This window comes from Pinus tabuliformis, chromosome 9 (genome assembly GCF_031772625.1).
Source record: "Pinus tabuliformis cultivar Carrire ecotype Pingquan chromosome 9, CPIR1, whole genome shotgun sequence".
In the NCBI taxonomy this organism is placed as follows: domain Eukaryota; kingdom Viridiplantae; phylum Streptophyta; class Pinopsida; order Pinales; family Pinaceae; genus Pinus; species Pinus tabuliformis.
The window spans coordinates 1,874,289,877-1,874,361,965 of NC_142307.1; the positions used below are offsets into that span (position 1 = coordinate 1,874,289,877).

At 35.2% G+C, this 72,089-nt stretch overlaps 2 protein-coding genes across 3 annotated transcripts; both read right to left on the minus strand.

Annotated features, from left to right (window-relative positions):
• Positions 1-10,241: 10,241 nt before the first annotated feature.
• Positions 10,242-12,759, minus strand: LOC149156368 (galactinol synthase 4-like). The gene is made up of 5 exons (XM_089444743.1): positions 12,740-12,759; positions 11,283-11,595; positions 10,842-11,162; positions 10,604-10,738; positions 10,242-10,499 (listed from the first exon to the last, which is right to left on the minus strand). Exons 1-5 carry the CDS (start codon positions 12,757-12,759, stop codon positions 10,242-10,244), a joined length of 1,047 nt encoding a protein of 348 aa, XP_089300869.1.
• A 31,226-nt stretch (positions 12,760-43,985) lies between these two features.
• On the minus strand, positions 43,986-45,522 carry LOC149156369 (galactinol synthase 4-like). 2 transcript variants are annotated; one of them, XM_089443591.1, is made up of 4 exons: positions 45,126-45,522; positions 44,682-45,002; positions 44,444-44,578; positions 43,986-44,339 (listed from the first exon to the last, which is right to left on the minus strand). In XM_089443591.1, the coding sequence occupies exons 1-4, from the start codon at positions 45,456-45,458 to the stop codon at positions 44,082-44,084; spliced, it is 1,047 nt and encodes a 348-aa protein (XP_089299717.1). In that variant the 5' UTR covers positions 45,459-45,522; the 3' UTR covers positions 43,986-44,081. The 2 variants fall into 2 exon arrangements, with proteins under 2 accessions (XP_089299717.1, XP_089299718.1); XM_089443592.1 differs by having other exon boundaries at positions 44,181-44,353.
• Positions 45,523-72,089: the final 26,567 nt, after the last annotated feature.

Sequence of the window (72,089 nt, forward strand, 5' to 3'; positions counted from 1 at the left end):
TTAACTTGAAAGGTGTTTGAGCAAGACAATCAAATTCTATTGATTGATTGTTTGTAAACTGACTATGGTTTGAGTTTGCAAAGGTGAAGGGAAAGCTATTGTTAGCTAAGTCTAGGAGAGGACAAGAAGGAAGAAGGGCTGAAGGCATTTTCCTTACCCCAAGGACCTCAAGGCAATCCTTGAAGCATAAGAGGTTTGTTTGCAAAAGGGTTGTTTGAATAAGAGATTGACTGTGTAGTCATTTGGTTAAGAAATTTGTTAATAGATTTTGAATTTTGTTGAAGTTCTTTTGTTCATTTTTATAATAAAAAATTCTACAAGTGAGTTTACTAAATCCTCCTCTTTCACAAGATTCTTTGATGAAGGCTTGAAGCAAGAATTTTTCCTCATGATGAATATTGTGAGAGAAATGCATGAGGATGAAAGGAAGAGCACTAAACTTTGAGAGCAGTTGAATTCCATGAAGGAAGAGAAGCAATTGCTTTTTGAAAAATTGCAGGAAATGGAGAGCCAACTTCATATTGCAAACATGAACTTGGAAAGGATGCATGAGTTGGAGACACGACTTCTTGCTGCCAAAGAAGCCTTATTCAAGTATCAGCTTGAAGAAGAGGTAAAAAATCCTAGTTTGTCTTCAAATTCCTCTAAGAATTTTTATGTTGTTTCTTTTGAAAAACATACAAGAGGCATAGGGTCCAGGTTGATGTCAAAAATGGAATATGAAGGAAAAGGATTGGGCAAAAATGCACAGGGCATTGTTGAGCCAATAATGGTTGAGGAAAGGCCTAAGTATTTGGGTCTTGGCTATGGAAAATCTTATGGAGAAAGTTCCAAAGTTGCCATGAAGGCAATTGAAACAGTTCCTAGAAGAAGTTTCATTTTAGGTTCTCTACCTCAAGGTTATAAAGATTGTATTCATGGGGAATGCAATAGTTTGAAACATACTTTGCAGGAAGAAGATGTTCATAAGCGTGCACTTGAAAAAGAGAGTTATGAAAGCTCTAAAACCATTGAAGGGATTGATGGTGTTCCAAAGGGTGTTGCTTCTTCATTTGATTCACCTCGTCATGAAGGTAATGAAGGTGAAAGAGTTATAAATCTAATTTCCATCACACTTCTTTTGATAATGTAAAGCATGGTAAATTTCCACATAAGCATTGGAAAAGAATTGCATGTTCTTTTTGTGGTTTGTTTAACCATAGTGTTTTTAGATGTTGGAAAAGAATGATCACATACAGGAAACTTTTGAAGGAAATGAGGCAAGAAGCCAAATTTCCATTGAACAATGCAAATCATGTTGTTAGGAATATGCACATGTGTTGTACTTATTGCCATAAGCAAGGACATATTGCTGAAAGGTGTTGGACTTTGAATCCAACAATGCTTCCACGAAATTTTCAGAAAGTTGAGAAAGAGTATGACAAGAATGGGAAGGAAGTTTCCATCATTGATATGTGTCAGGATGATCCACATGTTGATGTCAATGTGCAGTTAAAGTAAGCGCCTTTGAAATGGATTGGTAAGAAGTGGTTAGAATTCTTATCCAATTAAAGTTGCATGTCTTTTGATTATATGCATTTATTTGCTAATGGAATGCAAGTTGCAGGATGGAAAAGTTGAGTATGAGACTCACTTTATTGTAGCAAAATTATGTTCATTTAAGCTTTTAAAGTACATGTACATGTGATCGAGGATCTTGTACTTATGATTGTGCTTAAGAAAAAGTTGAAGAATCGAATACATGAATGAGAATGGAATGTATGAACCCACGGATGTTAATGATTTCATTGTATTTAAACATGTATGTAATTGACTTGATGGAAAGATATTGACCATCATATTGTTTTGTTTAAACATGCATGTAATGTCATGTCGACTTGGAAGAGTTGATTTGATCTCCAAGATTGTAAAAGGGAGACAATGATGAAGTGTTTCATCTTTGTAAAAGCATCGTTTAAATTCTTTTTGTACATGCTTGACTTGAAGGGTCAAATGTTTGAAAGGCATGATTTTTGTTGACTTGTGATTTAGTCGAACATTTGTAAACGAGATGTAAATACATGATGATGATTCACATGATGTGAAAGTTGTTTCTTTTGTTGAAACAAGAATTTATTTCATCAAGTTTGTTTTCTTCTTTCGACATTGTCTACAGAAGAAGATTTGTAGCAGCAAAAGTCACCATGGTTACATTTGTGACTTTTTCATTGAAGTGGCTTGGAAGTGATGTTCAGCTACCTTCTGTAAATTCTGAATGAGTTCAAGGCAAATAGTTCTTGACAGGAGGACAAACGCATCTAGGAAGGGAAGTGTCGACTACCTTCGATTTTGGTTCAAAGGCACCCGCAATGCAGGAAAGTGTATGAAGGTTGGAAGAAGAGGGTATTGGATTCTCATCTACTATTCAGATCAGTATGTCAGTCTTTTGGGGTCCAAAATATTCCCAATGGGGAGGAGTGATCAGATATTGATCCAGGACCTTGATGATAGCTCAAATTTCAAAGTGTTTGAAAGAGTGTCGAACCTAAACGACTGGATAGATCTCGTCTTCCTGATTTCGACACCGTCAACGGCTCGAAAAACGGACATCGTATGGAGGAGTTATCACATTTTAAAAATGTCCAGTAAACTGCGATTTTCAAGAATAATTTGATTTTTGGAAATATTAAAAAAAGGATATTTTGAGGAATATTCTATAGAATATTCAATAGAATATTCCTTCTGGATGGACCAATCAAGAGCCGACATGTGGCAAGCCCGGAGGCCACCATGTGGCCCTGAATTGTTATTGAAAAATATATTTTGGGTCAAGCGGGATCGAACCCGTGACCTCCCACGGGCAAACAAGTGCTCTAACCATCTCCGCTATAGGTTGTTTCTTAACAATCTATGGTCTGTGATTATACTTAAACTGTAATAGTTTGTGGTTTGGGAATAGATCGCCAGTGGTCTTACCCGCCAGCAGTCCCGGAAGCGAGGTCACATGCCGCCATCTGCTCTGATGGTTATGGTTAACTACCAACTGCCAGCGGTCTTGAAGTCTGCTCACACGCCACAGTTTCCACTAATGGTTACTCCACCCTCAGCGCATTAACATAACCGTCGCCTGGATAAACCCCCCCATATGCGTGCCTTCCAGATATTCCCGCTGATGGTTATGGTCAGCTGGTGGTTTAGCTTGGCAGACTTCCGAATTTGGTGCAGTTTTCCAAATTTAACTCTAGTTAAACTGCCAGTTCCAAATTTGGTGGAGGAAAACTAGGAGAAATTGATTAAATGAACTGAAGAGTCAATTTTCGACCTAGGAGAGTGAAAAAAGAGTCTACCTAGGCTAATTTGGGTCTTCTGAAGCCATTGGAACAGTCTAGAAAAGCTGAAGAAGCCATCTTCAAGGAGATTTTATCCAGGGAGATTTTGGAGCTCAAGGCCACCAGGGGTTGGAGGCTGTTGCGGGAGCTACTTGTATCCATTCTTAGCAAACAAAAAATTGTTCCTGACTGTAATGAACCTTTTGAATCCAATGAAGGTATTTTCAGAAGCATTTGGAGACTTCTAAAGGTCGAGATGCTGAAGGGAAGTTTCAGGTAGCTTAGAGCCAATGGTGGAGGAAGGCCTAGATCGGGGATGAAGTTCTCGTTTTAAGCAAATGAATAGTCATTTGTTGATTTCAGATATGTGCTAGAGATAATGGAAAATATTTTAGATACATTTGAAGCATTATGAAGGAGTTTGAGCCATTAAGAAGTTTGGGGAAGCTCAGTGCACCTGCTAAATGAATCAAGTCCAAGGAAGCCTAGATTTGCTTGCACAATGAGGATAGCCATGATAGGGATATAGGTGCTTTTCTAAGCCCATTGGTATAGTTTAGTAACCTCTAGAGTTGAGTGTGGAACTTGTAAAAGAATTGAAGCCATAATCCCAAAGAGCCAAGTCAAATTGACAAGAGCTCACAGAGACGTAGCCCACAAGATCAAGGTGAACTCCCTATTAAATTTCATGTTATGTGTGATGTTTATTTGCTGCATTATATTTCTGATATATGTGTTTAATATGAGAAGAAACAAATCAAGTTAAAGCACTTAAACAGTTTAAAACGAACAAACACATACACCTGTTTCAAGTACATAATTCTGCAATTGTCAACGTAAGCTAGATCTTATTTTTTACGCTTTGGAGTGGGAGGTTATTGTAAGCATGACAAGATGTTCAAACCCTCATTTTAGATCATGAAGTTCCTAAAATTCCACTTAAATTGAAAATCCACTTAAGACATTTTTAGTTCCATTAATGAATTACAAAGGTGACTTGGTCTTTATGTTCCTCCTCCACCTCATTGTCATCCATTTATCTATTCCTCAATAGAGTTTATAAAATTCCCTCGCCTTCTAGAACCTTGTGGAAACCATTTTAATGAGTTAACCCTATTTGTATTTAAATTGCACAGACTCAAGCTTGGAGAAATCCCTTATTAAAATATAACATGTTCCTAATTATAACCTTTGTAAAAGTTGTCATGATAATGCGGGTAACCATATTATCAATTTCACCATTAAAATTTCATAAAAGACTCATTGAACGCAAAAATCTCCTCCCACTAGGGTTGTATCAAGGTACTAATTTCAAAGGTAAATATTTGGTCTACTATCAACACTCCTCATATGAGGAAAACAAATTACATGTATTTTTCCTATGACATTTAAGATTATAGAGAAGTGTTGAGTTGATCTCCCCTGTACTTCTAATGTGTGTTCAACATGAGTTTATCTCCATTGTACTTCTTTTCGTATGTGTTTGAATGAAATAACCATAAATAGAGATGGTAGTCAACTATGTTGTCACCATTGTGCACATGAGTCTAGAGGTGCAACTATTGAAACACCTCCTTCAAGTCCTCATTCTCTGAATATACTTCTCTTTATACATCATGAGTGAAAGGCTTCATATGCATTAGAGTTCCCAAAGCTATTATCTTTGATGTGAGTGGCCTTAAAAGCATGTTGGTTGACTTGTTTATGATGCCCTTATACTTGATCACTAAATGAAACTATTGTAGAAACTCCACCAACTTGTAATGCCTAGTCTATTGTAACTTACTTTGGGCCTACAAGTACTATAATGGTTGATGATCTATGTGGATTACCGTCTTCTTTCCCATCAAATAGTGCTTCCACTTATTTATAGCTTGCACTAGGGCATAGAGATCCTTGTCATACGTAGGGTAGTTAAGAACTTCCCAATGAAATACTTAATGTTCGTAGCATACAAGCCTTCCTCTCTACATCAAGATCACTCCCATATCATACCCACTCATATGGCATGGTTCCAACGCAGTCTACACTCCGCAGTTAGGGACCTGCCATAAAGTTTTATTATGTTTTGTAATGCTTTTAACATATTTTCAAATGTCGAGGGTTAGAGTTAGGGTTGTAATGTATTAATACATAGGGATATGCAATAGGTTTTTAGGTTATGGTTTTGCATAGGAAATAGGTTTAGGACTAACACATGGTTTATTGCTAGGAAAAGTGTTTAGTCTAGCATTTGACACATGGTATTAATACATGGATGTTTATTAGGGAATGGCGTAGGATTTGTACATAGGACTATGTGTAGGATTTAGGGTTTTAGGTCTAGAATTTTAAAAACCCTTTTACAATCTTTCGTCACAATGTGACATAAAAGAACCTACTTATCGTCGACACGACGATATTGATCCTTTGCTACAATAATAGCTCACACGCATCGTTGAATCCAGCTATATTTGCAACAACAACCCGAACGATGAACATATGCCACGGATGACACCCATCTCGACACATCAAACCTGCAAAGTCGAATGACAAAACACATGTCGTCGACCAATCTTGGCGGAACTGAACAACCTGATCATAACCAACAATGTTGAAACTGAACGACACTCGTAACTGAGGCGATGATGACACTGAATACTGATGACGACACTTTGAACATCTGTGCAATTCGATTAATGGATCCTCCTGGAACAGTAAGGATGTCATTTAGTGTACATAAAAGTATTGCTCCATCTGAAATATCCATGTTACAGGATCATTCCATTAAAATTTCTTCATATCAATCTTGAAAATGTAGTAGTTCCTTGGTACTAACTTGAACCCTTGATGATGTGGATCTTAGATAGAAAATTCATGATCATGGTTCTGCGATTCAAAATTTGTGCTCTGTAATTGTGATAGCATACTCGCCATATGAGATTGGTTCTCAACAACATGTTTCTCCTTATAATCGTGATTTCCTTGCATATCCACATCCCTTTTAGGAGGTCTCTCCAAAAGAATATTTTCTATGGAAATCATGGATTTTTGTATTTTTTCCTTATTTTCAGTCAAATTCTTTTCTATTCCTTCCTTATTTTAATTCAAATTATTTCTATTCCTTCCTTATCTTCACTCGTCTTCTTTTCCATTTCTCTTTTAGGCTTTTCTCAAGAACCTAAGAAATTCACCTTTTTCAACATACAACTATCTACTTCATTAACTTTCTTCTCTAATTGAGATAACCTAAATTCTAAGTCTTCACATTCTTCATGAATCAAGGATGTTACTTATATTTTGACCTCTTCCCATGAGCAAACTTTTATAACATGCCATGTGTCCAATTCTTGAAATATAACTATAAAATTTGTATCTAAGGTAATTCTATACATCTCTAGAAATTCCAAATATTTCGTAGTCTAAAAAATTATATACAAGAATATATAGCAAATATACCAAGTTTTTATGTTTAAAATTTATTTCATGACTGTTCACAAACCCTAACTTCCATAACATATAAATCCAAAAGTATAACGAACCAACTTTTGAAAATGGAAACAACTATTTCCCAAGATTTCTCCTTAGTACAGTCCAAGTTTCAGCTTATGAAGCCTTACAGAAAAAAATTATACCATAAATTCCAAATTAACCTATTTGAGACTGATTTTTGGAGCATAAAGAAACCCTAACTTACTTAGAGCATAATCTTGAAAATATAGCGAATGAAGATTTGTAAATTGGACCAAATGTTCACCACAAATTTTCTTCAACGTGTACAAATTTTCACAGTCCAAAGCGTTAAAAATAGGTTATAGTGAAAATGTTCAACTGACATAGGTTTGAGACAAAATTTATGAGCATTTAGAAACCCTAACTTCCTTGGACCATATCTCCAAAAATATAGCAAACAAAGATCTGAAACTTGAACCAAATATTTCAATCTTCGTTGGGCTTCACCATTTGAAACCTATCAAAAAAAATGTTATAGTGAAAATTCCACAAAGGCTTGTTTGAAGCAATAAAACTCTAGGATCAAGATCTATGATAACAAATGTTATGATCCTTGCGCCTTAAAAAATATAAGAAACCAATATTTACAGTAAAATTTGAAGGAAAAACCTCCTCTTATGCTAAATACAATGAACAAGACAACTTTTTATGATCCTAAAACTAGATCTTCTTAGTATATACATAGGAGGCAAAGGACACAATTATAATAAATGGGACCATGAGGGGTTCTAGCATACATAAAAATATAACAATTGAAATGTAATTACTCATTATATGGCTTAATAAGGGGGTTTTGGGTTAACATTGGGATTATATAAGGATTAAAAAAATGAAATATCTACTTCTAGAATTACCAACAATTATATTGGAGCATTTAAAATGGACACGAAAGAAGTTGGATGATAGGTTGGCTAATAATGAGGGATGAATTTTTGTAATATTCCTCTAAACTCCTAATGGAATGATAATATTGAATAATCTGTCAAGTAACAATGCCTCCACGTTGCATTGTAGGACCATTCCCCACGTGACAGGTAACCATGGTTCACATATGAAAAAAATGATGGGATGAGGCACCCGGGCTTGGTGGAGATCTATGGCACGCATGACTTAGTGAAGAAGGTTTAATCATGGGTCGACATGCAATCACCCAAGAAATTAGTTGGTAATTGTAGTATGGTGGTCTCAAATAATAATCAATCTAGTATTGAAATATCATTGTGAAGGTGTTATGAGAACTGGAATTGCTTTGATGGAAAATTGTAGGAAGTGTATTGGAAGCTATGGAACTTTCATGGATGTTGGGTTATAAGAAAAATGCGTTTATATTTTTGAGGGCTTATAGGAATAAGAATCTCTTCGACTTATCAACTTTGTTATAGTTCATTTATATGGTGATTTTACTTCTTTGGTGAGGTTCTTAGAGGTGGGAGTGATGTAGCCTTCTACTATGATGGATTTGGTTATCGTACAAGCCTTTAGATGGTGTTCAAGTCACACATAAAGAAAGTTTGGGTGGCATATTTGGAAAAAAAATTAGCTAGACTCTATGGTAGTTTTATTTTGGCATCAAGTTCCAAAGTGGTAGCGCACCATCCTGCAAAATTTTAGTTCTAGGTAGGTCCTCATCTTTTCATCTTTATTCTTGTGAAGTCTCTTCTTTATTTTTCCTTTTACAACTGTATTCTTGTCGTTTCTGGTGGAGGGTGTTATATTTAAGGCTTTCACCTTCTATGTATATACTCCTCCCACTCACTCTTGGTTTATCTCTCCTCAATGGTAGTTGTTCCCTACTTTTGATTGTGTAAAATTTGGTCTTAGTCTCTCCTTAGGAGGAGTTCTTGGGTTAAGGTCTCCTTTGCTCTAGCCTACATTATCTCTATTTTCCCCTTAGCCCCAACAATAACTTCGATTTCCTTGAATAGGTCAAGCCTTTTTCAACTATACAGATTTTCCTTCATCTTTGAGTGCTTTTCAAGGCCTAATCTTATAGATTATTATTTTTCTCTGTCTTACATGGTCAGACCAGTCCACCTTGGAAGTTGGAGGGGAAGAATAAATGACTCTCTCCCCTCCATCTCACGAGCCCAATGCACTATCAAACATTCAATAACTATTTTTTTGCACTTCACTCCTGAAATTAGGGTAGAGATTTGAGAGGATGAGAGGGAGGCTACGAAGAAAGAAAAATTATTACTTATGTTGAAGTGGAGGAGGAAGGTGGGGATTGGATATATATAATAGTGAAGAAGTTAGCAAACCTAGAATTGTCAACCTGTGAAGAAGAGGATGCTTACCTTAACACCATTCAAGTTTATTCGCCATCTAAGTAGATGCTTTTCTTTGCTAGATTCTTATATAAATAGTGATAACAACAAGGCTATAGGTATAGATAGTAATATGTTTGAAAACAGAATATTAAGTAGACAAATAGTGAATTATCTTTTCATTTTTGTCAACAAGATTAAATTGTGTATGTGGATCTACCAAAGTCACCTAGAGGAATCAAATATAAGTCCAAAGTTTCATATTAAATATGGATCTACCAAGTGCACTTAAAAGGATCAAGTCTAGAGTTCTAGAGTTAAGATAGATCTAAATTAGTACTCATGCATTCCATAATGGATTTTATCAAACCTTCAAATAAACTTCACCATCACAAATACTATGAGTTATGCAATACATGGACTTGTAAATAAACCCATAAAATGAGTAAAAAAAACTTATCTTAAAAAAAATTATTTTTTAGTTTTAATTTTAATTAAATTACATAATTTCACATAACATTACATTACATAATTTGACATAACATTACGTTACCTAATTTGCCTAAAATTCTCACATTACATATGTAATTAATTACATAATTTGACATAAATTTCATTACATAATTTGGATGAAGTGAGAAAAACCATTTTCCTTATGTGGCCGGTAAAAAGGCTTAATTTGGGAAGAAAAGTGCTATTGTAATGAGAACCCTTTTTTGCAACTCGTAAATCATTTTGAGAAGAAAATGTGTGAACAAAAGTGAGAACCGTTATGCAACTCGTAAATCATTTTCAGAAGAAAAATGAGAGGGCTAATCATCAAATATGACTTTGCATCACACGCTCAAAAAATACATTGGTATCCCAGGTTTTGTAAGTTTTATAATAATTCATAACCAAATCAAATTTCCCTCGTTGTTGTACGATTATATTAAAAAATGCAAAAAATAAAAGAATAGCCATGGCCATCGAAATATACAAATGTCAATTTCTCTATTTACAAATATTGTTTGAATTAATTTACAATCGATAACCGTCACCGAAACGGTAAAACCGTCAATATACAGTATGATCTACCGTATCATATACGAAAAATTGTCCCCACCTGTGCCAATGGATTATAATCTATACAGATATATTTTACTACACACGACTTTTGGAAAATTGAAATCTCTTAAGCTGCAGGCGGTGCAGGCATTAAGTTGGGGTTTGTTGGCATCACAGCAAGGAATGAATTGGCAGCCACTCGTTCCAGATTATTGGATTTTCCGTCCGCCTCTGAAGTTGGATCTGGAATTGTAATAATATCTCCTGATCCCGAGTGGTCGAGAGAGGGATCATTGTATATATCCCACCATTTCTGCACCAACATTTTTATATCTTCTCGCTCCATATTTTCCTCCTTCCCACTGTACCTCCACGGCTTCGACCCCTGCACATGATACCCTGCTTGCTCAGAAAACCGATCTCGTCTTCCATATTGTTTCTATCGAAAATGCAATTGCAGAAATTTTGAGGAGTGAAAAGAAAGCTTACAGCAGCACAATAGTGAACAACTTTGACAGTGTCCAAGTCCACGTTCTGGGGATGTCGCCACAGCATGGCCAGAACCAGATTGTACGCCAAGGGGACGGGCTTGTATACCTTCTCAAAAAACATGTTCAAGAAATCCTACAAAACAATATACATATAGTACAATTTAGTCATAAACGGAATCCACTAAACCAAACAAAATTTTAGATGAACCTGACCGAAATCGAGAGCAGATGCAGACCTGTTCTGCGAAGGGCGTTGGCACAGTGGCCATCAGAGTTTCCAAAAGGCAGTCGAAGGTCAGCTGACTCGGCTCAAAAACGAACATTCCAGCATTGAAGTATTGAGAGGGACGTTGCCCTAATTCCACGGGCCACGACACCTTCTCCGGGCACTGCTGGCAGTATCCGATGTTGTACTGCGGAGTGTGACTCCATGTCTTCTCGCAGAAGCAATCCATGACCGCATAGAAATATCCGTCCCGCATCTCAAAGAGATGGTCAATGTTGTCAAAGACTTGGATGTCTGCGTCCAGATATACCATCTTGCTGTACTCCTCAAACTGCCCATCACTCAAAACAAAACAAGATTGTTAATAACTAACTATATTCAGGTATTTAGGAAAGATATTGTTGTTAAAATGTTATATGCATGCATCCAAATTTGCAAGAAATGAAAATACCTCCCAAATACGGAGTTTGGAGTAGTTGAGGACATAGTAAGGCATTGAAAATTGCACTTGATTCTCGGGGGGATGGATGGGTTGAATCTGGCGAACAATACAACCCTGTCTTCGCAATTGCAGGCGATGATCCTCTGGAACATCGGGCAACACAGCAACGACAAGAGGATATGCGCTCTTCACCTTGCGGAGACCCTTTGCAAGTCCAACAACACCTTTCACGTAGTCGCCGGATCCAGCCAAGAAAGTCACGTACGCTCTCATGCACTTCTTCTTGGCCGCCGCAGCCTTTGCAGCCGTGGCTAGTTTCCAGCTTTTATTTTATTTTATTTATAAATTTATTTTATTTATCTTTTCATAAGCTATTGATCCCTATTCATTAATTTAATGTTATATAAAGAATAATTTAATTTTTTATAATACTAAATTTCATTTAAATTAGGTCAATAAAAGAATAAAATTTTGTTTATTATATTGTTTATTTCATAAATAATTTTATGTGTTTTTTCAAAAAAAATTAAAAAATTTAGTATTTTTAAATTTCATAGTAAAATGATAACTTTTAGCCGTAGTCTAATCAGACTCTTTTTTTGCCGAGAAAATCGTGGAAATTTCGGTACTATTTTGATAAAATCCCATAATGATTTTTGTAAATCCAGGTTATAGTTGTTAAACTTCAAGATTTTGGGTGCCCCAGAAGTTTTTGATGGTGCTGAATCTATTTCCAACAATTCCTTTCGATAGATGACTCCCAACTTTTATGTATGCATTTTAAAAATAAACATCAAGTTTAATTCTCATTTAATATCATCCTATATGAATTCTATTTTTATCTTAAAACACTTTATTAGATGACGCTCTATGTCAAGTGTCCACATTCATAGTTATTAGGTTTATCAATCAAAGAAAAGTTTAAAATATTTATTTAGATATTTAAAAGTTAACATTAATAAATGGTTTAATTAATTTTGTTTTTTCAAAAAAAATCTTCAATTTATAAATGTTGTCAATTGAGGCATTCAATAGAAATTGGTTATTTTATTTATAAATATTTTGATTAATGATTTTATATATTAAATGAATTGTGTTTTTTTAAACAACAGTTTTTAGTTAGTTGATAAGTTAAATCTCTATTTTAATGATTTTATATATTAAATAAATTGTGTTTTTTATTTTTATTTTTAAGTAAAAAATTTTAGTTATTAGTTAGTTGATATGTTAAATGAGTTTTTTTAATTTATTTGTTTTTATTTTTATTTTTATTAATTATTTTTAGTTTTAAAATTGTTAATTTTTTTATAAAATTAAAAATTAATAAAAATAATTTACTTTATAACACATTTTTGTTTATAATATTTTTTTACTTTAATTATCATATTTTTAATACTATACAATTATAAAATTTTATTTTATTTTTGTAACCATTATTAAAAATTTGATTATTACATTTTAAATACGGGATAAATTCTATCGACATGCCTATGGACAAATTTTCCTTCTGAAAAATTATATATATATATATAACAATGATCTTATCCCTACTCGAGCTTTCCAAAGGGTAATTGTTACGAGCTTTTGTAGCTATATTTTACAAGAAATATATAAAATGGGCAGTGTCATGAAATTGGGGTTGAGACATTTTTTTTAAGGAAGAATCAGTAGTGTTGAGTTCGAACAACTTTCTCGCTCAATATTTTGTAGAATTTTATATTATGGTAATGTTTTGTTACATCATATTATAAGCTTTTAATATTTAATATTTATATATGTGTATTGAATTAAATAATTAAATTATTTTTATGATGTCGTGGAAATTAGGGAGTATCAATCAGAGTTTAAAATTGAAGTGACTGGTTTAAAATTAAGGTTAGGAAGCCATTATTGCTTTTAGAGTTTCTCACTGTTATAAAATAATATAAAATTAATTTTCATTAAAAAATAAAATTTAAAAATATTGGTAAAATTTAAAATAAAATTAATGTTTGAGTTTTCATATATTATTTTGTAGATTTCTTGAAATATTTTTGCCTTGATTCCAAGCATTTTTAGCCATCCAAGCAATTCCTTTGAATAGACGACTCTCAAATTTTATGTATCCATTTTAAAAATAAATGTCAAGTTTAATTCTCATTTAATATTCTTTATCAATTCTATTTTTGTCTCAAAACATTAATTAGATGATACTCTATGGAAAATGTCCACATTCATGGTTATTAGGTTTACCAATCAAAGAAAAATTAAAAATATTTATTTAGATATTTAAAAATTATCATTAATAATATAAATTGTTTAATTTTTTTTTTCAAAAACAATTTTCAATTTATAAATGTTGTCAATTGAGTCCTTCAATAGAAATGGACTATCTTATTTATAACTATTTTGATTAATGATTTTATATATTAAATAAATTGTGTTTTTTATTTTTATTTTTAAATAACAATTTTTAGTTATTAGTTACTTGATATGTTAAATGAGTTTTTTTATTTGTTTTTTTTTAATTGTGATTTTTATTAAAAAAATTCTAATTTTAAGATTGTTAATTTGTTTTATAAAATTAAGATTAATAAAAATGATCTACTTTATAACACACTTTTGTTTATAATATTTTTATTTATTTACTTATTTATTATCATATTTTTAATACGATTTTTTTTTTTTTTTTTAATATATTATTAAAATTTTGATCATAAAAATATCACCTTAAACATTTTAATTGCTGGATAAATTCTATCATATGACATGCTAATTGTTACGAACTTTTGCAGTTGCTGGATATGATATGCCTCCAAACAAATTTGCCTTCTGACAAATTATATATATATATATATCTTATCCTTACTCGAGCTTAAACATTTTAACTGCTGATAAATTCTATCATATGACATGCTAATTGTTACGAACTTTTGCAGTTGCTGGATATGATATGCCTCCAAACAAATTTGCCTTCTGACAAATTATATATATATATATCTTATCCTTACTCGAGCTTTCCAAAAAAGTAATTGTTACGAACTTTTGCAGTTACTGGATATGATATGCCTCCGAACAAATTTGCCTTCTGACAAATTTTATATATATATATCCTTACCCGAGCTTTCCAAAGGATAATGGTTACGAACTTTTGCAGTTCTTTGCCTTTTGTTTTGAAGTTTTAATGGGAAATGATAAATCCTTTTTACAAGAAATATAGAAAATGGCCAGTCTCATGACAGTGCAGTAGAAGCTTTTTTTAAAGAAGAATCAATTATGTTGAGTTTAAACTAATTTTATATTATCCTAATATTTTGTTTTGAAATTTTAATGGGAAATGATAAATCCATTTTATAAGAATTATATAAAATGATCAGTGTCATGACAGTGGGTAGAATTTTTTTATGGCCAGTGTCATGACAGTGGGTAGATTTTTTATTTTTTTTAAAGAGAATCAGTAGTGTTGAGTTTAAACTAATTTTTCAGTTCAACATTTTGTAAAATTTTATATTATCCCAATATTTTGTTACATCACATTACAAGCTTCTAATATTTATCATTTATGAATGTATATTGAATTAAACAATTAAATCATCTTTATGATGCCCTAGAAATTAGGGAGTACCCATCATAGTTTAAAATTGAAGTCAAGAAGTCATTATTTCATTTTGCTTTTGTCACTGTTATAAAATAATATAAAATTAATTTTCATTAAAAAGGAATTTTTATTTTTTTAATTTAAAATAAAATTAATGTTTGAATTTCAAATAAAGTGTAAATAATTTTTAATATATTATTATTATTAGAAAACAAAAAATGTTAATTCTTTTTCTGATAATTCAAAAAAATGAAATTTCATTATTTTTATATCATAAAATCTTATTGTTATGGAGTTTGTGTATGGATCATTTATTTATTGAAATTACATTTTAGTTGTGGAAATTAAAAGTCAAATGCTTTAATTGTGACGAATATTTTTACTACTTATAGAAGATAAACATTTACAATTCTAATCAACTCCCCATTCTCTTGGTGGTAAGATTTACAAATGGTACCTATTTATTGTTTCACTTGCTAAATGGTACATTCTTATTGTTACTCCACTTGCTCCTATCTCTTACCTATCCCGCTTGCTTGCATCTACTACTTGCTCCACCTACTTCGATTTATGAATATTACTTACATGTCTCCTTTATGCCTACTTAATATGAAGATATGACAATGGATACTAGGAATCAAAATTGATTCAACTTAGGTTTGATTCCTTATCATAAAAAATTCAATACTAAATAAAATAAGGCTCATAGAGTAGCCCCCCATGATTTGGATTGGCAAGTCTTACTAAGTCATAGGTTATTAACATATCTAGCGCGAGGGTTGTTGGATATACTCTTGGTCTTATACTTGTAGTAGTAGTATCAAGTAGATTTAATCCTAGGCCTTGCTCACATTATTCCAATGATTACCATGGTTTAAAAAAAAATTTAATTTAAACATTCATTTTTTTAACAAAAATTAATGGTATTTTACCTTCTTTACAAATTGTGTTCTGCATCATAATTTACATGTGCACCAATCATTAGAACTATAATTTTTATGGAAAAATATTTTTATAAGTTATATTTCTTTCGTGAAAGCTTTTGTTGTTTGACATTTTAAAAAATTGCCTTTACTGTGCTTTTATTACCTTTAAAAAAGGCATTGGAATTGCTTAAATATCTGGATTAATTACTATTTAAGAAATAAGGCTTTCATTATAAAACTCAATATAATAGGAGTATATAGTTTGATTCAATTCCCTCCATATGATACCTATATAGGCTATGTAAGGTATCATTCCAATTGAATTTCGTCTATATAATTCCTTTATAAAGTGGAAGTAAATGGTCCTATTATTCATCTCCATATATTTTTTTTATATAATACCATCTATGTATACTCATTCAATTTTATTTAGAGTTACCATTTATAAATAAAATGAACACAATAAGAGGTGAGATGTATGAGATGTTAAAGGTAATTTGAGAAATTTACTGTTCCAATACATTATTCTAGATTATTGTAGTTCCAATGTAGTCTTCTAGAAAGTTGTTAGCTTCCAACATAAGAGTGAGATGGAGCTACATATGCATCACTATCCTCCATATTCTTGTAGTTATATTTTGTAACAATTCCATTACTATAAATATGATATTCTCATATGTTTCAAACACAAATCAGATTTAACAAAATAGTGTTGTATTTTTTTCTATTTTGGTTTCAAAGCAGGTCTTCTACTCTGACTCCTTTAAGAGAGTAGATCCCTAGAGGGATTAGGAACATCATGAGAGAAAATTAGTGTGTTAGTGTTTCCTAGTTTGTCTGAGAGCATACGGCTTGAATGAACTGTGTGATTCCTATTTTACATAAAAGATCTAGTTATGTGAAAGCTTAACAATAAAAATGATGCAAACGTTTGTGAATGTTGCTACAATTTGTAATATTTTATTTTTTTGATAAGGAGAAGATTTTATATATGTGAAGGGAGCCACCTCAAAGCATTTAATATTTGTTGTTTTTGCAACAATTGAGAAGAAATTCTATGATCAACCAAAAAATGTAATATCCCAAACACGAAAAATCTAAAGGGATCTAGAACACTATAATGTTCCACTAAATATTCTCGCTAGAAAACTTCACAAAAATTTCCACACCCTTGTTAAAACACATGCATTCATGGTGAAAACATATAAATACCATTTTTACCAAAAACTCGAAACATAAAATACCCCGAAATGACAACAAATTTATTCTATTAATAGTAAGAAAAAATACATGTCAATAATGTTAACAATGAAACCCTTGCAAATGGAATGCACGACTGCTCAATAATTGTTAAACTGAAACACTGAAGCACATTTTTGTACCCTGGATGGATCCACCAAGGAGATATCACCGCGGGGTTTTCGTCCTGAGATCAAGTTGGAACTAACCAAGCCAAGTTCTCTACAAAACATCAATATGAAAAACAAATCCAGGATGGTCCCAATGCCTTGCTCCTCTCTCCTTTTAAAGTCTTTATGGACTCTCTCTCCAATCTTCTAGAAGCCCTTTTATTATTTTTTTATAAAAAGGGAAGGAAAATACCATGGGAAAATACCATCCATTAGAAAAGGAATATTACAAATCATTCAGCCACAAGATTTCTTGCCCTCAAGAAATTCCCATTCGTCTACCAGTCTGGTTATCCAAAGCAGTTGAGTACCAATGCCAAGGTCCCATATGAATGTTTGAATCATCACTACATTTCACTGTATCACCCAATAAAGGATAGATTTCTTGACGCCTGGATCCCAAATCAACCTTTGAATCAACTGTTCACCAAAAAATCCACTAGCGTGTGAACTACCACCTAAATCCTAATCCAATTGCTGACTCAACTCACCATCAACAAATCCTCCTAGATCCAAATGCCACCAAACTTCATATCCCATGCACCATAGATCTAACAATATCATAACCCCCGCTAAGAATGTCTTCCCAAGAATCATCTCATAAATCAGGTACCAACTCATAATCTCTTGTGTGTACATATCCATACGAGAAATAGTCCCACCATGTTAATTCTACATGACTATGATTCTAAATGGGATGTTCCTAACTAGTCAGATTGTTGCTCAGTCCTGGCTCACCTATAAAACCCATATGGAGGGCTCCCATAAGATCCACTTGGAGAAATGTGCCCCTTTTCCTCTAATACATAATGGTAGGATGATAGAGCTATAATCCCTGTCGATGTATCACTGTAGAGGGATATTATGTGACTCCCAAGAATATTCCTCTTATTGAATTGCTAGGGACTTGAGTTGTTCCTCAACACTAGACAGTTTGGCCGTTGATTCAGCACATACCCCTAGGAGCTCCTCAATTTTCCTGTTCTGCTACAAGACAAAACCTTGACCAATTTGGATTCTTTGTTTCAACATCATAAGATTTATTTTAAAATTCTTAATCTTTTCTTAGAAGTCCTCTGAAAATTTTGGTGTTCTGCTGAATGTCTTTGTATTTCTCTACACTGGATGCCCAACTATCAAAACTCGAACTTGAGCCTCTCACTGGGCCTCTGGATATGCTTCTTCTTACACATTATGGTTGTCATGCTCCCCCTCATGGTCATGCTCACTATGTTTCTTCACTACTACAGGCTCCTCACTCAAGTCTTCTTGAATGTCTTTTTTCTCGCCTTCTCACTCGTGGAGATAATTTAGTGTTCATCCCTTTTGGTTGTTGAACATGGATGCACTGGTGGATTTCTATCTACACTTGAATGCTCATATTCTTCATGGACACTCTCCTGAAAGTCAATGGCCCCAACTATAGAACAATCCTAATGGTCATAAGGAATATCCTCCAATTATGCCCTCGTTGTCTCCCTTGTATCTTCTAGGCATGAATGATTAGGTTCCCAAGGTCCCTTGTAGATAAAGAATAATCCTTTCATTCTTAACTCATTATTGGTGTTCATTTTACTCCCTTTGTTCTTGTTTTCTCCATCAATCCTTTTTAGCTCCTTTTTGGTTAGCTCCCTTTTGAGAAGTTTTATGTTCTCAACTAATTCATAGGTAGTTGGTGATTCACTTATTTTCTTTCTCTAAATGGCCAACAATTTGGATCTTAGTGTTTTGCAGATGTCAACATATCCACCTAAGAACAAGGTCACAATATTTTGCATGCTTTTTTTTACACTGTCTGGATGAGTTATTGTAATGTTGGTGCAAAAGCACTAGAGCATCTGAAAGATTAAGTCCTCACATTCTAGATTCAACGTGAATATTCTGAAATTGAACTCTGCCATGAGTTCTAAAATTTTGTGCCTCTTCTTAAAGGTAGGATGCATGATGTTTTCTAACCCTTGAAGGTTTTCTACTATCATCCGTAATGTCTCCCTCATGATATCATTATTGTAAGGTGGTAGAGGTGATGTTAAAGCTGTCATCTTACTAAGACAAGAGGTGACTGTGAGCCTGACCTCTTCACAAGGATGCTCCTAGAATTTGGATTGTATGAGAGCAAGCATGGACGACTTGAGAGCCCAATTGAGTTTCTTCCATTTTGGTTTCCCCACCATGGATAAACATGTGTCTAATTCATCCAACTTGTGAAGGACTATTACTGACTTTGTTTGTTGTAACTCAGATCAAAGTGTGAAGATCTTAGATTCTCTTCCCAATCCTTTCCTCACTGACTTTGTTTGTTGTAACTCAGATCAAAGTGTGAAGATCTTAGATTCTCTTCCCTATCCTTTCCTCACCTCCCACAGGTGCTTCTCTTGCAGAATGGCATTTACTCTTTTCGAGAAAGATTTGCTGCTATGACTTTTTCTTTGGTATGAGGGGCTATTTTTGCCTAAAAGACCCCATATTTGCTTTAGATCACCATTTTTTTTCTTTGATATGAGGGCTATTGTTGCCTAAAAGACCCCATATTTGCTTTAGATCACCAAATTTTTTTTTGGTATTTTCTAGAGACTCTTCAAAACCCATCTTTCCACATACCAAAGAAAAGAAATATATAAAAATACTATGATATCCCTTACTAGATATTTTCCCAACAAATTCCTCAATCATTATTTTAATGCCCAAACTATTTTTCACTGCATATTTCCCCGATAATAAGTTCACCCAACACTAATGATTTTTATTTTTTCTAATATTTGAATAAGATTCTGTTGGAATATCTAATTCCTACTTGTCTCTAGTTGTGATTCTCACTAAGTAAAGGAGTATGTTCCTAGTAGTTAGGATCCATTTCTTAGTTTGGTGTGTGGTTGAGAGATTTCCTCAACCAGCAGATTGTGTGTCTAAAATAGTCTCTCTATCTTGAGACAACGTTCTTGTATATGTAATTGTATTTGATTAATAAATTAATTCAGATTCTCAGTTTTTAAGTTGGTATCAGAGCCCCTGAGGGCCTGCCCCTTGTGGGCTTGGCCCCTCTCGGGTCGACGAAATAAACAACTTGGTTTGCCAATCCATTTTTTTGTTTTTTTTTTTCCCTTCGCTAGACTAATCGAATATGACAGTATTGGTTGTTATCAGCATGCTATTCAGTCTGATCAATTTCATAAACAATGGTGGACTTGACAACGAGGAGGATTACCCCTACACGGCCTATGCTGGATTGAGTTCAATAACTCAACAAGGGGTAGCGGCGGTGATGACCGCAGTGATGGGAGCAGAAGTGGAAGCGTGGCCGGCGTTTGCGGATGATCTGACTGGTAAAGCTGCATATCCTCCAAAGATTGTGATGCAGGGGACTGAGAGCATGCCGGTAGCAACACATGCATCTGTGTTAGCAAACAACAACAATATAAATCATACTCAGAGCCAACCAGCGTCTTTAAATCGGCAGAAGTCAGGTGCTTGATTTTGTTCATGGAGCATGTAAGAACTATGTGTGACCAATGTTGCTATTGGTAGTGTTTATTGTTGGGTTTTGGAGAGCCCGTTCTAAAGAACGGAAAATGGCGTGGCTGAAGAATTGTTTTTTTTTTACGTGCTTTCAGCTAAAGAGTAATGGGGTGTGGTTGCAGTGCATTCCCATTGCAGAGTTTCAATTATAGCCATCAAATTTTCCTTGAAGAGCCGCTGATTTGTGTGTAGAGCAGGCCCGAGTGTGGCATTAATGAAGGTTGGAGAGTCAACCTGCGTGTAATATATCTGAGAGGTGATGCGATCTCCGCGTGGTGAGCAGCTGAAGGTGCAGGAGAGTGAACGGTTGTGCTAGTAAACATGCTCATTGTGCTGGTGAGCAAGATGCAGAGGCAAGGGTTTCTGTTGTTGAGGAAAGAAACCAACCAGCAACTGCATTCTTCATTCAAGGAGGAGAAAAATTTTGTGGTAGATTTGAAGGAAAAAGCATGGTTGTTTGTGCATACTTGGGTAAATGTTTTTTTTGGTGAAGTATTTTTTGGAATTTAAATTGATATATGTATTGAGATTAACCACCTCAATATGAAGTTATTTTGTTAGAATTGGCTATTCTAACAAATTATAGGTTCATGGAGTTCCAATATTTAGTTGATAAAGACAAAGATGCCTAGGATGTGATCAAAAGAGGAAGTGCACCAGCAGAATTAGAGATTGGAGGATGATGGACAATCTAATTTGTGTGAGTTTGAGTGTATTGTGGAATAGACTCATGATGATTATAATATATCACACAATTTAATTTTAAGCAAGTCTAGGGTGTTTTATAGTGGTCTTTGTAAACTGTGTACCTGGTAACTCCAGAGTTGGAGTGTGAAATGTAAGCCTGATAAGGCATGTGTACCCCCATACAGTTCGTGGTAATCTAAAAACCACTTTGTATTTGCAGTGTCGGTTTGTGGTAAGCTAGAAACCACATGTAACAGTGAAGTGGGACAGAGATTCCTGTAAACATGGTTTAGGGTTCGCCGACAAAACCCTTGGCCTAGAGTGGCTGTAGTGCCTTGGTGGCAGGTTTGTGGCCTAGAGTGGCTGGAGTGTCTTAGTGGCAAGTTTGTGGCCCATGGTGGCTGGGGTGCCCTAGTGGTATCTCATTTTAACATGGTATCATTTTAACATGAAGAGCCTTCGTGGCTCAGTTGAACCGTGCTGGCTAAGAGCCCTTGGTGGCATAGTTGGTGGTGATCTGTTAAAACCCAGAACATGGTTACGGGTAATCCGACAAAACCCGGGTTAACAATGATGGAGGGGGATTTACATGTACAAGTACATGTGTGCAGTTATAATGGTTGGAAAAACCATGTATGCGAAGGACATCTTACAAGACTAGCGGTTGCAGCGATTAGTACCCATGCGTTCCAGTGGATGGTTGCTCCTTTATATGGACATCAACATATATTTTTTTTGGGTATATTTGACCACAGCTAGATTTTACAAACTGATATCGAGACAAGTACTCATTAAGGGGGAGTGTTGGAATATCTAATTCCTACTTGTCTCTAACTGTGATTCTCACTAAGTAAAGGAGTCTGTTCGTAGTAGTTAGGATCCATTTCCTAGTTTGGTGTGTGGTTGAGAGATTTCCTCAACCAGCAGATTGTGTGTCTAAAATAGTCTCTCTATCTTGAGACAACCTTCTTGTATATATGTAATTGTATTTGATTAATAAATTAATTCAGATTCTCACTTTTTAAGTGATTCTGCAGTAATATCAAGCTCGTTCAACAAAAATTCTTCCTTAAATCTAAAAGTAGTATTGTGGAGTTTCTCTCCATTGTGACCATGTCAAATTTCCGAAATTCAAATTAGCGTGATGAATCCCATCGGTACAAATGGACTACTTGTCTTAACGTGATGAATCCCATCGGTACAAATGGACTACTTGTCTTACCTGTACCCCGCTCTAAGGTTTCATATATATATATAAAACGCCGAGTGTATCCTTGTATTTTGCAAATAAAAGAGATTTAGCTAACTTACACACAACTACTTAAGCTCTTTTTAATTGTTTATCTGCCCTTTCACTTCATAGCGTCTTCGAAATTTACAATTTCATCTCTCGAATCCTATATTCGGTACAAAAGATGAGGGTGGCAATTGACAAGTTCATGTCTCAGATCCTAGATCCTCTATTGTTATAGAGGATGAGGGTCAAAATTCACAATCTGTGTGGAATCCTTTATTGGATATATTTGCAAAGGATGACAGTGTCAAGTTTCAACAACACTCTCACAACCCACAAAGCAGTCTCTCATTATTCAAATGGTATTGATAATCCGATGCTCATTAACGAACTGAAGAACATAAGCGCAGAGGAAAAGAAAGCCCTTGCCAATATGTAGCAAGAAATCATCGGACTGAAAAACATGAGCGCATAGGAAAAGAAAGCACTTGCAAATATGTAACAAGAAATCCAGGGAGGAAATTCATAGAATGGGTTAAACTAATGACAACACTTCAGCAATTATTCAGCAGCTCCCCTTTGTGACATCTTAAGAAGCCTTCCGGCCCAAACCCTACTGCAAATGATACGACGCCCTCTACTATGTTGGATCCCGCTGCAATTGATACAACTCCCTCCACGATCTTAGAAACTTTGTCCACGTCGATCATGAGGCCTCTCGGTCTTGGTGAACCCCTGTACAACCATCGTACGAAATCCTTGCGCTGGTATGGTTCTAGGCCCTTACAATTCTGGTGAGCTTTTAGTCTAATTTTTTGGAAGTGTTTTTAGGTGAGTTTTTTTTTTTTTTTTTGTCTAATTTCTTTAATATCGGGTAGAAAATTATTAAAATCACAAATTTTATGGTTAATCCGTGTACAATCGAAGTGTAACAAATTTCATGGGTAATCCGTGCACAATCGAAGTGTCTTAGGAATTTTTCATGGATTTTTCATGGTGCCGAATCTGTATATAGTTAAAAAACTAGTTAAAACAATACAAATCAAGATTTCACTTCAATTTTTTTCACAAAAATTTCAAACACCAAAAAACCCAAAAAATATGAAAATCTACTATAACTTCATGTACAATTCTATGAAAATAGTTTTCAAAAATATATAAAATAATCTTGAACAACAACTAGCTTTCTGAATGAGACAATCAGTCTCTAGATCTGGCCGATCTTGAAATACAAAAAAATATTCTCGCGATTGCAATAGATTTCTCTTCAGTATTGAAAACTCTTCCTAATAATAAGCCAACTAGGTTGGCTAAAGAAAATTTGTGAAATTAACGAAAATCGGTGAAATTAACGATTATGGATTATCGAGCACCAGTAAAACTAGTTTCCGGAAACTCTAGATCAATTTGCAATAAATCTGGTAGGATGCACAAATCTAATACCATTATAAAAAAAATATGAACATATTTGGAATACCATAATGTTTCGTTGAATATTCTAGCGAGTAAGTTTTACAATAATTTTCCCTACTTACTAATTCTCCCCATTTTCCCAAGTTACATCACATGCATTTACAGTAAAAGCATCTAAATACATATTTTACCAAAACCACGGAACATAAAATAACTTAAAATGGAAGCCATTTTATTTTATTAATAGTAGGAAAACAATACATGCCAATATAGTTAAGAATGAAGTTTTTTCCAACAGCATACACAATTGCTCATTAAATTGTTAAACTGAAACACTTAAGCACACTTGTGAATCTTTGATGGATCCATCTAGGAGATATCACCACAGAGTTTTCAAAATTGAAACACTAGCACACTTGTGAACCTTGGATGGATCCACTTAGGAGATATCACCACCTGAGGATCAAGATAGAACTAACCACACCAAGTTCTCTACAAAAAATCAATATGAAAATGAATCCAAGATAGTCCCAATACCTTGCTCCCTCCCCTTTTAATGACTCTTTCTCCAATCATCTTAAAACCTTATTACTATTTTTTTTATTAAAAAAAAACAAATACCATGGAAAAACATCATTATTACTATTTTTTATAAAAAAAACCAAATACCATGAAAAACACCATGGGAAAATACCATCCATCAAAAAAAGAATAGTACATTAAAAAATGTTTTTAGGATTAAAGAGAAAAGAAAAAACATAAAAGATATATTTTTAGTTTCTTATTATGGGGGGCATCCACAATAAAATAAAATGAAAAAGGAAGCCTTTCCTAGAAATGGAAAAGGTTACCTTGGTTTCCCTGGATCTATGGAGAGTGAAACGAGTTTATGTTAGACAATGAACACATATATCCATTTAATAGCAAACACATTGGTTAAGAGTTATGTGTAAGAATAATTTGGGGATATAAATAACCATAAAACATATGACCTACTTGGTTTTATCCATCTAACATTTCCCCATATCCAAATCCATGATTAGCTAAGGAAAGGAGGGGAGTTACATGGAGTAGAAGAAAAGTCCATCTTTGAAGTTGTAGATAAGAGATGTTGTGTACGAAGTTGTGTGGTGAGAAAGACATTATATTCTTTGTAATATTCTTTTTCCTACACATATATCCATTTAATAGCAAACACATTGGTTAAGAGTTATGTGTAAGAAGAATTTGCGGATATAAATAACCATAAAACATATGACCTGGTTGGTTTTATCCATCTCACATTTCCCCATATCCAAATCCATGATTAGCCAAGGAAAGGAGGGGAGTCACATGGAGTAGAAGAAAAGTCCATGTTTGAAGTTGTAGATAAGAGATGATGTGTATAAACTTGTGTGGTGAGAAAGACATTATATTCTTTGTAATATTACTTTTCCTATTTGAGTGTTGAGTTCCATTTATCTAATCTAATTTTCATCTAATGAGGGTGGGTGATTGTTTGTTGGACTACCCAAGCAATATATGTTTGAAAGTTTTAATTCTCACACAATTTTTTTTAGTGTTAAGGATTTCTAAAGAAGTGTTATGCTTGAGTTAGAAGAAGAATTCATGGAAATGGATGTAGGATCAATCAATTTAAGCTTTTTGAATAAGTTTATGCTCATGTTCGTGTAAAAACTCTCTTTATCAAGTTCTAGCTTGTCTAGAGAGAGGGGGCATGATCTATTTATTATGTGAGAAATATAAAAAAGAGTCATTGTGGAAGGCTAACAATAGCCAAGTGTACTCATACTTCCATACCCTACAACACCACTCTGTTTGGTTGGTTTTGACTCACCAAAGCCTAGGAATTTTTCCTTAAATAGTTAGGAACTCTACCTTGGTCTCTGGGGGCTAGCTCAAATGATGATGATGCTCAAAATTTGACTTGCGACAGAGTAGAAGATTTATGGCAAAATGGAATAGTATAGTATTATCCAACATAATGATGGTATGGTTGACTCCTATGAAGAAAAAATATGGGAAATTAGCTCTATTATTGCATATTGATAAGAACAAAATATTAGCTCTTTTATTGCATATTGATAAGAACAAAATTATAGGAGTTGATGATGCACTTGATGAGCCTTGAGTTAAAACCACCATAAATTCAATTTTTTTATATTAATTGATGGATCTGCAATAGGTGATATTCATGAATTAAGATTTTCTAAAAAGATGAAATTATTCACTTTAATATTAAACCAAAAAAAAATAGGAAGATTCTAGATTAAGAAGTAAAGCATAAGTGACGCATGGTGATGAAGTGTATGAGTTTATAATTTGGACATATTATTGAAATAAGGGAGTGATGGTAGTCTTTGTGTTGTAATAAATTTTGAAAGCTTATTGTACCTAAGTTAAAATGATGTAAGGGGTGTATGATTAGTTGTGCCTAACACCCAAAATTCTTGGTCCAAATTGTAAAAGTTTTGATTTTGTCAAATATTTGGTAAGCCTTGTTGAGTCGGCCTTACATGCATTAGTATGTAGCATGTGTATCTCCTTTGAATATAGAAGATATGGGACATCAAGTTATGGAATCAACCACATGAATAGTTACAATGTTGGAAAATGGATTCATATTTAAGGTTGTTGTGGAATTTAGGGGAGATGTGAGATAGAGTAATCTTTGCAAGTTTGTAGAATATATTTCAATGATAAAGAAAGCTCAAGTGAAGACAATGATATGATCATGTATGTAGGAAAGAAGAAAAGTTCGTGAATGTGTACATGGAAATATTGTGGCAACAACAAAGATGGTAGCAGAGGAAAATAAATAATGATGGACAATCAAAGTTGAAATATTGTGAGTTGTGATAGTCGCACATTGTATGTGTAAACAAGTCTATATTTTAAAGTTTGAGTATTTACTTGGTATGTCTATGAGCGAAGTATGAGAAATTTATGTACTTGAATCAAATGTGAGTTTGATGGGAAAAGTGTACTTCCATAAAGTTTATGGTACTAGAATGAACTTGATGTGAAGGTTTGTAGTTAGTTGAAACCACTTTGTGTTAATGTGATGTTTGTTGTAAACAAAAACCACTTGAGGTGTGATTTTGAGGGTCATCCACAAAAGATACAAAGTTGTAATGCTAGAGTGTGGTTATGAATAAACCAAGGAAAACCCAAAATAATGATGATTCAGGGAGAGTTACACATACATGTACTTGGTTGAAGACATGTGATGGAAGAATCGTTGAAAGAACCATGTACATGAAGGAAATCCTATTAGATTATCGAGTGCAGTGGTTGTTTACCCATGCATTCCAGTGGATAGTTGTTTCTTCATATGGATGTCAACATCATAGAAGTATGGTGAAGATGCTATGTTGAAGTAGACATAAACATTGTTGCCAAGAAGAATCACGTGTTCCGTAAAAAAGACAAGTGTTGCAAAAATTACAATTAGCCATTAAAGGAGAGAGTTAGGGTGAACGAGAGAAATGTATTGTTCCAATAAATTCTTCTAGATTATCATAGTTGCAATGTAGTCCTCTCAAAAGTTGTTAGGTTCCAATGTAAGAGTAAGTTAAAATTGAATAGGCATTATTATCCTCCGGTGGTAATCTTTTGTAACTATGTCATTATTATAATACAAATAAATAATTCTATTAAATTACCTTCATATAAATTTTATTTAAATTATAATAATAAAACAATACAGTCTATAAGTAAATTATAATAATAAAACATTACTTATCCCATTCATAAAAAATTTCAAAACAATTACTTATCCTATGAAATTAAGCTGCTGGCGGAACCGGCTTCGAGTTGGGGACGTTGGCATTGCGGAAAGAAAGGAATTGTTAGCCACTTGTCGCATGATCCCGAGGGATCGAGAGAGGGGTCATTGTATATGTCCCACCATTTCTGCACCAACTTCTTTATATCTTCCGGCCTCTCCATATTTTCCTCCTCCCCACTGAACCTCCGCGGCTTCGATCCCTGCAAATGCAATTCCACATCTATCCATGAACATAATTCGCCATAAACATCTTTCTGGATAATGCATTTGCACGAATTTGGGCAATAAAGAAAAAGTTACAGCTGCTCAATAGTGAACAGCTTATATTATACAGTGTACAATAGCAAATAGAAAGCCACATGTTTGTGTGCACGTGTCAATTCCTCATAAGTCTCCGGAATATGATGAATTCAACTGTCACTGGAAATGGAAAAGGTTAGGCCTCATTATCGGAAGATACACAGGAAAGTCGACGGTGTTGAAATGGTTGGAACTTGGAATGAAGTTAGAGATGGGTGCAAATTGACCATTATTCATCAGTGAGCACACAGACACATACGCTCCTGGAAGTTGAACTGTAACGCTCGGTCGACTTACGGTGTTGGGTTCGGTGAGTGACGGCATTTTCAGTTGATTTCTAATTTTATAAAGACGAAACTGCTACCGAATCTTCTCGCCGGGAAGAATATTCGAAATCCGTTGTCCACGTCTACAACAACTTTGTTTTTCAACGCGTAACTAACGGGGCTAACCGTTAGGCTAGGGTTCGGTGAGTCGGTGGGCACTAGAGCTATAAAGTGAATTGAATATTATTTTTACGTAGAAATATTAAAGTGTGTGGGTGGGCACTAGAGCTATAAAGTGAATTGAATATTATTTTTACGTAGAAATATTAAAGTGCGGTGGGGTGGGGTTCCTTGAGGTGGGTAAAGCAAATGAGCGGAATGAGCGGAATTTTAGGGAGTTGTTTTTAATGTGATTTTTTGGAGATTTTGGTGATGGAATCTGGGAGAAATAATTGAGGTTAAATCTTCATTTGTATTATTTAAAATGGTTTTTTAATTGCATATTTCAATTCAGCACCCTGATAAATCTGTAGGGCGCTTTGATTGTGCACAAATTAGCGATCAAACTTGCAATTTCACTAAATTGCTGCCGGATTTTAGAGAAATTTGACCGGAAAAACCCAACAGAAAAGCTTCCAAAAAGTCTCACTAAAGACAACTCCGAACTTTAGTCGGTGGTGTAAAGAGCAGGAGTAGAATTTTGACAAAAAATTATAGAAAAAAGATGATGTGTAGAGAGTAGGTAGAAATTTGATCCAAAAAAAAGATTATAAAAAGGTTAAGATAAATTTTAATTTGAAAAAAATGAATTACAATATGAATTTATTAGAATTGGAATAATCTCAAATTTTTCTAGCAAATTGGCCGGAAGGAGCCACCTACCTTATTAAAAGTCAATAGTCAATGCAACTTAACAAACTCTTTAACGCACTACGGTCAAATTTCAGTAGTTGATAACTATTCAGACAAAACATATATTAAGCATATTTTCTTGAAAATCAATCTAAGCTGTCAATTAAAAAACAAAAAAAATCGAGAAATCCTCATTCACCTTAAATTGAGTTTCACTGAAACTTTAAACTATTCATAAACCAAATGTCATTAAAGATAATGTTAAATTATATATATAAAAAATCTAAACTGTTTTAAAGAATTATGGATGAAAATATTAAATAATAATTATTAAGGTATGGAGAAATTTGATAACTATTCATAAACCAAATGTCATTATAATTTTATTTATATATATATATATAATTATAAGTTTAAACTGGGATGAAAATATTAAATAATGATTATTAAGGTAAGGAAAAATTGATAGGCGAAATGTAGGGTAATTTTTTTTCTCTTTAACTCTTTCATTTTTTAATTTGAATACTTTTATTATGGTTCTTTCGTATACGATTGATATTTTTTTTGCACTCACAACAATATGAAAGTTAATATTTTTTTTTGCACTGACAACAATATGAAAGTTAATCGATAGTAATAATATAATTGGTAGAATTAAGTTAACAAGTGAAATTGTGAAAAAATTGTAATTAATAGATTTTTTTATAATAATGATATTTTTAAATTATTGCTATTTTTTTATAAATTAAATTTGATATATTGTTATAAATTAAATTTGTAATTTAGGACAGCAGTGCTAAAGGGAGCTACCATAGTGAATTTTTTGAAAAAGGATTTTAAGTTTTTATGCATGGTAAAGGCTCCATTTTTTTACGATCCCATTTACAGTAGGATTACAGCTTGCAGGATAACACTTAACAAGTTAGAAGAAGCACCAAAATCAAATGTGCCATTATGGAGAAAGTGCAAGAAATGGATGATAGAGCAACACAAAAATACATTAGCAGAACCACAGGCTCAACCTATAGATTCAAACAGCGAGCAACCATCTCCCATCATTCTCTCATTTCTATTACTTCTTATTATCTTGTTTTCTTGAAATGAATGAGGTGCTTTTACCTTCAAAAAAAGGGTTTTATTTATTTTTGTCATAAAATTATTATATTTTTTTATTCATATTTATTAAATATATTAAAAAAGTTTAAAAGATTTTTTTCATTAAATATATCATGTATATCACAAAATATTTCTCACACGTTTTTATTTTATGAATTATGATCCTCTATTTGAAATTAGGATTCCATTTAGACAAATTAGGATTCCATTTAGACATATTAAGAAAGTATTAAGCAACCTCAAAAGAAATTGTCATTTTTGTTTAAAAAAAACCTTTTTTACTCAAATTAAAATGGAAAATAATAATAACAATACACTGAAGTTTGGATTAAAAAAATGTTTTTAAAATTCTAATTATTTTAAAAAAATATTTATTAATTCATTTAATTATAAAAAACACATATTGACAAAAAAATCCATGTGTTGTCTTTTAAAAAATACATGTGAACTAAGAGCTAATCCTTTAAATTTATTATATATAAAATTTTATATTAAAATTATAATAAAATGTAACCAATATAATAAACACTAATCTTACCTCTATATGCTATGCAATACTATCTTTTATAATCTCTTATATCAACAATTCACACTTAAATTAGTATATATATAATTTATACACACACTCTTGTGTAACATACTTTATTGCATAGAATTATTTAACTATTTTAGGAAGGTATTGTTAAATTATTAAGGCAAATTCAATTTTAGACGTATAGAATTATTTTAGGAAAGGATGGTTAAATTTTTATAAAAATTCAATTTTATTCTAAAAAGGATTGTTAAATTATTTTGGCAAATTCAATTTTATTTTAAAATTGTGACATACAAATTTGTTCGAAATGTTTGGAGAGACTTTTTCATATAAACATATAAATTTATTAATGTTTTTTATACAACAAGGCCATTAATTATTTAAAGATTTTTTTTATTAAAAACTAAATATGAAAAAAAAATAACAAAGTTTAAACTAAGAAATGACACTATCAACCCAAACAAAATCCATATGGAAAATCCAAAAATCCTAACACATTCTTAGCTCCATTAATAAATTACAATGATGAGTTTCTCTTCCTCCACCATTTTTCATATAAACATATAAATTAATTAAAGTTTTTTATACAAAAAGACCATTAACTATTTAACTAAATATTTTACTAAAAGTTAGATGTGAAAAAACATAACAAAGTTTAATGAAAGTTTAAACTAAGAAATGACACTATCAATCCAAACAAAATCCATATGGAAAATTTGAAAATCCTAACACATTCTTAGTTCCATTAATAAACTACAATGATGACTTGGTCTTCCTCCTCCACCTCCTTTTCATCCATTTATCTATTGACAACTTAGTGAAGTGATCAGATATTATCTAGGACCTTGATGATAGCTCAAATTTCAAAGTGTTCGAACGAGTGTCAAACCTGAACGACCTGATAGATCTCGTCTTCCTGATTTTGGCGCCGCAGACAGTTTGAAAAATAGACACCATATGGAGGAGTTATCGCATTTTAAATATGTCTAGTAAACTGTAATTTTCAAGAATAATTTGATTTTTAAAATATCAAAAAAAAGAATATTTCGAGGAATATTTCTTGGAATATTCCCTAGAATATTCGCTAGAATATTCCTTCTAGATGGACCAATCAGGTGACGACACGTGGCAAGCTTGGAGGCCGCCATGTGGCCCTGAATTGTTATGGCAAAATATATTTTGGGTCAAGCGGGATTGAACCTGTGACCTCCCATGGGCAAACAAGCGCTCTAACTGTCTCCGCTACAGGTTGTTTCTTAACAATATATGGTCCGCGGTTATATTTAAACTGTAATGGTTTGCAGTTTGGGAATAGATCGCCAGTGGTCTTACCCACCAGCAGTCCCATAAGCGAGGTCACATGTTGCCGTGTGCTCCAATGGTTACGGTTAACTGTCAAGCGCTAGCAGTTCTGAAGTCTGTTCACACGCTACCGTTTCCGCTAACGGTTACTCCATCGTCAGTGCATTAACATAACCGCCGCCCGGAGAAACCCCCCCATGTGCGCGCCTTCTAGATGTTTCCGCTGATGGTTATGGTTAGCTGGCAGTTTAGCTTGGCAGACATCCAAATTTGGTGTAGTTTTCCAAATTTAACTCCAGTTAAACTGCTAGTTCCATATTTGGTGGAGGAAAACTAGGAGAAATTGATTAAATGAATTGAAGAGTCAATTTTCGACCTAAGAGAGTGAAACAAGAGTCTACCTAGGCTAATTTGGGCCTTTTGAAGCCACTGGAACAGTCCAGAGAAGCTGAAGAAGACATCTTCAAGGAGATTTTCATCCAAGGATATTTTGGAGCTCAGGGCCACCAGGGGTTGGAGGTTGTTGCAGGAGCTACCCGTATCCATTCTCAGCAAACAAACAGACATTCCTAACTGTAATGAACCTTCTAAATCCAATGAAGGTGTTTTCAGAAGCATTTGGAGGCTTCTAAAGGCCGAGATGCTGAAGGGAAGTTTCAGGCAGCTTAGAGCCAACCGTGGAGGAAGGCTTAGATCGGGGATGCAGTGCTTGTTTTGAGCAAATGAATAGTCATTTGTTGATGTCAGATATGTGTTGGAGATAGTTGTAGATATTTTAGATACATTTGAAGCATTATGAAGGAGTTTGTGACATTAAGAAGCTCGGGGAAGCGCAGTGCACCTGCTGAAGGAATCAAGTCCAAGGGAGCCTAGATCTGCTTGCACAATGAGGACAACCATGACAGGGATATAGATGGTTTTATAAGCTCATTGGTTCAGTTCAGTAACCTCTCGAGTTGAGTGTGGAACTTGTACAAGAATTCAAGCCATAATCCCAAAGAGCCAAGTCAAATTGACAAGAGCTCACAGAGATGTAGCCCACGAGATCGGGGTGAACTCCTTATTAAATTTACTGTTATGTGTGATGTTTATTTGCTGCATTATATGTCTGATATATGTGTTTAATATGAGAAGAAACAAATCAAGTTAAAGCACTTAAATAGTTTAAAACAAACAAACACATACACCTGTTTCAAGTACATAATTCCGCAATTGTCAACATAAGCTAGATCTTATTTTTTAAGCTTTGGAGTGGGAGGTTCTTGTAAGCATGACAAGATGTTCAAACCCTCATTTCAGATCAGATGGTATCAGAGCAGGTTTCTTGATTGACATAGCAATCTATTTGCTTGTTTGACTTGAAAGGTGTTTGAGCAAGACAATCAAATTCTATTGATTGATTGTTTGTAAACTGACTATTGTTTGAGTTTGCAAAGGTGAAGGGAAAGCTATTGTTAGCTAAGTCTAGGAGAGGACAAGAAGGAAGAAGGGCTGAAGGCATTTTCCTTACCCCAAGGACCTCAAGGAAATCCTTGAAGCATAAGAGGTTTGTTTGCAAAAGGGTTGTTTGAATAAGAGATTGACTGTGTAGTCATTTGGTTCAGAAATTTGTTAATAGATTCTGAATTTTGTTGAAGTTCTTTTGTTCATTTTTATAATGAAAACTTCTACAAGTGAGTTTGCTAAATCCTCCTCTTTCACAAGATTCTTTGATGAATGCCTAAAGAAAGAATTTTTCATCATGATGAATATGGTGAGAGAAATGTATGAGGATGAAAGGAAGAGCACTAAACTTCGAGAGCAGTTGAATTCCATGAAGGAAGAGAAGCAATTGCTTTTTGAAAAATTGCAAGAAATGGAGAGCCAACTTCATATTGCAAACATGAACCTGGAAAGGATGCATGAGTTGGAGACACGGCTCCTTGCTACCAAGGAAGCCTTAGTCAAGTATCAGCTTGAAGAAGAGGTAAAAAATCCTAGTTTGTCTTCAAATTCTTCTAAGAATGTTTATGTTGGTTCTTTTGAAAAACATACAAGAGGAATAGGGTCCAAGTTGATGTCAAAAATGGGCTATGAAGGAAAAGGATTGGGCAAAAATGCACAGGGCATTGTTGAGCCAATAATGGTTGAGGAAAGGCCTAAGTATTTGGGTCTTGGCTATGGAAAATCTTATGGAGAAAGTTCCAAAGTTGCCATGAAGGCAATTGAAACAGTTCCTAGAAGAAGTTTCATTTTAGGTTCTCTACCTCAAGGTTGTAAAGATTGTATTCATGGGGAATGAAATAGTTTGAAACATACTTTGCAGGAAGAAGATGTTCATAAGCATGCACTTGAACAAGAGAGTTATGAAAGCTCTAAAACCATTGAAGGGATTGATGGTGTTCCAAAGGGTGTTGCTTCTTCATTTGATTCACCTCCTCATGAAGGTAATGAAGGTGAAAGAGTTATAAATCTAATTTCCATCACACTTCTTTTGATAATGTAAAGCATGGTAAATTTCCACATAAGCATTGGAAAAGAATTGCATGTTCTTTAACCATAGTGTTTCTAGATGTTGCAAAAGAATGATCACATACAGGAAACTTTTGAAGGAAATGAGGCAAGAAGCCAAATTTCCATTGAACAATGCAAATCATGCTGTCAGGAATATGCACATGTGTTGTACTTATTTCCATAAGCAAGGACATATTGCTGAAAGGTGTTGGACTTTGAATCCAACAATGCTTCCATGAAATTTGCAAAAAGTGGAGAAAGAGTATGACAAGAATGGGAAGGAAGTTTCCATCATTGATATGTGTCAGGATGATCCACATGTTGATGTCAATGTGCAGTTAAAGGAAGCGCCTTTGAAATGGATTGGTAAGAAGTGGTTAGAATTCTTATCCAATTAAAGTTGCATGTCTTTTGATTATATGCATTTATTTGCTAATGGAATGCAAGTTGCAGGATGGAAAAGTTGAGTATGAGACTCACTTTATTGTAGCAAAATTATATTCATTTCAGCTTTTAAAGTACATGTACATGTGATCGAGGATCTTGTACTTATGATTGTGCTTAAGAAAAAGTTGAAGAATCGAATACATGAATGAGAATGGAATGTATGAACCCACAGATGTTAATGATTTCATTGTATTTAAACATGTATGTAATTGACTTGATGGAAAGCTATTGACCATCATATTGTTTTGTTTAAACATGCATGTAATGTCATGTCGACTTGGAAGAGTTGATTTGATCTCCAAGATTGTAAAAGGGAGATAATGATGAAGTGTTTCATCTTTGTAAAAGCATCGTTTAAATTCTTTTTGTACATGCTTGACTTGAAGGGTCAAATGTTTGAAAGGCATGATTTTTGTCGACTTGTGATTTAGTCGAACATTTGTAAACGAGATGTAAATACATGATGATGATTCACATGATGTGAAAGTTGTTTCTTTTGTTGAAACAAGAATTTATTTCATCAAGTTTGTTTTCTTCTTTCGACATTGTCTACAGAAGAAGATTTGTAGCAGAAAAAGTCACCATGGTTACATTTGTGACTTTTTCATGGAAGTGGCTTGGAAGTGATGTTCAACTACCTTCTGTAAATTCTGAATGAGTTCAAGGCAGATAGTTATTGACAGGAGGACAAACGCATCTAGGAAGGGAAGTGTCGACTACCTTCGAGTTTTGGTTCAAAGGCACCCGCCATGCAGGAAAGTGTATGAAGGTTGGAAGAAGAGGGTATTGGATTCTCATCTACTATTCAGATCAGTATATCAGTCTTTTGGGGTCCAAAATATTCCCAATGGGGAGGAGTGACCAGATATTGATCCAGGACCTTGATGATAGCTCAAATTTCAAAGTGTTCGAAAGAGTGTCGAACCTAAATGACTGGATAGATCTCATCTTCCTGATTCCGACACCGTGAATGGTTCGAAAAACAGACATCGTATGGAGGAGTTATCGCATTTTAAAAATGTCCAGTAAACTGCGATTTTCAAGAATAATTTGATTTTTGGAAATATTAAAGAAAGGATATTTTGAGGAATATTCTCTAGAATATTCACTAGAATATTCCTTCTGGATGGACCAATCAAGAGCCGACACGTGGCAAGCCCGGAGGCCACCATGTGGCCCTGAATTGTTATAGCAAAATATATTTTGGGTCAAGTGGGATCGAACCCGTGACTTCCCACGGGCAAACAAGTGCTCTAACCATCTCCGCTATAGGTTGTTTCTTAACAATCTATGGTCTGCGATTATATTTAAACTATAATGGTTTGTGGTTTGGGAATAGATCGCCAGTGGTCTTACCCGCCAGCAGTCCCAGAAGCGAGGTTACATGCTGCCATCTGCTCTGATGGTTATGGTTAACTACCAACTGCCACCGGTCTTGAAGTTTGTTTAACACGCCATCGTTTCCACTAATGGTTACTCCACCCTCAGCGCATTAACATAACCGTCGCCTGGATAAACCCCCCATGTGCGTGCCTTCCAGATATTTCTGCCGATGGTTATGATCAGCTGGTGGTTTAGCTTGGCAGACTTCCAAATTTGGTGTTGTTTTCCAAATTTAACTCTAGTTAAACTGCCAGTTCCAGATTTGGTGGAGGAAAACTAGGAGAAATTGATTAAATGAACTGAAGAGTCAATTTTCGACCTAGGAGAGTGAAACAAGAGTCTATGTAGGCTAATTTGGGTCTTCTGAAGCCATTGGAACAGTCTAGAAAGGCTGAAGAAGCCATCTTCAAGGAGATTTTCATCCAGGGCGATTTTGGAGCTCAAGGCCACCAGGGGTTAGAGACTGTTGCGGGAGCTACTCGTATCCATTCTTAGCAAACAAAAAATCGTTCCTGACTGTAATGAACCTTTTGAATCCAATGAAGGTATTTTCAGAAGCATTTGGAGACTTCTAAAGGTCGAGATGCTGAAGGTAAGTTTCAGGTAGCTTAGAGCCAATTGTGGAGGAAGGCCTAGATCGGGGATGTAGTTCTCGTTTTGATCAAATGAACAGTCATTTGTTGATGTCAGATATGTGCTGGAGATAATGGAAAAGGTTTCAGATACATTTGAAGCATTATGAAGGAGTTTGAGCCATTAAGAAGTTCGGGGAAGCTCAGTGCACCTGCTAAATGAATCAAGTCCAAGGAAGCCTAGATTTTCTTACACAATCAGGATAACCATGACAAGGATATAGGTGCTTTTCTAAGCCCATTGGTATAGTTCAGTAACCTCTAGAGTTGAGTGTGGAACTTGTAAAAGAATTCAAGCCATAATCCCAAAGAGCCAAGTCAAATTGACAAGAGCTCACAGAGACGTAGCCCACGAGATCAAGGTGAACTCCCTATTAAATTTGATGTTATGTGTGATGTTTATTTGTTGCATTATATGTCTGATATATGTGTTTAATATCAGAAGAAACAAATCAAGTTAAAGCACTTAAACAATTTAAAACGAACAAACACATACACCTGTTTCAAGTACATAATTTCGCAATTGTCAACATAAGCTAGATCTTATTTTTTACGCTTTGGAGTGGGAGGTTATTGTAAGCATGACAAGATGTTCAAACCCTCATTTTAGATCTTGAAGTTCCTAAAATTCCACTTAAATTGAAAATCCACTTAAGACTTGGTCTTCATGTTCCTCCTCCACCTCATTTTCATCCATTTATCTATTCACAACTCAATAGAGTTTATAAAATTCCCTCGCCTTCTAGAACCTTGTGGAAAACATTTTAATGAGTTAACCCTATTTGTATTTAAATTGCACAGACTCAAGCTTGGAGAAATCCCTTATTAAAATATAACATGTTCCTAATTATAACCTTTGTAAAAGTTGTCATGATAATACGGGTAACCATATTATCAATTTCACCATTAACATTTCATAAAAGACTCATTGAACCCAAAAAGCTCCTCCCACTAGGGTTGTATCAGGGTACTAATTTCAAAGGTAAATATTTGGTCTACTATCAACACTCCTCATATGAGGAAAACAAATTACATGTATTTTTCCTATGACATTTAAGATTATAGAGAAGTGTTGAGTTGATCTCCCCTGTACTTCTAATGTGTGTTCAACATGAGTTTATCTCCATTGTACTTCTTTTCGTATGTGTTTGAATGAGATAACCATAAATAGAGATGGTAGTCAACTATGTTGTCACCATTGTGCACATGAGTCTAGAGGTGGAACTATTGAAACACCTCCTTCAAGTCCTCATTCTCTGATTATACTTCTCTTTATACATCATGAGTGAAAGGCTTCATATGCATTAGAGTTCCCAAAGCTATTATCTTTGATGTGAGTGGCCTTAAAAGCATGTTGGTTGACTTGTTTATGATGTCCTTATACTTGATCACTAAATGAAACTATTGTAGAAACTCCACCCACTTGTAATGCCTAGTCTATTGTAACTTACTTTGAGCCTGCAAGTACTATAATGGTTGATGATCTATGTGGATTACCATCTTCTTTCCCATCAAATAGTGCTTCCACTTATTTATAGCTTGCACTAGGGCATAGAGATCCTTGTCATACGTAGGGTAGTTAAGAACTTCCCAATGAAATACTTCATGATCGTAGCATACAAGCCTTCCTCTCTACATCAAGATCACTCCCATATCATACCCACTCATATGGCATGGTTCCGACGCAGTCTACACTCCGCGGTTAGGGACCTGCCATAAAGTTTTATTATGTTTTGTAATGCTTTTAACATATTTTCAAAGGCCGAGGGTTAGAGTTAGGGTTGTAATGTATTAATACATAGGGATATGCAATAGGTTTTTAGGTTATGGTTTAGCATAGGAAATAGGTTTAGGACTAACACATGGTTTATTGCTAGGAAAAGTGTTTAGTCTAGCATTTGACATATGGTATTAATACATGGATGTTTATTAGGGAATGGCGTAGGATTTGTACATAGGACTATATGTAGGATTTAGGGTTTTAGGTCTAGAATTTTAAAAACCCTTTTACAATCTTTCATCACAATGTGACATAAAAGCACCTACTTTTCGTCGACACGACGATATTGATCCTTTGCTACGATAATAGCTCACACACATCGTTGAATCTAGCTATATTTGCAACAACAACCCGAACGATGAACCTATGCCACGGACGACACCCATCTCGACACATCAAACCTGCAAAGTTGAATGACAAAACACATGTTGTCGACCAACCTTGGCGGAATTGAACAACCTGATCATAACCAACAATGTCGAAATTGAACGACACCCGTAACTGAGGCGACAAAGACACTGAATACTGATGACAACACTTTGAACATCTGTGCAATTGGATTAACGGATCCTCCTGGAACAGTAAGGATGTCATTTAGTGTACATAAAAGTATTGTTCCATCTGAAATATCCATGTTACAGGATCATTCCATTAAAATTTCTTCGTATCAATCTTTAAAATGTAGTAGTTCCTTGGTACTAACTTGAACCCTTGATGATGTGGATCTTAGATTGAAAATTCATGATCATCGTTCTGCGATTCAAAATTTGTGCTCTGTAATTGTGATAGCATACTCCCCATATGAGATTGGTTCTCAACAACATGTTTCTCCTTATAATCTTGATTTCCTTGCATATCCACATCCCTTTTAGGAGGTATCTCCAAAAGAATATTTTCTATGGAAATCATGGATTTTGTATTTTTTCCTTATTTTCAGTCAACTTCTTTTCTATTCCTTCCTTATTTTAATTCAAATTATTTCTATTCCTTCCTTATCTTCATTCGTCTTCTTTTCCATTTCTCTTTTAGGCTTTTCTCAATAACCTAAGAAATTCACCTTTTTCAACATACTACTATCTACTTCATTAAATTTCTTCTCTAATTGAGATAACCTAAATTCTAAGTCTTCACATTCTTCATGAATCAAGGATGGGACTTCAATAGATTTAATTGGTGTAGTAGATTTATTTTGATGCATCTCGAAAATAATAATATCCCTCTTCAAAAGGGAACCTTCTAATGAACAATTATGTCACTAGTAAGTTATGTACCTTATTTTGGAGGATATCAGAATGGATGAATCTTTATTGATATATCTATAATGGCATTTGAGGCATTTTGGATTTGATTTTTTTTTTGTAATACTCTGATATGTAGATCCTTTAATTCCATAGGTGTGAACTAAATTTGATGTATCAACTGAATGTTATAGTAACTTTCCCAAAACTTACTTATTTTTTGACCTCTTCCCATGAGCAAACTTGTATAACATGCCATGTGTCAAATTCTTGAAATATAACTATAAAATTTGTATCTAAGGTAATTCTATACATCTCTAGAAATTCCAAATATTTCGTAGTCTGAAAACTTATATACAAGAATATATAGCAAATATACCAAGTTGTTATGTTTAAAATTTATTTCATGACTGTTCACAAACCCTAACTTCCATAACATATAAATCCAAAAGTATAATGAACCAACTTTTGAAAATGGAAACAACTATTTCCCAAGATTTCTCCTTAGTACAGTGCAAGTTTCACCTTATGAAGCCTTACAGAAAAAAATTATACCATAAATTCCAAATTAACCTATTTGAGACTGATTTTTGGAGCATAAAGAAACCCTAACTTACTTGGAGCATAATCTTGAAAATATAGCGAATGAAGATTTGTAAATTGGACCAAATGTTCACCACAAATTTTCTTCAACGTGTACAAATTTTCACAATCCAAAGCGTTAAAAATAGGGTATAGTGAAAATGTTGAACTGACATAGGTTTGAGACAAAATTTATGAGCATTTAGAAACCCTAACTTCCTTGGACCATATCTCCAAAAATATAGCAAACAAAGATCTGAAACTTAAACCAAATATTATTTGAGATGTCTTTTCAATCTTCGTTGGGCTTCACCATCTGAAACCTATCAAAAGAAATGTTATAGTGAAAATTCCACAAAGGCTTGTTTGAAGCAATAAAACTCTAGGATCAAGATCTATGATAACAAATGTTATGATCCTTGCGCCTTAAAAAATATAAGAAACCAATATTTATAGTAAAATTTGAAGGAAAAAACTCCTCTTATGCTAAATACAATGAACAAGACAACTTTTTATGATCCTAAAACTAGATCTTCTTAGTATATATATAGGAGACAAAGGACACAATTATAATAAATGGGACCATGAGGGGTTCTAGCATACATAAAAATATAACAATTGAAATGTAATTACTCATTATATGGCTTAATAAGGGGGTTTTGGGTTAACATTGGGATTATATAAGGATTAAAAAAATGAAATATCTACTTCTAGAATTACCGACAATTATATTGGAGCATTTAAAATGGACACGAAAGAAGTTGGATGATAGGTTGGCTAATAATGAGGGATGAATTTTTGTAATATTCCTCTAAACTCCTAATGGAATGGTAATATTGAATAATCTATCAAGTAACAATGCCTCCACATTGCATTGTAGGACCATTCCCCACGTGACAGGTAACCATGGTTCACATATGAAAAAAATGATGGGATGAGGCACCTGGGCTTGGTGGAGATCTATGGCACACATGACTTAGTGAAGAAGGTTTAATCATGAGTCGACAGGCAATCACCCAAGGAATTAGTTGGTAATTGTAGTATGGTGGTCTCAAATAATAATCAATCTAGTATTGAAATATCACTGCGAAGGTGTTATGAGAACTAGAATTGCTTTGATGGAAAATTGTAAGAAGTGTATTGGAAGCTATGGAACTTTCATGGATGTTGGGTTATAAGACAAAATGTGTTTATATTTTTTAGGGTTGTAGGAATAACAATCTCTTCGACTTATCAACTTTGTTATAGTTCATTTATATGGTGATTTTACTTCTTTGGTGAGGTTCTTAGAGGTGGGAGTGATGTAGCCTTCTACTATGATGGATTTGGTTATCGTACAAACCTTTGGATGGTGTTCAAGTCACACATAAAGAAAGTTTGGGTGGCATATTTGGAAAAAAAAATAGCTGGAGTCTTTGGTAGTTTTATTTTGGCATTAAGTTCCAAAGTGGTAGCACACCATCCTACAAAATTTTAGTTCTAGGTAGGTCCTCATCTTTTCATCTTTATTCTTGTGAAGTCTCTTCTTTATTTTTCCTTTTACAACTGTATTCTTGTCGTTTATGGTGGAGGGTGTTATATTTAAGGCTTTCACCTTCTATGTATATACTCCTCCCACTCACTCTTGGTTTATCTCTCCTCAATGGTAGTTGTTCACTACTTTTGATTGTGTAAAATTTGGTCTTAGTCTCTCCTTAGGAGGAGTTCTTGGGTTAAGGTCTCCTTTGCTCTAGCCTACATTATCTCTATTTTCCCCTTAGCCCCAACAATAACTTCGATTTCCCTGAATAGGTCAAGCCTTTTTCAACTATACAGATTTTCCTTCATCTTTGAGTATTTTTCAAGGCCTAATATTATAGATTATTCTTTTTCTCCATCTTACATGGTCAGACCAGTCCACCTTGGATGTTGGAGGGGAAGAATAAATGACTCTCTCCCCTCCATCTCACGAGCCCAATGCACTATCAAACATTCAATAACTATTTTTTTTCACTTCACTCCTGAAATTAGGGTAGAGATTTGAGAGGATGAGAGGGAGGCTACGAAGAAAGAAAAATTATTACTTATGTTGAAGTGGAGGAGGAAGGTGGGGATTGGATATATATAATAGTGAAGAAATTAGCAAACCTAGAATTGTCAACCTGTGAAGAAGAGGATGCTTACCTTAACACCATTCAAGTTTATTCGCCACCTAAGTAGATGCTTTTCTTTGTTAGATTCTTATATAAATAGTGATAACAACACGGCTGTAGGTATAGATAGTAATATGTTTGACAACAGAATATTAAGTAGACAAATAGTGAATTATCTTTTCATTTTTGTGAACAAGATTAAATTGTGCATGTGGATCTACCAAAGTCACCTAGAGGAATCAAATATAAGTCCAAAGTTTCATATTAAATATGGATCTACCAAGTGCACTTAAAAGGATCAAGTCTAGAGTTCTAGAGTTAAGATAGATCTAAATTAGTACTCATGCATTCCATAATGGATTTCATCAAACCTTCAAATAAACTTCACCATAACAAATACTATGAGTTATGCAATACATGGACTTGTAAATAAACCCATGAAATGAGTAAAAGAAACTTGTCTTAAAAAAAAATATTTTTTAATTTTAATTTTAATTAAATTACATAATTTCACATAACATTACATTACATAATTTGAGATAACATTATTAAATAATTTGACATAACATTATGTTACCTAATTTGCCTAAAATTCTCACATTACGTATGTAATTAATTACATAATTTGACATAAAATTTCATTACATAATTTGGATGAAGTGAGAAAAACCATTTTCCTTATGTGGTCGGTAAAAAGGCTTAATTTGGGAAGAAAAGTGCTATTGTAATGAGAACCCTTTTTTGCAACTCGTAAATCATTTTCAGAAGAAAATGTGGGAACAAAAGTGAGAACCGTTATGCAACTCGTAAATCATTTTCAGAAGAAAAATGAGAGGGTTATTCATCAAATATGACTTTGCATCACACGCTCAAAAAATACATTGGTATCCTAGGTTTTGTAAGTTTTATAATAATTCATAATCAAATCAAATTTCCCTCGTTGTTGTACGATTAAATTAAAAAATGCAAAAAATAAAAGAATAGCCATGGCATCGAAATATACAAATGTCAATTTCTCTATTTACAAATATTGTTTGAATTAATTTACAATCGATAACCGTCAGCGAAACGGAAAAACCGTCAATATACAGTATGATCTACCGTATCATATACGAAAAATTGTCCCCGCCTTTGCCAATGGATTATAATCTATACAGATATATTTTACTACACACGACTTTTGGAAATTTGAAATCTCTTAAGCTGCAGGCGGTGCAGGCATTAAGTTGGGGTTTGTTGGCATCACAGCAAGGAATGAATTGGCAGCCACTCGTTCCAGATTATTGGATTTTCCGTCCGCCTCTGAAGTTGGATCTGGAATTGTAATAATATCTCCTGATCCCGAGTGGTCGAGAGAGGGGTCATTGTATATATCCCACCATTTCTGCACCAACATCTTTATATCTTCTCGCTCCATATTTTCCTCCTTCCCACTGTACCTCCACGGCTTCGACCCCTGCACATGATACCCTGCATGCTCAGAACACCGATCTCGTCTTCCATATTGTTTCTATCGAAAATGCAATTGCAGAAATTTTGAGGAGGGAAAAGAAAGCTTACAGCAGCACAATAGTGGACAACTTTGACAGTGTCCAAGTCCACGTTCTGGGGATGTCGCCACAGCATGGCCAGAACCAGATTGTACACCAAGGGGATGGGCTTGTATACCTTCTCAAAAAACATGTTCAAGAAATCCTACAAAACAATATACATATACCACAATTTAGTGCTAAACGGAATCCACTAAACCAAACAAAATTTTGGATGAACCTGACTGAAATCGAGAGTAGATGCAGACCTGTTCTGCGAAGGGCGTTGGCACAGTGGCCATGAGAGTTTCCAAAAGGCAGTCGAAGGTCAGCTGACTCGGCTCAAAAACGAACATTCCAGCATTGAAGTATGGAGAGGGACGTTGCCCTAATTCCACGGGCCACGACACCTTCTCCGGGCACTGCTGGCAGTATCCGATGTTGTACTGCGGAGTGTGACTCCATGTCTTCTCGCAGAAGCAATCCATGACGGCATAGAAATATTTATCCCGCATGTCAAAGAGATGGTCAATGTTGTCAAAGACTTGGATGTCCGCGTCCAGATATACCATCTTGCTGTACTCCTCAAACTGCCCATCACTCAAAACAAAACAAGATTGTTAATAACTATCTATATTCGGGTTATATTTAGTAAAGATATTGTTGTTAAAATGTTATATGCATGATTTCAAATTTGCAAGAAATGAAAATACCTCCCAAATACGGAGTTTGGAGTAGTTAAGGACATAGTAAGGCATTGAAAATTGCACTTGATTCTCGGGGGGATGGATGGGTTGAATCTGGCGAACAATACAACCCTGTCTTCGCAATTGCAGGCGATGATCCTCTGGAACATCGGGCAGCACAGCAACGACAAGAGGATATGCGCTCTTCACCTTGCGGAGACCCTTTGCAAGACCGATGACACCTTTCACATAGTCGCCGGATCCAGCCAAGAAAGTCACGTACGCTCTCATGCACTTCTTCTTGGCCGCCGCAGCCTTTACACCGAAGAGCTGATCTCCAGCAGAAATTTCTGGATTCATGGTGAAAGACGGAGAATAGATATTGTGTAGGTCGGAATTCAATAATCTGTTGGAAAGTAGAGGAACGAATTTGCAGAACAAGAATGTAGTGTGTGTTTTGCCTAAATGGGAGCGTGTGTTTTATAGGCAAAAAGGGTCGGCTGTAACGGATAAAGTAGGTCGAACACAACAATATCCAAATGCAATAGCAAATAGAAAGCTGACAGCATAGCATATACGTGTCATTTCCTCCATGGTCTATGATAGATTCAGGGGTAAGGAGCGGAATTCGGTACGTCCCTCTGCTTCTCCGAAACTTCATAGTCCAAAAAAGGGCACAGTGGAATGGTTGGTATTCACCCGCGACACACACACAAACGCAGACTTTCGGGGAAGTTTACCCAAAGCAATGGCCGGTCGAGTTACGTTCGTGGTTTGGTGAAACTGCTATAGAATCTGGTTATTGAATGGAATATTCGAAATTGGACATTTAGTGGAGACTGGGCTGTCAATATTTAAGTGGACATTGTAACAATGCATTTCAAGGCGTCACGAACGGCACTAACTGCGCCGGTTGGTGTGTGAGTACGTGGAGTAGAGAGAGTGATCGGATGAGAGTGTTTGACGTTGGGGACATTGCGTTATATCAAAAGTTACATAGGAGCAGGAGGAGGTTTCTTATATTAAAAGTTACATTGAAAGTCAGGTTTCTTATTTTACAGGGCAAGGCTAGTGGGAGTGGGGCATATTTCGTGAAGAAATAGAGGACATTGGGAACAGGTGTATAGGAGTAGGATTGCTCGATTTTTATTTTTATTTTTTTTCCCTTCCAGAAATAGAATTGCTCCTGACTTTGCTATGAGGGTGTTTTTAATTTTAAATTTGTTTGTCTAATATAATAAAATAGAGGTATATTTTTTTAGTATAATAAAAATAATTCGACCATAATGAAGAAAACTGTCTTTTACTAAAAAAAATATTGGTTTTTAAGAATTTGATTAGTAAAAGTGTTTGAAGTTTATTAGAGCGTTAAAATTAATTACAGAATTAATAGTCCATTATGTTGATATATCGGGTTTTTGTAATGGGAGACAATGTGAATCTCTATCCCGTCATAAAATCAAGCTGGGTAAGTAATGTCTCTTGTCACAAAATTCCGATGTTATGGCTAGTTTTCAACTTTTATTTTATTTATCTATAGATTTATTTTATTTATCTTTTCATAAGTTATTGATCAGTATTCATTAATTTAATGTTATATAATGAATAATCTAATTCTTTACAATACTAAATTTCATTTAAATTAGCTCAATAAAAGAATAAATTTTTATTCATTATATTGTTTATTTCATAAACAATTTTATGTGTTTTTTCAAAAAAAAATTAACTTTTATTATAAATAAATATTTTTAAATTTTATATTAAAATATCAACGATAATTTTTAGCCGTAGTCTAACCAGACTCCTTTTTTGCCGAGAAAATTGTGGACATTTCAGCATTATTTTGATAAAATCTGGTAGGGATTTTTGTAAATCCAGATTATAGTTGTTAAATTTCAAGATTTTAGGTGCCCCAAAAGTTTTTGATGGTATTGAATCTATTTCGAACAATTCCTTTCGATAGACAACTCCCAACTTTTATGTGTGCATTTTAAAAATAAACATCAAGTTTAATTATCATTTAATATGGTATATGAATTCTATTTTTATCTTAAAACATTTTATTAGATGATACTCTATGTCAAGTGTCCACATTCATGGTTATTAGGTTTATCAATCCAACAAAAATAAAAAATGTTTATTTAGATATTTAAAAATTATCATTAATAATATAAATGGTTTAATTAATTTTGTTTTTCAAAAAAACTTCAATTTATAAATGTTGTTAATTGAGGCATTCAATAGAAATTGGCTGTCTTATTTATAAATATGTTGATGAATGATTTTATATATTAAATAAATTGTGTGTGTGTGTTTTTTTTTTTAAATAATAAGTTTTAGTGAGTTGATATGTTAAATCTCTATGTTAATGATTTTATATATTAAATAAATTGTGTTTTTAATTTTTATTTTTAAATAACAATTTTTAGATATTAGTTAGTTGATATGTTAAATGAGTTTTCTTTTATTTATTTGTTTTTTACGTGATTTTTATTAATTATTTTTAGTTTTAAAATTGTTAAATTTTTTTATAAAATTAAGATTAATAAAAATAATCTACTTTATAACACACTTTTTGTTTATAATATTATTTTACCTCAATTATCATATTTTAAATACTACACCATTATAAAATTTTATTTTATTTTTTAACACATTATTAGAAGTTTGATTATAAAAATATCACTTTAAACATTTTAAACACGGGATAAATTCTATCATATGACATGCCTCCGGACAAATTTGCCTTCTGACAAATTATATATATATATTACAATGACCTTATCCCTACTCGAGCTTTCCAAAGGGTTATTGTTACGAACGTTTGTAGCTATATGCCTTTAGTTTTAGTTTTGAAGTTTTAATGGGAAATGATAAATTCCTTTTACAAGAAATATATAAAATCGGCAGTGTCATGAAATTCGGGTAGAGACTTTTTTTCATGACTTTTTTTAAAGGAAGAATCAGTATTGTTGAGTTCAAACAAATTTTCTCGCTTAATATTTTGTAAAATTTTATATTATGGTAATGTTTTGTTACATCACATTATAAGCTTCTAATATTTATTATTTATAGATGTATATTGAATTAAACAATTAAATTATTTTTTTTAGAGAGAAAAAGCATAATGTATTATATTGAGACAATATAACAGATATCAGATCAGTACAAATGTAAAGCTATAACAAGTTGCGGAGGACTTTTCCCCTCGAAACATAAACCTGGGATGTGTCCCTCCGAGAAAGAAGAAAAACAAAAAATAATCTGAGCATATACACATCTCATATAAGGAGCGCTGCAGAAATCATGAACCATATGCAGATACAGATATGAGGTTCTGTTACCATAGATAGATAAGAAATATATACATCATACAAGTACGATGAAGGAGGCAGAAAAAGGAGAAAACAAAAGGAGAAATAAACAGCAGATCAGGAAAAGACCAGAAGAGATTAAGCGCCTGGGAGAGAGAAGTCCTGTATGATAAAGGATTTCTCATCCAAAATTACCTCCATGGACCATGAGCTTGATTCTAACAGAATACCCTTCTTTGACAAGCTGTCCGCTTGCTGGTTGAGTTCTCTGTAGATGTGTTGGATAGAGCATTCCTTTACAAGACCCCAATAAAACATGATCTTGTCCATCCATCCTGTGAGGTGAGAACTCCTGATAAGGCACTTCCCATTGACATGATCGATCATTACTTTGGAATCCCCAAAAATTGAGATGGATTGAATATCAAGAAAAATGCAAAAAGCGAGAAGACTCGCTAGAGCCCTTGCCTCAACCATGGTTTTTGAGCCCCTTCCTCCATTCCAAGATATAAGATATTGAAGATTCTCATCCATAATAATATGGAACCCACATCCACAAGAATCTTGTTGTGCGGCACCATCAAAAAACGCCCTAGGGGACCTTGAGAGAAGATGTAGCTGTAGATTTCTGTTAACATTTTCCAGTTTGGGTGGCTTTGTCGGCACAGAGTCATAGATGGCAATGATTTGTTGAATTATATCCTTGAGAGACAGTTTCATGTCTTTGAAAATTATGTTGTTCCTCCATTTCCACACACACCATAAGACAATGATAATAAGAGGTCTCCATGACTCTCTCTGTCCGCTCCACCATAAGAAAGCTGCATGCATAGAAACATGAGAAACCATAGGGAAACCATATAAAGAAGCCAGAGCATGCCATATATTCTGTAGAGAAAGGCATTGGAAAAACATATGAAAGTTGGTTTCCTCAGCTGATTCACACATTAAGCATTTGCTTGGCCTGTGCCAATTTCTTTTTTTTAGATTTTCCCAGGAAAGATTTTTATTCTGGAACACCAACCAAGAAAATAGAATTAATTTAGGAGGACAACCTATTTTCCAGAAAACTAATGGAAACATGAAATCAGTGTTTATGGAATTTTGGTCCATCAAATCTTTATAAATATCCTTTACACACACCTGAAGATTTTCTTTGGGCGTCTTCCACATAAGGTAATCATGCGGCCTGGACTTGTGAAATCCGCAGCTACTCAAAGCATCCCTGACAGAATTCCATTGACTTCCCAGGATCTCTGACATACCTAGATCGATAGCTTCCTTCCAGAGAGGAATAGGACCTTGCCATGCTTGTATGAGCTTGTCCCATGTAAAATAACCTTTAGCATGAAAAAAGATTAGAAGCCTTTCGGGAATGATTATACTTTCTCGCCCGCTCATAATGGGATCTATACCAATTAGGATTCTGCTGCCAGTTTGTAAACTCCAATAAAGATTCTTAAGAAAATAGTGCTCTATTTTGCGAAAACTGAGCCATATAGCTGATCCATACCTGGCTCCGATCCTTCCAATTCTGAACCAGTGTTCCATGTCTTTGCCTTTCATGTATTTTTTTTTTATAGTAACGCTCCAAGGCCCTTCCTCGAAGATTCCTCTCCATAGGGATTTGCACAAGAGTGCTTTCCCAAATGATCTCAAATCCATTAAACCCCATCCTCCTGAAGCTTTTGGCAGAGAGATCTTCTCCAGACTAGTAAGATGATATTTTCTCTGTTCAGATTTGCCTCCCCAAATAAAATTTGCAGTAATCCTGTTCATTTTCTGGATTATACTTGCAGGAAGATAAAATATGTGTGCCCAGTGTACGGCAAGCTGCGATAGAACTGCTTGGGATAGAATTATCCTTCCTGCCAGCGATAGAGACTTGAATTCCCAGGCAGAGATCTTTTTATAGTACCTATCAATTAGCCATTGCCAATCCGTTTTAGAGTAACCTTTAGCCTTTAGCTGAAAACCCAAATATTTGACACCCTCCTTGATTGACCTCGTCTCTACCCCAAATAGACCCGAGATCCATATCACTGTTTCCATATTGACATCATTGTGGAAAAGAATAGATTTTGACTTGTTGATTTGTAATCCAGTAGCGTTTTGGAACCTATATAGAATGTCATTTAGACAAATCCACGAGAGTCTGCAGAGCATTACAAAAATGAGCACATCGTCCACAAACAGATTGTGCGATATGTAGTTGTTCCTGCATATTTTCACCGGCTTGCACCTGTTTTCAGAGACTGCCTTGTTTATATGAATGCTTAAAGAATTCATTGCAAGGATAAACATAAGAGGGGAGAGGGGGCACCCTTGACGCAGCGCCCTTTTGGTTAGAAAAAAAGGAGAGGGGATCCCATTTATGATGACAACATAGTTCACGTTCTCTACGCATGCCATGATCCAGCTTATGGCATTTGATCTCAAGCTAATCTTGGCTAATAAGCATCTAATAAACCCCCGATCTAAGTAATCATATGCTTTTTGTAAATCAATTTTCAGAATGGCAGCTTCTGTTTTGTTTGAGAACATAGAAAACAAGCTTTCTTGAGTATTTGCGACCGCATCCAAAATATTTCTTCCCTTTAAAAAAGCATGCTGATCCCTTGTTAGGAAAGAGGCCAATGTTTCCTTTATCCTTTCCGCAATAATTTTTGAAATGATTTTGTATGCTATATTGCATAAAGATATCGACCTATAATCTTGAAAGGAGACCGCATCCGTTTTCTTTGGAATAAGAGCTATCTGAGCGGATGTTGTAATTTGATGTATGCTGCCAGAAATTCTTGCTGCTTCCGCCATCCTCAACAAGTCTTTTTTGATGATGTCAAAAAAATGGATGAAGAACCCTATTGTCCAGCCATCCAGGCCAGGACATTTATCCTTCTTGAAAGTCTTCATAACACCTAAAAGTTCTTCCTCTGTTATGGGCTGAAAGAGGCGCTCATTCGTCTCGTCATCAAACATTTGTGGAACCTAATCAATACCACATAAAATATCCTGAAATCTGCACTCTTCTCTCCTTTTATATTGGTCTCTAAAATGCCTCACGGCTTCCTTTGTGATTTCTTGTTGTGAGAAGAGGAATCCCCCCCGACCATCACTGATTTTCCATATGGTATTTCTTTTGCACCTGGAATTAGCAAACTTGTGGAAACATTTTGTGTTCCTGTCGCCTTCCTTGAGCAAGATCGCCCTACTCTTGAGCCTCCAAAAAGCCTCTTCCTGCTTCAGCAAGTTGTTTTTTTCCTTTCAAGGTCATTTATGCGGCATCTCATGCTAAAAGGGAGTGAATGAGCGGCCAACGCTTTGGATAAACTGTCCAATTCCTTCTGAGTTTCTTTGAGGGCCAATCTGTCTCCCTGTCTTTTTTTAATCTGCCATTCTTTTACTACCCTTCTTATAGAGGATAATTTGTCTCTGAAGGTCATAAATGGGGGCATCATATCATTTGCAGACAATTCCTTCCATGTATCTGATATGACTTCATTGAAATCTGGCGCTTCCAGCCATGATCTGTTGAATTTAAATGGATACCCCTTCTTAAAGCCCTTATCCCTCCATCCAAGATAAATCGGCCTATGGTCGGATATGAACACGTTTTCAATTGATGAATAAGGCATGCCCATTTTATCAATAATGCTACAGTGAACAATAAATCTATCAATCCTCTTAGCGATGAATGCCTTCTCTATTCTTCCATTGTCCCATGTAGGCATCATTTTGGATGGAGTAATATCCACGAGATTCCTGTGCAAGAGTTCCAAATTTATGCGGTTAGCAGGCGGGTCATGTTTTCTGCAATTTCCCCATCATTCGTCTGGGCTTATAGTTACATTGAGGTCTCTTGCAATCATCAGAGAGTCAATATCAAAAATCTCTGAGGCAAATTTTTTTTCCTAGAAAGGAATTCTGTTCTTATAAGGAGCATAGATGTTCATAATGTTAATGGGACAGTCTCTTCCTTTGATGGATGCTGAGAATAAAATGCCCGCGAAGCATTTAAAAGCTTTGGCTCTAATCCAGACAGGGTCCCATAGGACCGCGAGCCCACCCGAAAGACCCTTAGCTTCCGATTCCACCATGTTCCATGAGGGAAACATTTTCCTAAAGTAGGAGATGGACATGTGCTTGCTATGCATAGTTTCCTGAATCAAAATAAATTTTGGCTGAGTTGAGTGAAATAAATTCTTTAACGCCAAAAATTTGAGGTCTGCCCCCAAACCTCTTATATTCATAGAAATGATGAAGGTCATTTGGGAAGATTTTCAGCCACGCTTGCTCTAAGACGCTATATTTCTGACATGTCAAAAATGGGAGCGTTTACAAGAGATAGGTTCCTCATACCTTTGTCTGTATCCTTTGATGACCCTCTAAAATGTCTGCTACCTCCTTTGACCTTCTTTCTCACCGTTATATTTTTAGCAGAATTTGGGCTTATGAGGATAGGAGAAGGATTATTCAGTTTATGGATGGTTAAGGGCTCCAACTCCAAGGACTTCTTACTTAAAAGTAAGTCTAAGTCGCTATCATACACATTTGCAAGAGACGAGACAGGGGAATTAAGAGGGGTTGGGGATAACATCAGTTCTTTGCCTTTCTCTGATGGAGTTTTCCTGGGAGTCGGTGAGGATGATGAGATGAAAATGGTTTGAGATCCCACTGTAAATTCATTGAAGGGCTACATGATTGGGGGGGGGGGGGACAATAAAGCTTTATCATCAATCAGTTCCGGTGGAGGCTTGCTTAAAAGAGATTGAGACTTATTAACAGTATTGCAACTCTTCTTTGATGAACTTTCAGGCTTGTTGCCGGTGCCTTGTGAGTGTTCATGAGAGAGATACTGCGGGGAGTAATGAGACTGTTTTCCAAGTTTTCCAAATTTTCCTGCATAGCTTCATTTTCCGCCGACAGACTGGATGAAAGAGAAAACTTTTCCTTTTCATATGGCAGGGGGGATGATACCCGGGAATTTTGATAAAACATTCTACTTTTTAGCTTCTGGCGTTGCGAGCAATTTTTAATGAGGTGGCCTGTCCTATGGCAGGCAGAGCATCTGAAGGGAATGCTCCAGAAATCCAGTTGTTGATTTATTTTTAGGTCCCACCAAGCAATATCAATTTGGTCGGGGTATCCTCTCCTGTAGGCCTTTTCAATGAGAATCCACACAATTCACTTGTCTTTCTCCCCCTTGCATCTCGGGTCGACATAGATAGATCTTCCAATGGAATTACCTATCTCTGATAGGGTCTACATAGACCACATCTCCAGGGGAAGGTTTGGGAGCTTTACCCAGATCAAGTTGTTAGACGGAGTGTTTTTCAGAGGGTCATACCCAATGTACCATCTATGGAGAGCAAGGAAGCTCCTTTTATGAACCCAGGGGCAAGTCAGAATGGCTTCTACATCACTGGCACTTAAAAAGTGAAAGCAATACCACTCCTTCATAAGACTTGAAACAATGGGAAGATATCCAATCAGTGGTTTCCACTGAACCTCAAGCCATTTTCTCATCGTGGCATCATCCATGTCTGGAAAATGCCACCTGCCCACTAAAGCAAGTTCCTGTAAACTTTCTATATGCTCAGTCAAGTGGACGTTGTCTAGTTTTAATGCAGCAGGCGGGGGAGTGGTTTTGACAGGGTTGCGCGCCTTGTTGTAGCGATTTGCATGTTCATGCATGGCCCTGTTTTTCATTTGAAACACACTTTTATATTTTCCCTTCCTCAAAGGTTGATCTCCCTGAAACCTTTCCCCATTCTTGTCAGCAATAGGCATTGATGGTAGGACCACCACGTCGTCCAGAGTGGATTGCCATCCTCCAGATAACGTGGCACCTCTCCAATCCTTCTCAGCCTGAATTGCTGCCAGTACCATGGCCTCCGTGGCCGAAGCATCAGACCCACCCTCCATGCGCCTCCAAACTCTACCCCCTGGCTAGAAATAAATGGTACTTTGTGTCCTATATAGTTTTCAAATCAAGGACTCATACCCCAAGTAACATGAACAGATGGAAGAACCTAAACATAAAACCCGGATTGAACAAACCCATAGAGAACACTTTAATACTCTTCTGGTAAAAGGTACTGATGACATCAAAGCACGGGGCAAAAATAGACTATGGGAAAGATTTCCATATTAGGATTTTGAGCCAAGAATAAATGATCAGCTGATTGCTCTAAGCATAAAACTTGGATAGAGTATTGCCAAAAGAGGGAGTTTAATGCTTTTCTGACAGAGGATCCAGCGCCCAGGATTCACTGGAATGATGGTCTCGACTTTCCGGATGAGGGCTCGCAGTCATATGAAGCCAGATGTTCAGGAGAGTTTACTAAAGCTTACGACACCCATTTATCACTCCTCCCCAAGTAAAATGAACAAATGGCAGAAACCTGTACATATCATCCGTATTGAAAAAACCAAGAGAGATCACTTTAACACTCTTTTGATAAAAGGTACTGCCTACATCAAAGCACGGGATAGAAAGTGTCCTGTGGATCTAGTAAATAGACTAAGGGAGAGATTTCCATATCAGGATTTTGAGCCAGGAATAAATGATCAGCTAACCGATTAAAGCATAGTACATGGATGGAGAAATTCCAAATGAGGGAGTTTAATGCTATTCTGGCATAGGATCCAATGCCAAGAATTCGCTGGAAGGATGGTCTCAACTATCCTATGAGGGCTCGAAGTCATATGAAGCCAGGTTTCCAGGAGCATTTACTAAAGTTTACGTCACCTAGGAGACCTTTCGCAAATCTCTATGACTTTTGAAAAAAACCAGGCATTATCGACTTTTTGGATACCGGTTATGGGTTTCCGGGTCCGGGAGCTGGTTTTCTAGCTCAGGAGCCAGGGCTCCAGATTGGAGAGTAATGATTCAGAATAGAGCTCATGAGCTCATGCTGGAAACCCGCCTCTTACTAGAGAATTCCCATTACTCGCTAATAGACTCTCTGATCCTTAAAAATTGTTAACTGGATGATTGATCATGGTAGCCAAAGCAGCAACAGTATATTTTAAAGATACACCACCATGCTCCTAATTTAATTCTACAATCTGAGTAGGGTTTGTAAATTACTATGAACTTCTTCAAAATATGTATAATTACCCAAAACATATCTGAATTAAGGTGATCCTCTGATACTAGCTTAAGCACATAAAACACACATCCAAATTCTATATTTTTAAAGCATCACCTCAGAAACAGGCTTTCAGGCTATAATGAAGCTCACTGTTATCGTGCAAAGACTTGTAATTCATCATAAAAAATAAAATGTTTAACTCCCTTAAGCTTGAACCAAGACAGATAAAACAAGCTGAATGAAAGAAAAACATGGAACTTGACCTTAACCAGGTGCCCGCCGAGGGGAGAGCTGCTTTTATCTTCCAGTAGAAACCGAACCAGTCGCCGTAAGCCAAATCCAGGTAAAAAAAGGGAGCACTAACATGAAGAGTGGATGAGGGAAAAATGACTTTCCCGCTTGTGAGAGACTGAGAAAACTCACCCCGGCGCTCGGGCGCTCAGGGGAGCAGGGAAGGAACTGTCCAAAACTTTACTCCCCTTACCATCTAATAATATTTATAATGGCTCCAGTCCAGGGAGAGATGGAGAGCAACGTGTCAGCCTAAAGATGAGCATGACTGGTTCTAGACTCTACTACTGAAAGATGGCTATGGAGAGAGGCTCGTCGAGGAGATGGGCATGCATGGCCGCTAAGGTAAGAACAACTATCAACTGAGTAAAGAAATGTTGCGCTGAGAAAGGAAGCTAGACATGCACAGGTTGCAGAAACATACCTGTTTTATGATTATAGGCTATAGAAAGGACTGTGGCGACCTGGTTGGTTGCCTTCGGTTCGCATTCCCGCTCGGCTCCGCCCACCTTACTGTCTCTGATTTCGTTTAAACTGTTTTTTTTTTACTACATATATGAATTTATCACCCTCAAAACTTTTGAATATTTGAAAATTTATCACAATTAAATTATTTTTATGATGTCGTGGAAATTAGGGAGTACCAATCAGAGTTTAAAATTGAAGTTAGGAAGTCATTATTTCCTTTTGCGTTTCTCACGATTATAATATAAAATAATATAAAATTAATTTTCATTAAAAATTAAAATAAAAAAATATTTGTAAAATGTAAAATAAAATTAATGTTTGAGTTTTCATATATTATTATTATCATTATATGTTATGATCATTAAAAAACAAAAAATGTTAATTATTTTTCTGATGATTCAAAAAAATAAATTTCATCATTTTTATATCATAGAATCTTATTGTTATGGAGTTTGTGTATGGATCACTTATTTATTGAGATTACATTTTTGTGATGGAAATTAAAAGTCAAATGCTTTAATTGTGGCGAACCTTTTTACTACTTATAGATGATAAATATTTACAATTCTAATGGACTCCCCATTTGCTTGGTGGTAATATTTACAAATAGTACCTACTTATTGCTTACTCCACGTGCTAAATGGTACATTCTTATTGTTACTACACTTGCTTCTATCTATTACCTCTCTGGCTTGCTTGCATCTACTACTTGCTCCACCTACTTGGATTTATGAATACTCCTTACCTGTCTCCTTTATGCCTACTTAATATGAAGATATGACAATGGACACTAGGGATCAAAACTGATTCAACTTAGGTTATTGACATATCTAGCCTGAGGGTTGTTGGATATATTCTTTGTATTACAGTTGTAGTAGTAGTAGGATCTAGTAGATTTAATCCTAGGCCTTGCTCAGATTAGTCCAATGATTACCATGGTTTTAAAAAAAGTAATATTTAATTTAAACATTCATTTTTTTAACAAAAAATAACGTTATTTTGTCTTCTTTTACAAATTGTGTCATCATAATGTGCATGTGCACCAATCATTAGGCATATAACTGTTAAGGAAAAATATTTTTATAAGTTATATTTCTTTTATGAAAGATTTTATTGTTTGATGTTTTAAATAGTTGCTTTTATTATGTTTTTAATGCCTTTAAAAAAAGACATTGGAATTGCTTGAATATTTGGATTAATTATTATACAAGAAAGAAGGCTTTCATTATAAGACCTAATATACTAGGAGTATATAGTTAGATTCAATTCCCTCCATATGATACCTATATAGACTATGCAAGGTATTGGTCCAATTGAATTTCCTCTATATAATTCCTTTATAGTGTGCAAGTAAATGGTGCTATTAATCATCTCCATATATTTTTTTCATATAAATTGTAATAATGAAACAATACCATCTATGTATACTCATTCAATTGCATCTAGAGTTACCATTTATAAATAAAACTTAACACAATAAGAGGTGAGATGTATGAGATGCTAGAGTTAATTTGAGAAATTTATTGTTCCAATACATTATTCTAGATTATCGTAGTTCCAATGTAGTCTTCTAGAAAGTTGTTAGTTTCCAACATAAGAGTGAGTTGGAGCTACATAGGCATAATTATCGTCCATGTTCTTGTGGTTATATTTTGTAACAATTCCATTACTATAAATATTTGATTCTCAAGTGTTTCAAACAAAAATTAGATTTAATAAAATGGTGGTGTCTATGTTTCTATTTTCGTATCAAAGTGGGTCTTCTCCTGTGAATCCTTTAAGGGAGTAGATCCCTAGAGGGATTAGGAACATCAGGAGAGAAAATTAGAGTGTTAGTGTTTCCTAGATTATGTGAGAGCATACCACTTGAATGAACTATGTGATTCACATTTTACATAAAATATCTAGTTATGTGAAAGGTTAACAATAAAAATGATGCAGACGTTTGTGAATGTTGCTACAATTTGTAATATTTTAATTTTTTTGTTAAGGAGAAGATTTTATGTATGTGAAGGGAGACACCCTACCTTGTTCAATACGGTTGTAATGATTCAAAACATTTAATATTTGTTGTTTTTGCAACAACAAAGAAGCAATTCTGTGATCAACCAGAAAGTGTAATATCCCAAACAAGAAAAATCTAAAGGGGTCTAGAACACTATAATGTTCCACTAATTATTCTTGCTGGAAAACTTCACAATAATTTCCACACCCTTGTTACAACACATCCATTCATGGTAAAAAAATCTAAATACCATTTTTACCAAAAACACGACACATAAAGTACCCTAAACAGAAGCAACTTTATTCTATTAATAGTAAGAAAAAAAATACATGTCAATAACATTAACAATGAAACCCTTGCCAATGGAATTCACAGCTGCTCAATAATTGCTAAATTGAAACTCTAAAGTACATTTTTGAACCCTGGATGAATCTACCAAGGAGATATTACCACAAATTTTTCTTCCTGAGATCAAGATGGAACTAGCCACGCCAAGTTCTCTAAAAAACATCAATATGAAAAAAAAATCCAGGATGGTCCCAATGCCTTGCTCCTCTCCCCTTTTAAAGTCTTTATGGAATCTCTCTCTAATCTTCTAGAATTCGTTTTATTATTTTTACATCAATATGAAAAACAAATCCAGGATGGTCCCACTGCCTTGCTCCTCTCCCCTTTTAAAGTCTTTATGGACTCTCTCTCCAATATTCTAGAAGCCCTTTTATTATTTTTTTATAAAAAGGGAAGGAAAATACCATCCATCCTAAAAAGGAATATTACAAATCATCCTACCCCAAGATTTCTTGCCCTCAAGCAATTCACATTTTTCTACGAGTCTGGTTATCCAAAGCAGTTGAGTACCAATGTAGGGTCCCATATGAATGTTTCAGTCATCACTACGTTCCACTGTATCACCCAATAAAAGTTATATTTCTTGATAACTAGATCCCAAATCAACCTTTGAATCAATTGTTCACCAATAGATCCACTAGCGTGTGAACTACCACCTAGATCCTAATCCAATTGCTGACTCCACTCACCATCAATAGATCCTCCTAGATCCCAATGCCACCAAACTTCATATCCCATGCACCATAACTCTAACAATATCATATCCCCCACTAAGAATGTCCTCCCAAGAATCATCTCATAAGTCAGGTACCATGATCTAGACTTAAATAGGAATGCAACAAATTACCGAGATAACCAAATACACAAAGATGCAGTGGAAATAATACTTCATTTCATTACTGTAAAATACTGAAATATGCTTTCAAATAGAAATGGAAATAACCCAGCTAGGGCGATGGTAGCTTATCTCTGAGAAGAGATGTGTTGACTACATGCATCTAAACTGTTCCGAACTGTGTTTACAATGAGGCTCGAAGGCCTATTTATTATTGAGAAACAATGGAAAACCCTTCACATTCCAAAACCTAAGCCTAGAAGATGAAACGCCAAATTGTGGGCCTCGTTTTGGGGTGAGTTGGACAGCCAACTTCCTGGGGTCGCGAATTGGTCGTATTATCTCCGTTTGATGCGCATGATAGCCCGTTGGAAAGATCTCTCTGAGGACTACGACAAAAAAGAAGATTTTTATCAAAAAAATCATTGGCGGTAGATTTCCCAAAAAACGTCGTTTAGGGCCTCAAAACGGCTCCGAAAGTTTAGGACCTGAAAAACTGCTAAAAATAGTAAACTGCGCTATAATTAAGGAAACTGAAAAACTGAAAGAGATAGTTCTGGGGGTCCAAATGGGATAGGTGGGTGGCCACCAACATCCACCTGGATCATTCCTCCCCCCTTAGGAAGCAATGGTCCCCATTGCGTTGAGTTCCTCCTTGAGATGAGGAAGCTTCTGCTGAGCTGGGTCTTTGGTGAGCTGTTCTGAAATCTCTGATGTGTCCAGGAATGGTGGGAAGCATGGTCGACGATGGTCCACATTGAAAAAGCAGTGCAAGCAAAGGAATGGATGAATGTTGTGCTTCAAAGCATTGTTTCCCACAGCCTTGTTACTGGTGTAAGGACCATGTCGAAGTGGTCTGAGTTTCTGATGGGTTCTGGTAAGGCGTTCTCTCTGCAGATGTAACCAAACTTTGTCACCCACCTGAAACTTGTGTGGTACCCCTCTGGGTAAGGAGAAGTTGTTCTTGTGTTCTGTCATGACTGTATCCCTATGTTGCTGCTATTGCGTGGAGGAACCCTTTGCAGGGCTCATGGATGTAGCAACGATCATCCCCTTACTTTGGGAGCGAACTAGACAAAATAAATTTCCTAGTCTGTGAGATGAGCTTGCTGCCTTTCTTAGCAGTGATCAAAGAGGTGGCGGTAGGTGGAGCTACCTCTGGTATCCTGTATAATGAATTATCCAAAGAAATAATGATAGCACGAGGCCTTGACTCATACATAGCATGTTGCCTCCACAAGTATGGCTGGCCTAATAGTACATCACAAACATCCAGAGGTGTAACATCACACAATACCTCATCTTTGAAGGGCTTGATGCTGTAGGGAAGGTGGCACTGCTGGCGAACTTTGAGATCTCGTCCTTCATGAAGCCACCCGATACTGTACTGTTGTGGGTGTGGCGTAGTTGGTAGGCCCAACCGCTTCACAACCTCTTCTGAAACGAGGTTCTTTTGGCTGCCACTGTCGATAATGAATTGCAGCGGCGAACCCTTCACCCACATCTGTGAGTGGAAAAGACGTTCCCCCTCCTCTGGCCCTTCGGGCTCATTCTTCTAGATCTTGGAAGTGGCAACAGTGGCACTAGGATCCGCATCAATGATTTGCTTCCCTTTGCCATCCCCCTGGTCGGGTTTTGGCTCAAAGTCAGAACATGCATCTGATTCGGAAGCCTTCAACTCGGCCACCATCGACTGCTTGCTCCGAAACTCACTTGTGTTATGAGTGGGACTCTTATGGAACTCACACCACTTTCCTGTGTCCTTCTTCAGCTTCGTGGTGTTGTTCTTTTCTTGCAGCTTCGAGGGGTTGTCTTGGGTCACCCCGCCTTGGCTTTGTCCTTTGGGCTTCGGATTTGCAGATCTAAAGTCTCGCTTCTTCTGTTTGAACTTTTGCTCGATTTTGACAGCGTATTGGTATGCTGTGCCGAGTGAGGAGATGTTCAAGAACTCCATCTCTTCCTGGATGTATCTATGTAGGCAGCCGCGGTATTTGAGTACCAGATGCAGCTCAGAATCTTTGATACCCAACTGTGTGCGAAGGGTATGAAAAATATTTGTGAACTCTGGCACATCTTGGTCTCGTCCCTGCAGCAGTGTGGTCCATTTGATGTATTTGTCCTCATAGCTTTTGACAGGGTAGTACTGCTCCTTGATGGCATCCCGAAAGTCATTCCAAGTGAGGGCGGCTGAAAATAGTGAGCCTGTACTTTCATCCTTCTGCTCGCAGTATGTTTCCCACCAGTCCTTGACGTGGGGGGTTGCTTTGGGAAGAGAGAAAACAATCTTTTCCCAACTTGAAAATTCGTGAACAGAAAAATACACATCGAGCAGATTTAACCATTTATCTACGACATTTGCGTCTATTTGACCCTCGAAGATGGGGATTTCAAAATTAACTTGTACCTTAAATGGTGTGGCGTTTCTAGAGTAGCTTTTGGAAGCCGATGCGTCACGTTTGGGTAGCCGCTGAAGGATCTGCGCAAAGCTATCCATCATCGTGTTCCTTTGCCGCTCGAGGGCTTCTTCGAGCAAGATTCTAATAGGATCTCCTGCCCCCTCATCTTTCTTCTCATCCACAATGGGAGGTCGTCGAGATTTGCGAGGCTGGTCTTGCAAAGGTTCGACCAATTCAAGCCCTAACCCCTTATATACCGACCTCGTTGGGGACATGCAAAGAAAAACAGAGAAAAAGCAGACCGCTCTGATACCACTGATCCAGACTTAAATAGGAACGCAACAAATTACCGAGATAACCAAATACACAAAGATGCAGCGGAAATAATACTTCATTTCATTATTGTAAAATACTGAAATATGCTTACAAATAGAAATGGAAATAACCCAGCTAGGGCGATGGTAGCTTATCTCTGAGAAGAGATGTGTTGGCTACATGCCTCTGAACTGTTCTGAACTGTGTTTACAATGAGGCTCGAAGGCCTATTTATTATTGAAAAACAATGGAAAACCCTTCACATTCCAAAACCTAACCCTAGAAGATGAAACACCAAATTGTGGGTCCTGTTTTGGGGTGAGTTGGACAGCCAACTTCCTGGGGTCGCGAATTGGTCGTATTATCTCCATTTGACGCGCATGATAGCCCATTGGAATGATCTCTCCGAGGACTACGACGGAAAAGATGATTTTATCAAAAAAATTGCTGGCGGTAGTTTTCCCAAAAAACATCATTTAGGGCCTCAAAACGGCTCCAGAAGTTTAGGACCCGAAAAACTGCTAAAAATAATAAATTGCACTATAAATAAGGAAACTGAAAAACCGAAAGAGACAGTTCTGGGGGTCCAAATGGGATAGGTGGGTGGCCACTAACATCCACCTGGATCATACAAACTCATAATCTCTTGTGTGTACATATCCATACGAGAAAAAGTCCCACCATGTTGATTCCCCATGACTATGATTCTAATTGGGATGCTCCTAAGTAGTCATATTGTTGCTCAGTCATGACTCACTTGTAAAACCCATATGGAGGGCTCCCATAAGATCCATCTAGAGAAATGTGCCCATTTTTCTATAATGCATAAAGGTAGGCTGATAGAGCTATAATCCCTATCGATGTATCCCTCGAGATGGATATTATGTGACTCCCAAGCATATTCCTCTTGTTGACTTGCGAGGGACTTGAGTTGTTCCTCAACACTAGACAGCTTGGTCGCTGATTCAGCACATACCCCTATGAGCTCCCCAATTTTCCTGTTCCCCTATAAGACAATGTATTGAAAAATTTAGATTCTTTGTTTAAACATCATAAGTTTTATCTTAAAATCTTTAATCTTTTCTTGGAAGTCATCCCCTGGAAATTTTGGTGTTCTGCTGAATGTCTCTGTATTTTTCTGCACTAGATGCCCAACTATCACAACTCGAACTTGAGCCTCTCACCGAGTCTCTGGATATGCTTCTTCTTGCACATTATGTTTGTCATTCTCCCCCTCATGTTCATACTCACTATGTTGCTTCACTACTATAGGCTCCTCACTCAAGTATTCTTGAATGTCTTTTCTCTCGCCTTCTCACTCGTGGAGATAGTCTAGTGTTCATACTTTTTGGTTGTTGAACATGGATGCATAGGTGGATTTCTATCTACACTTGACTGCTCATATTCTTCATGGACACTCTCCTGAAAATCAATGGCCCCAACTATAGAAGAATCCTAATGGTAATAAGGAATCTCCTCCAATTATGCCCTTGGTTTCTCCCTTGTATCTCCTAGGAATGAATGGTTAGGTTCCCAAGGTACCTTGTAGATAAAGCATAGAACTTTCCTTCTTAGCTCATTATTGGTGTTCATTTTACTCCCTTTGTTCTTTTTTTCTCCATCAATCCCTTTTAGCTCTTTTTTGGGCAGCTCCCTTTTTGAGAAATTTTATGTTTTTCTTGACCAACCTCTCAAATAATTCATAGGTAGCTGGTGATTCACTTATTTTCTTTCTCTAAATGGCCAACAATTTGGATCTTAGTGTTTTGCAGATGTCATCATATCCACCTAAGAACAAGGTTATAATCTTTTGCATGCTTGTTTTGACACTGTCTCAATGAGTTATTGTAGTGTCGGTGCAAAAGTACTGGAACATATGAAAGATTAAGTCCTCACATTCTATATTCAATATGAATGTGCCGAAACTGAACTCTGCCACGAGTTCTAAAATTTTGTGCCTCTTCTTTAAGGTAGGAAGCACGATGTTGTCTAACCCTTGAAGGTTTTCTACTATCAACCATAATGTATCCCTCATGATATCATTATTGTAAGGTGGTAGAGGCGATGTTAAAGCTATGATCTTACTGAGACAAGAGGTGAGTGTGAGCCTGACCTCTTCACAAGGATGCTCCTAGAATTTGGATTGTATCAGAGCAAGCATGGACGACTTGAGAGCCCAATTGAGTTTCTCCCATTTTGGTTTCCCCACCATGTATAGACATGTGTCCAATTCATCCAACTTATGAAGGACTATTACTGACTTTGTTTGTTGTAACTCAGATCAAAGTGTGAAGAGCTTAGCTTCTCTTTCCTATCCTTTCCTCACCTCCCACAGGTGCTTCTCTTGCAGAATGACATTTAATATTTTCGAGAAAGGTTTACTGCAGCGGCTTTTTCTTTGGTATGAGGGGTTATTGTTGCCTAAAAGACCCCCTATTTTATTTAGTTCACCAAGAAGTTTCTTAGTGTTTTCTAGAGACTATCCAAAACCCATCTTTCCACATACCAAAGAAGAGAAATATGTAAAAGTACTATGATATCCCTTACTAGATATTTTTCCAACAAATTCCTCAATGAACTTCAACAAAATATTCCTGCAATTGCAATATATTTCTCTTCGGTATTGAAAAATATTCCTAATAATAAGCTAACTAGGTTGGCTAAAGAAAATCGATCGAGCATCAGTAAAACTAGTTTCTTCGAAAACTATCGATCAATGTGCAATAAACCTTTAGTCTGTTAGGATGCACAAATCTAATATCACTATAATATACTTAAAAAAAATATGAACATATTTGGACACCATAATGTTTAATTGAATATTCTCGCTAGAAAGCTTCACAATAATTTCCAGATACTTGAATCATGCATTCAAAGCAAAAACATCTAAATACATATTTTTATAAAAAACACTAAACATAAAATAACTTAAAATGGAAGCCACTTTATTTTATTAATAGCAGGAAAACAATGCATGCCAATATAGTTAAGAATGAAGCTCTTTCCAATGGCATGCACAACTGCTCATTAAATTGTTAAACTGAAAAACTTAAGCACACTTGTGAACCTTGGATGGATCCACCTAGGAGATATCACCACAAACTTTTCAAAATTGAAACACTTAAACACACTTGTGAACCCTGGATGGATCCACCTAAAAGATATCACCACAGAGTTTTCATCCTAGGATCAAGTTGGAACTAGCCACACCAAATTCTCTACAAAAAATCAATATAAAAACGAATCCAAGATGGTCCCAATACCTTAATCCATCCCCTTTTAAAAGCTTGATAGACACTCTCTCCAATCATCTTAAAACCTTATTACTATTTTTTTTTTAATAAAAAAAATACAAATACCATGAGAAAATTTCATACATCAAAAGAAGAATATTATATTAAAAAAAGAAGAAAAGAGTTTTTAGGATTAAAAAGGAAAAACTACTATAGAAGAAAAAACATAAAAGATATATTGAGTTTCTTATTATGGGGAGACATCCACAATAAAATAAAATGAAAAAGGAAGTGTTTCCCAAAAATGGAGAAGGTTACCTTGGTTTCTCTGGATCTATGGAAAATGAAATGAGTTTATGTTAGACAATGAACACATATATCCATTTAATAACAAACACATTGGTTAAGAGTTATGTGTAAGAAGAATTGGCGGATATAAATAACCATCAAACATATGTCCCTCTTGGTTTTATCCATCTCACATTTCCTCATATCTAAATCCTTGATTAGCCAAGGAGGGGAGTCACACGGAGTAGAAGAAAAGTCCATATTTGAAGTTTTAGATCAGAGATGCATGTACAAAGTTGTGTGGTGAGCAATACATTATATTCCTTGTAATATTATTTTTCCCATTTGAGTGCTGAGTTTCATTTATCCATTCTAATTTTCATTTATGTAATGGATTTTCGTCTAATGAGGGTGGGTGATTGTTTGTTGGAATATCCAAGCAATATAAGTTTGAAGGTTTTAATTTCCACACAATTATTTTTTTAGTGTTGAGTATTTCTAGAGAAGTGTTATGCTTGAGTTAGAAGAAGAATTCATGGAAATGGATGTAGGATCTATTAATTTAATATTTTTGAATAGTTTTATGCTCATGTTCGTGTAAAAACTCTGTTTGTCAAGATCTGGCTTCTCTGGAGAGAGGGGGCATGATCTATGTATTGTTTGAGAAATATAAAAAATAGTCATTGTGGAAGGCTCACAATAGCCAAGTGTACTCATACATCCATACTCTAGAACACCACTCTGTTTGGTTGGTTTTGACTCAACTAAACCTAGGCCTTTTTCCTTAAATAATTAGGAACTCTACCTTGGTCCTTGGGGGCTAGCTCAAATGAAGATGATGCTCAAAATTTGACTTGCGACAGTGTAGAAGGTTTATGGAAAAATGGACTAGTATAGTATTATCCAACATAATGATGGTATGGTTGACTCCCATGAAGAAAAAATATGGGAAATTAGCTCTATTGTTGAATTTTCATAAGAACAAAACTATAGGAGTTGACGATGCACTTGATGAGCCTTGAGTTAAAACCCATCATAAATTCAATTTTTTTTCTTAATTGATGGATCTGCAATGGGTGATATTCATGAATTAAGGTTTTCTAAAAAGTTGAAATTATTCACTTTAATAGTAAAGAAGAAAATAGAAGAAGGAATATTCTAGATTAAGAAGTAAGACATAAGTGATGCATGGTGATGAAGTGTGTGAGTTTATATTTTGGACATATTACTGAAATAAGGGAGTGATTGTAGCCTTTGTGTTGTAATAAATTTTGAAAGTTGATTGTACCCGAGTTAAAATGATGTAAGGGGTGTATGATTAGTTGTGCCTAACACCCAAAAGTCTTGGTCCAAATTGTAAAAGTTTTGATTTTGTCGAATATTTGGTAAGCCTTGGTGAGTCGGCCTTACATGCATTAGTCTGTAGTGTGTGCACCTCATTTGATTAGAGAGGATATGGGACATCGAGTTATGGAATCAACCACTTGAATAGTTACAATGTTGGAAAATGGATTCATATTTAAGGTTTTTGTGGAATTTAGGGGAGATGTGAGATAGAGTAATCTTTGCAAGTTTGTAGAATATATTTCAATGATAAAGAAAGCTCAAGTGAAGATAATGATATGATCATATATGTAGCAAAGAAGAAAATATGGTGACTGTGCACATGAAAATATTGTGGCAACAACGAAGATGGTAGCAGAGGAAAATAAATAATGATGGACGATCAAAGTTGAAAAATTGTGAGTTGTGATAGTCACACATTGTATTTGTAAACAAGTCTATATTTTCATGTTTGAGTATGTACATGGTATGTCTATGAGTGAAGTATGAGAATTTTATGTACCTGAATCAAATGTGAGTTTGATGGGGCAAGTGTACTTCCATAAAGTTTATGGTACTTTAAACACCACATTGTTGCAATGTATGGTTTGTAATTAGCTAGAATCAATTTAATGTGAAGGTTTGTAGTTAGTTGAAACCACTTCGTGTTAATGTGATGTTTGTAGTAAACAAAAACCACTCGAGATGTGATGGTTGAGGGCCATCCCCAAAAAATACAAAGTTGTAATGCTAGAGTGTGGTTATGAATAAACCAAGGAAAACAAAAAATAATGATGATGCAGAGAGAATTACACATACATGTACTTGGTTGAAGACATGTGATGGAAGAATGGTTGAAAGAACCATGTACATGAAGGAAATCCTATTAGACTATCCATTCCAGTGATTGTTTACCCATGCATTCTAGTTGATGGTTGTTCTTTCATATGGATGTCAACATCATAGAAGTATGGTGAAGATTCTAGGTTGAAGTAGACATAAACATTGCTACTAATAAGAATCATGTTTTGCTTAAAAAGACGAATTAGGTGTTGTAAAAATTACAATTCTCCATTAAGGGAGAGAGTTAGGGTGAATGAGAGAAATGTATTGTTCCAATGCATTCTTCTAGATTATCATAGTTCCAATGTAGTCCTCTTAAAAGTTGTTAGATTCCAATGTAAGAGTGAGTTAAAGTTGCATAGGAATTATTATCCTCCATGTTATTGTGGTTATCTTTTGTAACTATCCCATTATTATAAATACAAATAAATAGTCCTATTAAATTACCTTCATATAAATTATAATAAAAAAGCAATACCGTTTATAAGTAAATTATAATAATAAAACAATTACTTATTCGATTCATAAATAAAACTTAAAATAATAATGAGAAATATAATTTACCAGATTCATAAATAAAACTTAACATAATAATAAGAAATATGATTTATGCTAACTATATATGTGAAATTTTAAATTGTTTTCAATTTGATGATGATGATGATGATGATGGTTAACGTCCACTAAGACCAATATTTGGTCTATCAGACCTAAAGAAAACGAATTATTTAGTTTGATTTAAGATTTTATTCCTATGCTCAAAAAGCTTGTTGAGAAGCCTCCCGAGCTCACTATAATTTTGACATCGTAAAAGGCTAGGAAGGTCAGTATCACAACAAATATTATGAAACTGAGATCTAATTTGTTGTACGCGGGGAACTCCAAGAGGAAGTGATTTTCATCCTTGATGTTCATATTCTCATAGAGATGGTAGATCCTTTCCATCCATGGTGTTTTAGGAACTGCCCAACAACCCGTTTCACTATGGAGCTCATGGGAGTTCGTTCTAATCTTGGCTATATTAATTTTCTTCTTTGAGCTAGTTAAAACCGAGAGACACTTTTGATATTCTAGGGTGGGGTTGATGACCTCCTTATAATAACTTAATTTTCTTTTAGTTGATAAATCTTTCTCACACCACATTTTTTCTTTGAACTTAGAAGTAACAATATTTTTAATGTTATTAGTGTTTTGCAATGCAACATTCTCGGCGATATCCCAATGGTTTAACGAGGTCCTGGTGTCTTTATACCAACCTCGTTTGAGCCTTAAGTGGTTTTGGCTGGAATTTAAAGCTAGCTTAGGAAGTCTATGGTCTCCTATGTTATTGAGTTTGTGCTTGTACAACAGAAACCTAGTCATAGCTAGGCTCTCGATAGGGGAAAGACACACTTCTATAAGGAGAATAGGATAGGGTGTATTTCTTTTAAATTTGAGGTTATAAATTATAAAACACTTCTGGATTTGCTCAATGTTTCTCCAGGATTCTCTAGAGATGCTACAACCCCAAACCTCACATGCATATAAGATAACAGGAGTGACTAAAGTTTCAAAGAGGAACTTCTTTCTATCCCACACTACGAGGTTTGTTGTTTTACAATTATTTTCAAGACCAAAATAAACTTTCCACCCCCCATTAATCCTTTTCTCAATGCTATAGTTCCAATTGAGCTTGTGATGAATATCAATTCATAGGTACTTGTAAGAAGACACTTCCTCCAAGTTACTATTTTCATACGTAAAATTGGCGTAAGTGTCCTTCTTGGATTTGATAATCATAACTTTTGTTTTGTCAGTGTTAACAGTCATACCCATGGTAGAGAAAAAATCATTAAGAAGTCTAAGTTTCTTATCAAGATCAGATGGGAACCTTGTGAGAAGAACAATATCGTCAGCATAGAAAAGAAGGATGATGACTATCCCAGCTAATATCATGCCAACACAACCTACTTCCTCTAAACAACCTTATAGCTTGTCGATGTAAATTCCAAATAGGGAAGGGGAGAGGGGAAAACCTTGTTTAACTTCGATATTACACTTAATATCTTTCAACCACCCCTCATTACTCTTTAACTTGGAAATTACGTTCTCGTATATCCTTATAGCAGCAACTCTCAACTCGAAAGGAACCTCTAGCTCTTCTAATCTATTCCATAGGTTGTTTCTAGGAATCATATCGAAGGCCTTTCTAAAGTCCACAAAGTAGAAAAAGAGATTGTATTTATCATTGCGACATTCCTCCACAATAATCCTAAGCATAACAAGGTGGTCCGTTGTTGAGTGCTACCTTCTAAAACTTGCTTGGCCTTTAGCCTGCTTACCTTCACTTTCAAGCCATATGCTCAATTTATTTTCCAAAATAATACCATATAAGTTGGATAAGAGAGGGCTTATCATAATTTTCTGATAGTTATAGGGGTTATTTGTATCTCCACTTTTAAAAATAGGGATAATGAGGCTCCGAGTCCAAGGTTTAGGGAACCCTTGCTTCACCGCTTGATTGAAAAGCTTGTGGATGTGGAGGATGAGGATAGGACCTCCAATTTTTAAGATTTCCGCTTGGTAACCTTCAATGTCCTTAGCTTTCCCATTTTCCAGGCGTTTAACCCCAAATTCAATGTCTTCTAATCAGAAAACTTATTTCGTTGTGAGCAGGGTTTCAAAGTTATCCATGACATTTTGAGATTCATAAAGCTTTTTAAGATAGGAATTCCAGTCGTGTAAAGCAATTTTATTATTATCTTTAGTTTTCCCAGATAGAATTTGCGTCTAGAATTTCTTAGGAGCTACCTTAGAGAGGTGTAATAGATTTTCTTGTCTTTTACGAATATACTTCCTTTTTTCCCTTTTAGTTAGGGCTTTGTATATTTTTATCTTGCCAATTTTAAGAGATTCATCAACAACATCCTTAATTTCTCTCCTCACACTTTTACAATCTTTGTCATACCATGGGTTGGTTTTGCTATTTCTTTATTACTTGAAACTTCAATTGAGAACTTGTTAATAGAATATGAGAGGGTTGTAGTAAAATTATGATAGAGGTCTTCTATGTTGTCTATACTAGATAAAGGAAGCAAATTAGTTTTTAATTCATTTAGAAAGAGATCGTTTTTATTTCTATCAAAGATTAAGTTCTTTTGGCTATAAGGATAATCTTCTATGGGATATCTATGCATGAAAAAATTGAGATTTATAAGTAAAGGCCTATGATCAAAGTCAGGTTCGTGGTCGTTTAAGATGTCAAAATTTATTATTTCGTTGTATAAAGGGAGATTAGAAATAACATAGTCTACCACATTGCTACCAAGCCCATGGATGCAGGTCATTTGGCTAGAATTGGACCACTTCTTTAGACTGTTGCAAATTATGAGATCCTGAGCACTACAGAGCTTTACTAGCCAGAGTACCTTCTCCTTTGTTCTTTAGAGCTCTTTTTTTACTGGCTAGCTAGAGTAAGGTCTCTGTCCAACCAAAGAGGATTAGGGTTGGAATGATTGCTTAGAATAATAGCTTGGTTGCTTGAAGTTCGAGCATTAAAGTCACCCATTAAAATGATATTACCTTCATTCCTTAGGCTAGAAATATCATTCTCTAAACCATTGTAAGGACTATTCTTATCTAGACTCTTTTTCTTATAGAAGTTAGAATTGATGGGGGGAAAATAACAGATTTCTATCTAAATGTTTTTATCATTAATGTCAGTAATATCTATCCAACTATATTGGTTGCAAGGGTTCTTTTTATAAATTCTAGCACGGGGGGAGATGTTCTTCTTAATGTAACAAGATATACTCCCAATGCCTCAATGGGAGGATTACTTGTTCCGGGTAGACCATAGTGCAAAGCCATCTATGTTAGGGACCTTAGATTCTTCTTGCTCCTAAGTTTCAACAAGCAATATAACATCAACATCATTCGAGATCCAATTTAGCTTGGGGCCTTTGTTCCATGGAAAGCCCCGACAATTCCAGGAAAGAATCCGAAGCATGTTGAATTGCTATTTATTACTATCTTTTTGGTTTCTATCTCGAATAACGACTTTTCTATTTCTGATTATTGCCCATTTTCCTTCCTTCCTAGCTTCTTTTACCTTTTGAACCTCATTTCTTAATTTTTCCTGATCTTTTGGAATGAGATATGCATTTATAAATATTCCCATTCCTTTTAGACTTGAGGTTTTACTAAGTATGTCATACTTATGGTCAGTAGAACTCACTTTTATTCGGATCATCCTT

Excerpts from the sequence above, each read along its gene's own strand:
- LOC149156368 (XM_089444743.1), bottom strand. The coding sequence starts at position 12,759 with ATGTCGATAGAATTTATCCC. Across the intron at positions 10,739-10,841 it reads CAACGCCCTTCGCAGAACAG|GATTTCTTGAACATGTTTTT; the intron begins GTCTGCATCTGC and ends ATTGTTTTGTAG. Across the intron at positions 10,500-10,603 it reads TTGTTCACTATTGTGCTGCT|GGGTCGAAGCCGTGGAGGTA; the intron begins GTAAGCTTTCTT and ends TATCATGTGCAG.
- LOC149156369 (XM_089443591.1), bottom strand. The coding sequence starts at position 45,458 with ATGAATCCAGAAATTTCTGCTGGAGATCAGCTCTTCGGTGTAAAGGCT. Across the intron at positions 45,003-45,125 it reads CCAAACTCCGTATTTGGGAG|TTTGAGGAGTACAGCAAGAT; the intron begins GTATTTTCATTT and ends AGTGATGGGCAG. Across the intron at positions 44,340-44,443 it reads TTGTCCACTATTGTGCTGCT|GGGTCGAAGCCGTGGAGGTA; the intron begins GTAAGCTTTCTT and ends TATCATGTGCAG.